General features: G+C 39.2%; 2 protein-coding genes across 3 annotated transcripts in view; both read right to left on the bottom strand.

The window, feature by feature from the left end:
• Positions 1 to 2,829, bottom strand: part of AGXT2 (alanine--glyoxylate aminotransferase 2) — a gene marked incomplete at both ends in the record, with an annotated part of 42,078 nt that extends 39,249 nt beyond the window's left edge. Inside the window, one exon of the mRNA XM_080933543.1 lies at positions 2,745 to 2,829. Within this exon, the coding sequence (XP_080789669.1) occupies positions 2,745 to 2,829 (85 nt within the window). The remainder of the gene's footprint in view (positions 1 to 2,744) is intronic.
• A 5,786-nt stretch (positions 2,830 to 8,615) lies between these two features.
• On the bottom strand, positions 8,616 to 38,524 carry PRLR (prolactin receptor; the record flags this gene model as incomplete). Of its 2 annotated transcripts, none has more annotated exons than XM_080933800.1 (8): positions 8,616 to 8,708; positions 27,733 to 27,802; positions 28,308 to 28,407; positions 28,851 to 28,992; positions 30,358 to 30,527; positions 33,393 to 33,562; positions 35,120 to 35,252; positions 38,470 to 38,524. In XM_080933800.1, the coding sequence occupies 8 exons, from the start codon at positions 38,522 to 38,524 to the stop codon at positions 8,616 to 8,618; spliced, it is 933 nt and encodes a 310-aa protein (XP_080789926.1). The 2 variants fall into 2 exon arrangements, with proteins under 2 accessions (XP_080789926.1, XP_080789925.1); XM_080933799.1 differs by lacking the exon at positions 8,616 to 8,708 and adding an exon at positions 25,019 to 26,011.
• Positions 38,525 to 68,869: the final 30,345 nt, after the last annotated feature.

The following is a 68,869-nucleotide window of genomic DNA, read 5'->3' as shown; positions in this document are numbered from 1 at the left end:
TGCGGATTATACCAGGACGGCTTCACTTGTTCACTGTGACCATGTCTGTAATACTTGAACACACTTAGTAACACCTAAGTATTTTGAATATTTTGCACATACCATGTATGCCTGAGGAGTGTTCATGGTGTGTGTTTGGATGAACAAAGCCAAGCACACACAGATGTACACAGTCACATGGTAAACAAGTACATATAGGGACTTGAAGATTGTTTGGAAGACTAGGGATTAAAGGCTATGTGGCATGAATCTGTATAAGGGTTCCAAGTAACCACTGCAGATGACTATAAGGTATCACCTTTGTTCAGTCAGAATGACTAATATAAAAAAAAAAAGCTAAATAAATCAACAAGAATATTCTTGAGAAAGTCAAGAAAAGGACATTTTTCATGCTGTTATTGGGAACATAAATTAGTATGTTCCAATTTGACAGCATATACATTTCTCAAAATTCTAAAGATGTATCTATCACATGACTCAGCTGTCCCTTTCTTTGTTGTATACCCAAAGAAAGTAAAACCAGGTTATTAAAGAGAAACTTTCATGCTCATGTTTAATGTGGCACTATTCGCTTCAGGCGAATCAGCAGAGGTGCCTATGTGGATGAAGAAATGCAGAAAATTAAGGAAGATAATATAGTGAATGTGTATAACAACACAATTATTATTGAGTCATGAGAAGAATCCAAGCCTGTCATTTGTAGAAAGATAATGATTGGAACTTGGGGACATTATAGGAACATATGTTATGAAAGAAAAAGAAAGACTTCATATATTAAAAACTAAAATGGTCTATATGAAAGGAGAAGAGTGTCAGTGCTCTGTGGCACAGTAGGGTTATTAGAATTCATAGTACCCTTTGCATATATTACAAAGAACTAAAAGAGAGAGGGTATCTTAGTTACTATACTATCAATGTGAAGGGACACAATGACCATGGAAGCTCTTTGTGATTTTTTAAGCACTTAATCTGTTTAAGAGAGTTCATTCATGATCAGTCATGGAAAGAAGCAGAGGGCATGGTACTAAGGCATGAGAGTTTTATATTCTGGACTGTAAGTAGCAGGCAGAGAGTGACAATGGGCCTGCCATGGGTTTTTGAAACCATAAAGTTTACTCTCAGTGATACACCTCCTCCAATAAGGTCACACCTCCTAGTCCTTATCAAACAGTTCCACTCTGATAACTAAGCATTCAAATTTATGAGCCAGTGGGGGCCATTGTCATCTAAAGCACCATAGGCGGTCACAGGCTCCAAACATGAAAACTGATAAGGAGCTGGAAATGCTAATTATCCTGTCTTGATTATGACACACTGTCCACATGTATCACATTTCTATACTGTACTATATAAACATGCACAATTATTGTGTCAAAAATGAAAAGCTTAAAAGTTAAAAAAAGAAAAGAAACAGAACAAAACCTTTCTAGACCTTACGTACTATCACTATTAAGGCAGCTCTCCCATCCTTGTATTTTTGGTTGAAGAAAACGGGACACAAAGCATCTTCTCTCACTTTGTCATTATATAGTAATTTAAGTGTGGTTTCCCACCTCCTGAGTTCATACAAAATTTATCTCTGGGAAAATAGAATTAACAGGAATGAAAGGGCAATGAAGCAGCCTGTGGTATAACCTCTGAGTTTGAAGCCAGACGCATCTGGCTTTCAATCCTGTTGGAATTTACATGTTTCTGCTTTTGATCATACTGATTTTTATTTTATTTTAATTTTTAAGTTTACTTATCTTATGTGTATGTATTTTCTGCATGTATTAATATGTCCCATATGCATGCCTGGTGCTCACAGAAATCAGGAGAAGTGAATGGATCTCCTGGAACTGGAGTTAAAGATGGTTGTGGGCAGCCACGTACTTTTATACTATTGCCAGGTGAGGCGGGAGAGGAGACAGGAGATTAAAGGAGAGAAAATGGGAAGATATGGATGAGAGGAAGATGACCATAATAAGGGATAGAAAAGGGTCCTCTGTACCATTTATAGTGCAGGGGCATGAGTTTCCCAATGACCCATAAATATGTCTGTTTAACCTTATGTATTTAGAAAGGAAATGAATATGTATGTTGTGCAGTTAGCAAGAACCAACCCATGTGAAGATCACTGGAACACGGAAATAATTTATAAAGATTCCTATGTCTGGCTACTCCAGATCTCCTTAAATTTCTTGTTCCTACTGCAGAGAGGTGAGAGTCTGATTACTTTTGACCTGGCTTGGATGACCTTAGGAAAACAACTCGTGTGCTTCTCTCTCTCTCTCTCTCTCTCTCTCTCTCTCTCTCTCTCTCTCTCTCTCTCTCTCTCTCTTTCTCCTTGTGTGTATGTCTCTGTGTGTGTTTGGGAATGTTATTTCCTATGCATGAACCTATGCATTTTAAAATAAGAATCCCAGGAATCTCTTTATTGAAAATAATATCCTATTTTGGATTTTTTTTCCTTTGATTTCTTCATATAAAAGTAGAGGGAGCTGGTTCTAATTTCTAGGTTGTATATTATCAGGTTTTATTATTTACTGTTTTCATTTTAGGAGAGCCATCATTCAATACTGATGGAAACTAAAGCATTGGGTTAGGAAGGCACAGAACCATTAGCTGTTACACATGTATCTTTAAAATCCCCAAGCCCTTACTCAACTCTGATTGTTTCACATTCTAGGCAACAGGCTCCAAAGTCCAGGCTTTCCCTTTCTCTTCACCCTCTGCTGACCCATATCCCATGGTTTACAACTCACAGCTCAGAGATGGAGGCATCTGGAGGATTCTGCGAGAGGTCTCCAGATTGAAGGCTTTCTGTAAATTTCTCCAGGCTAGAGACATCTCTTCCAAGGCAGAAAGAAAAATCCTGTGGAAGCAGGTCAGTGGGAGGAGGGGCTCCGAATGTTCAGTGACTGAGCTGGACTTTGATATTAGAGGAGGCGGGGTGGCTTTAGAAAGAAAATTGCAGACTTGTGACTATAAATGGACTTGGGTAAACTCCAGAGCTTGACATTGTTGGGAATAGTACCTTAAGTGGTGAGAAAAATAAAGGTGAGAAACGGAGAATGGGAAAAGAAGACAAGCAGAGAGAGGAAGGGCAGCAAAGGAAGTTGGGAGGGAAGAGAAGAGAGGGTAAGGGAGAGGGATGCGAGGGGACTGAAAATGAAAAGACCAAACAAAGTTCAGCTGGGCTCATTGTGTAAGCCTAGTGTCCTATTCCACCGGGCTCATCAGAGGGAATTCCTCTCTCTATATAAACATAAATGTTTATGTCCAAAATTGGGCTGGATAGAAAATGTTCTTCCTATGTTTACATGTTTGTATACTTGGCCACTGGCTGGTGGGACTGCTATAGCTATGGGAGGTTATGGGACTTCTGTAGTTGGAAAAGAACTAGTGGGTATTTGGCTGACTATGCTCCCACCCTAAGCTGTGTTCTTCCTGGTTAGTGTCATGTAACGATCACCCTTCCCTGTGTTGGCACTACCGTGGACCAACTTGATTCAGCCTCCCCCGTCATTCGTATCCCCACAGGACACACTGGAATCTTTCAAATGATGAGTAGAAATAAGCTTTTCCTCCATTGATGTGGCTTGTTAGGGTCTCAGTTAGCGTGACAAGAAAAGCAACAGACAAAACAATCTGGTTGAGAAATGAAGGCTATTGCTGTGATAAACTTGACCTTGTGGTCTGTGGGCCTTTGGAATAGCTTTGTGGGGAGGATATCGAATGATCTGGAGTTGGGGACTAGAGCAGCCCTAGAACGTTGTCAATGAAACCTCATGGGTCATTATGGTACAAGTTCAGTCTGGGAGAGGGATGTGGGGAACAGAGACTGTACTCATGAAATCTTGGAGGACAACAAGGACAAAATTGGAAACTGGCACAGAGGTCATTCATGCTATGTTCTAGCAAAAAGTCTGCATTTTTCTACTCATGTCCAGAGATCTGAGAGAGGGTGAGTGAAAAGCTAATGGGTCTCTCTTTTTTTTTTTTTTTTTTCTGAGAGAGAATTTCAATACAGCACAACATTCAGGCTGTGGCATGGTTACTACCTACTGCTTTAGCCAGACTTACAGTGAGAAATTTGAGAAGAAAACAAAACTAAATGATGGGAAAAATGTGTAAAAGACCAGGAACTTGATAGTTGTAGAGAAAGTGGCTGTAGACAAAGTTGTGTTAATTGTTGCAGGTCTTTGTGCATCCTGCCTGAGATAAAAGAGGTGGTGCCTTAAAGCTGAGACTTTTCTTTAGGGCAGTGGTTTGTAACCTTCCTCATGTTGCAATCTTTTCATGCAGTTCCTCTTGTTGTGGTGATCCCCAAGTATAAAATTATTTCATGGATATTTCCTAACTGTGATTTTCCTTCTGTTATGAACTGTCATGTAAATATCATATATGCAGGATATCTTGATATGTGACCACTGTGGGGGGTGTGAGCCACAGGTTGAGAACATGCTAGGGGCATCTTGCATCAGCATGATCAACTAGGTTCTTGCTGATATCAGGGTATGAGCACCCTGAGACTTCAGCAGTCAAGCTTCAAGGGGAGACAGACTGCACCTGAAACAGCCAACAGAGTGTGATGTTGTTTATGTGGTAGTGTTGTGCAGGTGTGCAGAATGACTGACAAGATTGTAGACGCTTGTGAGAATGTTCTAGAAGAAAAGCTAATGCAATGCGGAGATGGGCAACCTGCCATATTCACTGCAACAAGGCCATGTTAGGCCATGGTATGAAGTTATGAAGGTTAAACATTGGTTGCAGTGGAGACCCCAGGCTGTTCCCGAAACACACGAATGCCAAGGAAACCTGCAGGCACTCGAGTGAAGCTAGCCCAAGACAGAGTTCACAGTTGCTTCAGGTGGCATGGGTCTCACCAGGTCACTTGTAATCCAGATGCTAGACATAGAGCTTTTCTTGCTGGGTTTCTGCCCAGTATGTTTTGCTGTCTCCACACTTCTCTTTCGGGACAAGAATGCTTAACATATGCCACTGCATATTAGAAGTCTTTAACTTTTTTTTTTCTTTTTAACCAACAGGGCATATTGTGAAGAGATTGTCTCAGTCACAGAAGTTGCTAGCTTTTAAACAGTGCGAGAACTGGAGACTTCTGAGTTTGACCAGATTTTTTTTGCTCTGTGAAACAGCTAGGAGTCAAAGATGTTAGGTTATGATTTCAATATGAAGTACATCCTGAACAGGCTCATGTATTTGGATGCTTGGTCCCTAGCTGATGGCACTGTTTGCGGAGATTATGGGACCTTCATTCATGGTGCCTGTCTGGCAGACTTATGACCAAGAGACTGAAACCTGGTTCTACTTCTCATCCAAGTTCTCTTATTTCCTGGTTTGTAGCAGGGAATAACCAATTGTTGCACATTTCTACTGGCACAGACCTAGCTAGTCCAGCCTTCATGCATGTCTTCCCTATCATGAAGGACTCTACATTTGTAAACTACACATCAAAGCAAACCCTTCCACTCTTAAGCTAGAAGGAAGACCAGGATGCAGTTGAAGGGGTCAAGAATTGAGATATTAAGGATGCCAATAAGAAAGACAGGAGGAGTCTCAGTATAAATAAACAATGAAATTGATTTAGCTGGAAGTAATATTCATATCTGTAATCTTACCGACCTGGGAGGCTAAGTTTGGAAGAACACACGTTTAAGGCCAGTCTAGGATATAGAGTGAGTTAAGGCTAGTTCATGTAACCTCACGAGGCCTTGTTTTATTATAAATAAAGGGCTCTGGGGGTGTAGTTCGGTGGTAGAGTGCTTGTCTAGCGATTTTTGTGGACCTGAGTTCAAGCTGAGCATTACAACAAATAAAAAAAAAGTGACGGAGGAAAGACATGAACAACAGGATGAAAGACTCTCGTGAAGAGGGGAAAGGTACTGAATGATGCAGAAAGCCCTAGATATGCTTAGATTCTTTCTGTTGCTTAATTGGAGCAAGGAGTTGACAGTTGTGAAGTTAGTGTGATTGATTTTTAAAATATCCTTAATTTCATAAATTTTTATTCATTAGTCCCAATACCTTCTGACTCTAAGCTCTATAGACAACTGTTAATATATTTATAGTTCTTTTTATTGGCATATATAATATATTTTGTATACATACACACACACACACACACACACACACATATATAATGTAATGAATGTATTTTCATGTAATGGCAACTTTTTTATTGTTATTTGTTGTGCTCAGGGTCAATTCCAGGGCTTTGGAGCAGGCTAGACAAAAGACATATATATGACTTAGCTATACCTTCAGCTCAAGTACATTTTTTATTTGTGTACAAGTGTGAGATGTGAAGTATTTGTCTTTATTTTATTTCCATCCAGAACCATCGTACAATGATTCAACCAGCTGGCCATGAGACTGTCTTTCAGATTTCTGCCATTTAAAAGCGGGAATCAATGTATTATATTTTTAATAGCAGTGACAAATGTACTTTAAAATTAGAGAGGATAAAGAGATGGGGTGGATGGACTCACGGTCTTGAAGAAAGGGCTGTGGTAAGTTTCCTCTGTTCTTGTGCTCTTGTTGGGCATTCAGTGGGGACTATGTACAGAGCAAGAACACTGTGGTCAGCGAACACACCTTCATTTAAAGAGATGTCATCACCAGTCTGAGAGGATCAACATGGAAGACAGAAGAAATTGCTCCGACTGCTTTATCTGCCCAGTCCTGTCTACTTTATGCCACCTCTCCTGTAATTTTCGGGTCTAGACTGTTTTCTCTTCCCCCAGTGTTTTTTCCACATTGGTTTGTACTAGTCACCCTTGATCCCTTTTTGAGTTTTCTTCAAGTCCTTGTTAGGTATGTCATCCTACAGCCCCACAGTTAAGACAGTTTACTATTTGGGATGTTATCTTTATTTTTCTTTTTAAAATGTTGATGATTTTTATTTATGTCTATGTGTGTGAGAGAGTACCAAGTATGTGCAGGTATCCATGGAAGTCAGAAGAGGATGTTGGATTGCTTGAAGCAGGAATTATAGGCCAATTGTAAACTGCCCAATATTGGTGCTGGGAGTTGAACACTGGTCCTCCTGAAGAACAGCAAACATTCTTAATCCCTGACATATTCCGAGATTTGAAGGGTATTTTATCATGAGAGACTTTGCCAGAGTCTCTTACCAAGCTGAAGAGGCAGGCTGCCATCTGTGAGAACCGTCTTGTATATCTCTCCCTAGCCTCTCCTATCAGTCTCCACCTTTTCCCTGGGATCCATTTTTTAGGTCCAACTTGCTCCTAACCAAAAAAAAAAAAAAAAAAAAAAAAAAAAAAAAAGGCAATTGGCTCTGACATATGCAAGAAATGACTCTTTTAATCCCCAAATGCCTGGAAGAAGCAGTGGTACAAGGTAAGGACTGAATTGCTATAAATTAAATATAAATTGTGATCTCTTGCTGGATCCCAGCCTTAGACCATTATGATCCCAGAGCTGTAGGAAAAAGCTATGTAATGTGGCCAGTCACGCACTTCAGAATGATGCGTCAGCGAGAGCAGCGACACAAAGCCCTTATTCTCAGCACAGTGCCGCCCACAGCACTGTTGGATTGTGATGACATTAGGTCTTGACTTCCACTAAGTTTAGCTACGCTCTTCAGAGTATCCACACCTTTGAGACACTAGAGGCTACAATCTTCACTGGAATTTTTTTCTTGGGGGGGAGGTGTTTGTTAAAATTTGAGCTTCTGGTGAAGCACTTGGTATGAGGGGCTCTCCAGAGAGAGAAGCATCGTAGTACATTTTGAATAATTTGTGCAGAAGTTAGTGATTATGACTTTTCTTTTATTTAAAGGGCAAGGGGTTATTCTCATAATCGTAAAATGTGCTTTCTTAAGCAGACAGATGGCGAAGGCACACTCAAGCCCAGAAAAGCATGAAGTGAGTGGAAAGAAGACACGCTCCTTCTAGTAACCACCAGTGACCACTTGTGACTCTGGTGTACAGAGCAGGGTAGCTGAAGAGAAGTTACGAGTCAGTTACTTAGTCAAGATAGCTGATATCAGGAAGGTACTGATATCTCAGCAACGACCAGAAAGAATGTTCAGAGAGAATTTCTAGAGCAGAACAAATGGAAAGACTGCTTTCATGGGTGGGACACTTTGGTGGTTGCAGAGACCCTCCAGAGAGCAGGGACTAAGGATATAGAAAGGCAAAGATTCAGAAACACACATTGTAGCTAAAGTTGTGAACAAGCTGGAAAAACACCAATTCTGTGTGTGGGCGGGGGGGGGGAGGAGGAGACAGAGAGACAGAGAGAGACAGAGACACACAGAGAGAACACAAAGGAAGACACAGAGGAACAGAAACAAATGGAGACAGAGAGAAACACACAGAGAGACACACAGAGACAGAGGTATCACCACGTGAAACTGGGGGAAGAAGATGGCAGAAGGCTGAGGTTGAGCTAAAAGAAAACAAACATGAGCTGCTCAAAAAACACAATTAATACTGATCTCATTGGTCACTGAGCAAATTTAAAGTCTAACCAGGCAGGCATCCTGGAGACTAGATTATTGGCATTGGGAAAATTCTGTCTTGTTCTCAGCATTTGGCCGCGATGGTGGTGGAACCCATTTTGAGAGGCTCCTATTTGAGTCTGCAGCCTCAGTAGTCAAGGTCCTCTGCATTGTCCAGCTTTTGGAATCGTCCAGGAAGGGCCAGGCACGGATCCACCTTGTATTTGATTGGAGAGCCAGTCTAATTATAGGAGAGAGACTGAGTCAGAACCATGGGGGGTCCTTTCAGTGGAAAGTCAGTAGTCACAGGGAAGACTGTTTCTTATTGGGGTCCACCAATTAATGATGCTAACTACCAGGGCTGAACAAAGAGTAATAGGTTATTGTCTATGGGAGTGTAGTTAGCTGAAAGTCAGAGATCCAAAGGATGGGACGTGTAGTGTTCTGTAGGAACTGGTTATCACATTCGTGTGGCTTTCCTGCCTCAAGAGCAGACAATCGTGTAATTAAGAACTAGGAATAACTGGCCGATGGCTTGTGGTTCACCTCAGTCTTGTGTCTGAGAAACTGGATATCTAAGAGTAACTGCAGCTGGTTGCACCCATAAACCACACCCAGATCTACAAATTCCAATGCAGAAAAACAAGAGACTAAAACAAACAAACAAATAAACAAACCAAAAACAAGGCAGTAGGGCTCCTGGAAAGAGGGAAAAAAAATTCCATGGTAACTGATTTTGAGGCTAGCAAAGTGATGGAATTATAGTCCCAAATGGAAAATAATGATAAGAATCATCAATAAATCTAAAGAAGACATAAACCAACACCCAGATAAGTTAATAAATAGGGATGAACTGCCAAGCAAAATGAGGAGGGCGAGCACATGCATGGAAGAATTCAATAAGGGGATAGAAAATAAAAAGGACAAATTGAAATTTCAGTAGTGCAAAGATTCATAAATCAAATGAAACCTCAGTTGAATCTTCACCAGAAAATTGGGTCTATCAGAGCTGGAAGACAGACAAATAAAAACATTTAGATGATAATAAAAGAAAATTAAGAAAAAATAAAAATAGACACTGTAAGAGTTCTGGGCTGCCTTTCAAAGTCAGAATGTGTGGGTGATAGAAAGAGAAGGAGGAGAAGAGGGGAACAGGTACTAACTAAAGAAGCAGAAAACATTTTAAATGAAATGATAGAGAAGCGTTCCTCAAATATTGGGAAGGACATGGGCATCTAGGTAGGAGAGGCTGCGAGAACCCTAGACACATGTGTTTATATGTAACATTGCTTTCTCCTTCAGTCTTCCATGGTCTTTTCTCAGCCTGTGTGTTTAATGCTTTAACTATAATTCAAGATGGTTCTTCTTTCTTTTTGTCTCATCTTTATTTGTGATTCTTAAAGTCTTTCACAGCCATGAGAATATAGGAAAGACTGAATCTCATTAGAAAGGTAGATAATAAAGACAGGAAGAAGTCAAAGATCACAAGATAAACAACAAATGGCAGGAATTAGTATGTATCTTCCAGTGACAACACTGATGTTAATAGTATCAAGTTTCTAATGAAAAGATCCAGGCTATTGTATTTGATTTAAAAAAAAGATTAGATTGTCTGCTACTTGCTAGATTTGTACTTAATTAGCAAAGAAAAACACAGCTTAAAAGTAAAAGTATAGAAAAGATCTCCCTAGTCAATAAAAACTGCAAAAAAAAAGTATCTACACCCACTCATGTCTAACTAAATATACTTTAAAAGATATATATGAGAGTCCTTAACATATTAAGCCCAGTTACTTAAAATTGTCCAATAATGGTGATAGCTACATAATATCCGAGTCTGGGACTGATGTTTTTGTCTCCTCAGATAATAGTTTTTATCTTATCTGTATCTTTTGATATCCTTTCTGATTCTTTTTGATGAAAGATGTGTGATAGAATCTGAAGACGAGACCTTTAGTGTGTGATTTTTGTGTTGGCCCAGTTAGAACTGGTCAGAAATGGGGCCCTATTGAATGTTTTACATAGGTTAAGAACTAGAGCATTAACGTTTCTTGAACATGTTTTGTTTTGATTTGATGTTGACAGTGTTACCACTATGTACTCTGGCCTTAAACTCATGATCCCTTTGCTCCAGCCTCCCAGTGATGAATAATATCTTTGCCTTTGTGTACCCTGCTGCCATTGGCTTGCCCTCAAATCTTCCTTTGATAAGGATTTCGGTTAGCAGGTCTTTAAAAAAAAAACATTTACCATCTTAGTGTGAGGGTGGGTGTCGTGGTGGGCACATGTATATCACTCACGAGGAGGCCAGAGAACAACTTTCAGAGTCAGTGCTCTTCCCCACAAGGGCATCAGTTCAAGTCACTAGGCAATTGCCACTTACTGAGCCAACTCTCCAGCCTGGCAGCTCTTTTAAGTATAAAGGTATAGGTACACACAGCAGTCCTAGACTCTTATGAGTGTACTTCAGTCTCTCAGCTGCATGTCTCTGAATTGGGACTTCACAGTTTTCTAATAGAATAACTTAAGAAACAACAACAACAACAACAACAACAACAACAACAACAACAACAAAGCATTCCTGCCTGTTCCTTTGGCCAGCTTCAGTCTATTGGAACCTTTTTTTTTTTTTGTTCTTGTTACCTGTTCTTTTTAGATTTCTTCCCTAACTGGTACAGAAGAGTAGAGAATGCTGGAGAATACCCAACATTTATTTATGATTATAACACTAACACACAGACACACACAGATACACACACACAGATACACACACACAGACAGACAGACAGACAGACAGGCAGACAGACACACCTTTATAAGGCAAAGTCAGTCTCCCTGGAGAACAGATTTCTGCTAAACTGAAAACTCTAAGTATATTTCTCCATTTTGTAAAAGTTATGGACCCAGTGGCTTCTGCTCCAGGAAAGGTCTTGGATTCACCTGTCACTCTAAGTTTCAGGATGACAATTCACTTTGTAACTTTCCGTCTCTGCTGGGTTCAAGGAACACAATCAGTTCTGGTTTGCCCAGCTTGTTACTTCAGGGACAAGAGTGACAACCTCCATGCTGGACACATGCCTTATTTAATATGTCCTTCTCTATTGCTTGTGAAGACAGAATTGTGTGTGCTTCCTTTTTTTCTTCCTTTGAACAAATCTCTGCAGAAAGGTTCCTAGGTCAATGAGTATGTGCATTTTAAATGGATGCCAACAATATACAATCAATTTATGGCCTAGCTGATGTTTTATAAAACCATTTTTCAAGATGTTTCTCATTTGCCTTCCTGAGAATTAAACAATATTCATTGAATCTGAAAACTGGGAGGACGATGAGAGAGATTCCATCTAGAAAACAATTCTTCTTCACCCTAAGAGTTACCTGGAGTATCTAGTCCAAATCTTGCTCAAGGTTCATTCTAGAACATCAGCTAAATAGAGCTGCTGCTGAGTTATGAGAAATTTAGGAGGCAACTGTTTTTGATCGCTTTCTTCTTCCTCCTCTGGAGGCAGATGAGGCATACTTTTCTCAACTACATACCAAGATCAGAGAACTTCTCTGGCAAGACAGCTAGTAAGTGGGGGTGGGAATCTGGGTTTTACTTCCATTTGAAGCTATTTCCATGATAGTGAATTCCCAAGCTGCAGAGTGTGTTTTATTAGGTTAGGAAATTTGAGAATCTCTTCTTAAAGCTAAAAGCTGAGCAAACATCATCAGTGAACCCACAGAAAGGTTGGCACACGGCTCTACCGCTTGTCAATCGGTTAAGTTCTGAGCACAAATGAACTTTGCCAATATCAGAGCAAGGTCTGGTAAGAGCTACTCAGGATGAAAGTTAGCATTCCCTAAATAATCCTCTACAGCTCCAGGTCTCAGGGTCTGTGGAATGAGAAAGGAAGGAGAACACTATTTTGGGAAAGTTTTGGTAAAGTAAAAAAAAAAAAAAATCACGTAAAACCTTACATACCTTCCATTTCTGTACTAATGGGTTGAAGAATGGTTTGCACAGCGTGACTCGACTATGATCAAAGCTAAGTGAAGTGTGGCTCAGCAGCATTAACCACTAGTTTCACACAAGACTTATTTCTCGAGGTGCCAAGGCATTTGGATAAGTCCTATCAGAATGATTGGACTTGCTACTTCTTAAAAAGCCACACTCTGCAGAGACCCGGAACAAAGAGATCACTTGGTTTTCCTGTTGAACTCCAGTACCCAAGAGCACACCTAGTGCATGCATTTGCTTATTCTGCCCAGCATAGTGCCTGACATACAATGCCCATTCAAAAGAATTCCTTTGTATTATTAGTTAGTTACACTCAGTATGCAAAATAACGGGCTTCATCCTGACATACATATCACTGTGCTTTGTGCGGATTTGGCCATCCATACTCTTCCTTCCCACTTCTGCTGGTTCTGGCTTCTGCTTTGCCATCTATGTCCCTGTATGAGAGAGAAGACTGCTTGTTCAAGTGTCATTCAGAGGTTGTGTGGAAGAATGACTTATGGGTAATTTCACTGAAGGTTTTGGACTCATAAGGACACCTTATAATTCCTTCTTTGGTAAGCTGCGTGCAGAAATATTTCTGAGGACTGGCCACTCTCTTAATAGACATAATTTATGAGTTGCTCTTTATTGTGAACCTGCCAATCAAGGCACAATTATTTCTTCCAATCACAGCAGAATGAGGTTTGTAAGAACTTGGTTACTCACTGTTTTGGTCCTGTGAGGCAGGGGTGGAGGTTGTCCCTAAACTTGGAGTCCCCACATACAGTGAAATTTCTGATAAGGATCTTTACTTAATATCTGTTCCTATAATGATTATTACAGAATTGGTTTCATCCATATAATTCAGGATTCAAAAGAGAAAAGAAAGGAAAATAAATTAAACGAGGAAAAGAAAATTGATCTCCTAAATGACAGGACAAAAAAAAAAAAAAAAAAAAAAACAACAAGAACAAGAACAACAACAAACTCTGAGTAACAACAAAAAACCCTCAACCAACCAACCAACCAACCAACCAACCAACCAACCAACCAACCAACCAACTAACCAACCAAACAAACCCAGCCTCAATTGGAAGTGGTAAACAGAAATATAGCTATGCATTCAAAAGATAAACAGAAACAGAGGAGAGATTCACTATTCAAAAGAAAATAACACTGTTAGTATCATAAAAAATAGATGTTATAGTAAAGGGAATCATGGGAGATTAAAGGAATCAAAATTAACGATGCAGTGGATTTCAACTTATGGGTTGTGGCCCCCAAAGCTGTTGCCTATCAGACATGTTGCATATCAGGTATTCATATTGTGATTCATTACCATAGCAATCACTACTGAAGTATCAATGAAATAATTTTGTGGTTGGGGTCACCACAACATGAGGAGCTGTATTAAAGGGTCGCAGCATTAGGAAGGTTTGAACTACTATACTACAAGGGCTGAAAATTTAAGCCAATATGCACCAAATAATATAACTTACAGATATTAAGTAAAAAATTAATAGAACTTCAAGAAAAAGTCTTTAAATGCACCAGAAAATTCTATATCCCAAGGAGAAAAAAAATCAATTTCATAAGTGCAAAATCTTTAATTTTAAAAAGAAAATTAGATCTAATAAAACTGCCAAAGTACACCATGAACAAATGATGTTTTCTCAAGAATACAGCTGTAAATTAGCCAAGAACAGTTTTACTACAATAATTTATTCCTTAATCAGTGGAGAAAAAGTCACATGATCAAGAAGATATTATTAACGCAGCCAAGGGTAAGTATAAATGCTAGCCTATGTAGTATCACCCAACAGCAAAATTTTAGCACTGTCTTTTAGAAAGTTGGGAGCTGGGAAAAAGGCCTTTTACATCTGTTTCTCTCACCAATATAGTGATATTAAACACACTATTCCAAAAAACAGATCGTGAGGAGAAATAAGAAGTGTAAGGATTGTAGGGCAAAGGCAAAGTTGTTTTCTAAGGACATAATTGAAAAAAGTAGAAAATGCAAAAAAAAAAAAAAAAAAACAAACTACAAATTGTAAGAATGAATAGAGTTCAGTTAAGTTGCAATATGCAATATAAATAATTTTTTAAAGAATGAATGCTTTTCGCCAGCAGTTACTGCTTAGAATAGGATTTTGTTTTGTTTTTCAAAAGGTGTCAATTGTGACAAAACTTAGCAGTTGCCTAGAAATGACAAATGCTCATGAAGAATCGTATAAAGCTCTCCTGAAGGCTAATGAAACAAAGATATGCTCACCAGCCAGGAGCACTGTTCCACAATTGCAGCTTCGTTTGGAACTAATACACAACTTTAACACATAACAGTCTAGTTTCCAGCACAATAGTTTAGGAGATATCGTTTCAAATTTACATGATGAGTAACTGAATGAATAGAATATTTTGTGCAAGGGGTACAGCGATGTGGGAATTGTGGGATAGTCAGAGTTTGTGTGAGAAGATAGGAATAGCATCAGAGAGCCAGGGCAGAAATAGCTAAAAGCACAAATTATGATCTGTCAAAATTCAGGATGTGGTAAAAGAAACACAGAACACAAGCAGTGATGAATGAGTTGCTCAGATGGGACATAAATTAATTAGTAAAAAGGACATTAAAATATTATTTCATTTTATAGTCATCAGATTGTCAAAAAAGTGAGCATGTGACAATACTAGGTGATTATAAAAGTGGGGAGGAATGGAGGCCCGGACGTGAATATGACATGTATATTGGTGCAAATACCCTGGAGACAACAATTTGTCAGTATCTAGGGAAGGCAAAATATACTTTTTAAATCATTTTAAACATATGAATTATGGAGAAACTCTCCAAATACTTTACAATTGCACCTAGCAGATAGAACTAATAAAAGGAAGCTGCTTATATCTCAAAATGCCAAATGATAAACAAAACAAAATCCAAGTATATAGTGATATATGCCTATAGCTTCCTCAAGCAGCAAGAAGTTAGCCTCATAAATATAAAACTCTCTAAGATTTGAACAATGACACGAATCACTTACTGAAACGTGGATATGAGGTTAAGGTAGTTGTTTTAAAGACAGAAAGCATATTCCTGTCTTTGAAGAATAACTTCAAGATTGTGGGAGACACTGAATGAGGAAGTAAAGAATTTAATTTTGAAGAACATGCACGCTAGCTTCTGTGATGATCAATGGTTGAAAAAGATATGAAACACATAAGGGGAAATACTGATATTGAGAAAATTTGATGTCATAAATAGGCATTTGCTACATTTTCTACCCAATTTTCAGGCACTTGTGAAATTCTTTATTCAATAAAAATATGGTCAAATCATAAGTGAAATTTGAAGTGAATATGTAGGGTAATTCTAGATTGGAAGAAGTTGACAGAGGAAAAGGTCAATTCGGCCAGTAAGATTTCGTGTTTCACAATCTGATTGCAACTTGGACTTGGAAATTCTCCTATTGATTGTTCTTGGTTGTTCCCAGGAGAAGATCCAAGAAACTTCTGGGTGCTTCCAGTCATGTTTGGAAGCATGAGTCAGATTTGATTTAGAATTGAAGAAAAATAGGAGAAGGTGTTGAAAACTGAGAGCAACTTTTGTCTTTGGAGAACCATGCCCTGAAGAGTCGCTCAAGATGAAATGTTTTAGCCTGTACCTCTGTACCTTTAGCTCCAGAGGGCTTTGGAATATCATTTTCTCCTTCCACCAAAGCAAAGCAAAGCATAGCAAAATCAACAAGTTCTAATAAAGTTTGTTAAAGAGATAGCTTGCTCCAAGTTTTTCATATAATACGTGGTATAAGTACATTTCAAGAAACAGCTTATTAAAATGAATTTACGTTAAACACTGCTACTGTTGTCAAAACGTTGACTCTCAAAAAGCATCAGAAAACGATGAAAACGAGTTCAGCAAGTCTGCAGCATCATTTATGTAAAAGAAAACTGCCAGAAATGTCATTTAAGGCTACCTTCTAAGTTTCATAAGAAGTAAACACCACTTCAAACATATACTGGTGGCATTTACAACTTTTTCTTTCTAAAAATATTTATAAAATTTTCATATTTTTCTTCCACACCTGTTCAATAGCCAACATCTCACTGGTGTTTTGGTTATGCTCTATATGTAAAAGCATTTTTATAAGACTCATAAAACAATATGAGCCTTGCGTCAGTTTGTAAAGAACACACTTTACTATGAACCTGTTTATTAGAAGAGAAGAATGTTTAATGTTCCCAAAGTTGGCTGCTGTTGTGCAGTATGGTGTGGGAGGTGCTTAGCTTAGAAGAGTCATAATTTTAGATCTTTAAAATTCTAAATTTCACAATATCAGAAATTGGTTGGATTTTCCCAGCACACTTTAGCAGGCTATCAAATTCAGTAGGAAATTTTCTTCCCATACTATTCGAGGCCTCTGGGGAAGAGGGGACATGTAAATGACCTTATGACCTTACTCTTTTTTTTTTTTTTTTCTACACACCAAGATGGAAGTTGCATCTCCTAGTTTCTAAGTAGTGGGATGGGTATGGAGAGTTCATAGTGAAGGAGGACTCGATGAGTTCAGATTTTAGACCTGATTCTAACAAGATGTGGCAACACGAGTTCCTGTTTTCTCCCGGAAAGGCACACACAATACATTCAGAAAACATACTACCTATCTTATATCCTCAGGTCACATTAACTGTGTGTTATTTATTTTCGGTGACCCACACTCCAAATGAGGCAGATTAAAAATACACACGAACCCCTAGAATTAAAGGCAGATGGTTCTAACAGAAGTTCAGCAAAGTCAGTGCTGCTTTGCCCAAAGCCAAGCTGTAGAGACTGATAATCACTGCGAGGAAGAATATGTCCATTCTCCCATAAGACCCAGCATTAGAGAACTAATGGGAGCAGAAAAGAGGTCCCCAAGCAATCCGAGCACGCCTTGCACAGTTCTGTAACACAGCTTGGGCAGTGGATGAGTCTAGACCAGCATTATGTAAAAGGCAAATGCTGTCTATGCATGCTCACTCTGATGGACTTTGTCATGGATGCTAACAATCGTGGTGGATGACACTGTCCAAAGGGATTCCATTTACCTTCAGGTAGGTTGGTCCTTCCTTTACAACATTTAAAGGAGCTTTCTGTACCCCTTCTCCAAAAACCAAATTTCATCTTACTTTGTTTCTAGTAATTTCTCATAGGACACAAAGGATTTTGCCTTGTCACTGGGATGTGTGTAGACAAATGGGAAAAATCTGTTTAGTTTAACTTATAGAAACAATTTCTTGATTATAGATCAGTAAGTGGTTAAAAAGTCTCCAATAAAATTGCTTTAGCCATATGTATAATATTTTGCTTATCACCATTTCAAAAAAATTAGAAATACAAGCAAGGGAAAGAATCATTTATTGAGCCAGGCACTGAGCTGGGCATTTTCAATAATGACAGAAATAGAAATATAGTGACCATAGTATTCTGGGATGTCTAAAATTCCATTTGGCAAGCATTATTTTTTGCATGCAATAAAAGTGTGAAAGAAATTAGCACAATCTTCATATAATTGACAAAGATTGTCCATGTCCCAACAAAGTGGTAGGAGACAAATGAATAGATTGACGAAAACTGGAAGTACAATGTGTGATAACCCAAGGTTCGCAGAGTGAAAAATGTAGAAGGATAAATCCTAAGAGTTTAGCATCCTAAAACCCTTTAATGCTAAAAGAAAAGGAAAAAGTCACAGTAGTGACACATAGAAATGAGTCTTTAAACTCAAAACAAGATTGTTTCTGACAAATAGCTGACTCGTCAGTACCATAGTATATTTGATGATTAAAATCAAATAAAGAGAGTATTTATTTTTTGGGAGTTTGTGGAAATTATATTGCACATTTATTATTACAGATCCAGCAGCAAAAAATTAGAAAATCACTTTATCCATTTCCATGTAATTCTGTTCATTTACATTTTGAACAACAGCAACAAAGACTGGAACCTAGAGAGGCAAGGGGGATAAACATCATAGAGCCAGGCACTGAGTTAGGCATTTCAAACACAGTGACCCAGGTTATAATTGCTTTAGCCAACCACCTTGAGGTGACTCACTGATCGGAAAAGTACCTGCATTCTATGATTTCTTTTTAAAATCGGATGACTTACTGTGTAGTCTTACTGTACTTTACTCATCAGCCAATGTCTACAAAATATCAAAATGTAAAAATGGTTATTCATAAAATCTAGCATAAATCTGCAACATAATGAATTAGAAGGTTTATTATCAGGTTAAAAATTGACAACTAAAGCAATCAACGGTCATTTTCCACTTAAGGTTAAACTTTGCTTGGCATTTTGTAGGGAAAGAGCAAGAGCGAGGTAGTGGCAGCTCTGGAAAGAGGGAACCTTATGCTACAGCGCAGTCTTTGCTTCAATATGGCTTTACAGAAGGCATGAACACTCAATGGGTTGCATCTCATTACTTTGGTTTATACAAGAGACTCTTACATTGTTTAAAATTAATGACAGAGCACAAAAGCACAAAAGCAAGTCTCAAGGTGCAAAGAACACTTGGGGATCACAAGAAGCCAAGCCAAAGGGTTGACATTTCAGTAATTGGCAGATTGTACTTTAAATACATTAATACCCCAAGTCAGTTATACAATGACATATACTATCATTTGTAGACAAAGATTAAAGGAAAAAATCAGTACATTCACAGTTTCAACAGAAATATATGATTACATACATGATTACATATATTTAGTTTTACTTTACAGACATAGACATACTTATATTGAAATTAGATATGGTTAGAGCATAAGTCATTAAATAATGATTTTTCACTTGTATTACATGATAAATTTTACAATGAGAGAATTATATATTTCAATATGGCATATATATGGGTTTTGGATCACAAAAAGCATAGTGTAAAATAACATATTTTAGAGTTAGGAGTGTCACATGAAAAGTATATCAAATATTCCACCAACACCAGTCCAAACATGAAATGTGGTATCTTCCATTTCTAACTACAGGCAGCTTTGAAGGAAGGTCATTAGGATGTGGAAGGGAGGTAGTTTTAAAAACTCAGAATCTGTTTCTCAGAAATTTAGTAAAACAAATGATTTTCAGAGGTATTTTTATTTTGTGTTTACTTTCTTTTTTTATTGTTTTTCATTTTAAAGAGAATGTGATAAAATGACTGCCTCCCCAATTTGCAAAATGTGTACAGAAAAAAACAAGCCAGTATTTTGAAGTGTAATCAGGGGGACATAACTTGACTCTAACTATTATATTATTAAAGTTTATGTTTGATAGTACTGTTTCGGTCACAAAAGCTTTAGAATTTTCCTTCTGTTTTTAAACAACAGTAGGCAAATATTAATCACCATGTCAGGATTACCTGTGAGTTCCTTTCCTCACTGACCAGACCGTATAGATGGTTGCCTTTCTATACTCCACGTGTCTCAATGCCTTATAACTTGAGACAGAAGGAATTAGTGTCAACAGAACTGATGTTAGCTTATGGCCTTATGAGTCATGTTTGCTCCTCTGCAAATAAGTCATAATTACATGTGAATTTACCATTTCCAGCAAGATTTGTGATAATGGATACCCCATTTGGCGGGGTTCTGATGTGCCCCACAGTTTGGAATAAACCTTTTTTTTTTTTCAGCTTTTTCCTCCATTGGAAATTGATACCCACAGAGCTCAAACCTAATGTTACCTTCTTGGAAAATAAAACTGCGAGAGAAAAATCTCAGTGTGATTCACAGGGAATGCCTGTTATTCATAGGAAAGGACACTGTAACTATAAGTAAGTTTTCTGGTTAAATCATAAACTCTGAAGCAAACAGCCTGTATTCTAGTTTCTTTTTAAGCCTGCCAACACCTATTCATCAAGATGTCCCAGACTGAACAGATAATGAGTTGCTGGCTTGAATCTTTAACATGTACATATCAAAAAGAAGCATTATTTATGACCTCAATTTTGGTTTGTGTCTGTGTGGAGTGTTAACAATTGGTTCTGTCTTATGCAGAGCCAAATTACTGTTTATGGGTAATTTTGTTCCTGTAGACCCCAACTTTACTATATTAATTATATAATTAATCTTTGGGGCCTAGGAACAGGGACTGAAAAAGCTCTAAGAATGTAGAATTAAAGAGAGATCTAGAAGAAATTATAAAAACTTTTTTTTGAGAGGGTCAACCTACTTATTTAAAAAGAGTGGAAAGCAGTGGTTAGCATTAAAAAATAAGCCCTCAAGGTCTTGCAGCCTATTTATTAGCAGTGATAAAACCTGGAGCTGGACACTGAGGGCTCAGAGACTCTCCTACTGGCCTCAGTCAATATTGTGCTTGAGCCAAAAACAGTCAGAAAAGAAATCCTGTTTGATGATGTACATATGGAACTTTCATCCAGAGCAAGTCACAGGATAGATATTCAAGGTCATTGCTACTTTTCCTTCTGTGTGCAGTGCTTCGAAGTGGACACATTGGTCTTTTCAGGGCCAGGCAAGAATGCATCAACATGTTTCTTTTTTTTTCAGAATGGGAGGTCTTGACTTACAGGCTCTAGGTTCATCTCTAATCACGCTCAGACTCAGGCCAAGAGACTGATATTATTTACTTCAGTTCTGTGATGATTCAATATAACTATACACTAAAATCCCTGACATTTTGTTGATTACTCTTTAGAACATTTTGTCACTCCCCTTTTTTGTTCATCTCTCAATTTATTTTAAAAAATCCATTTAAGATAAAATTTGCCTTCCAATCAATGCATCTTTTTTCCCCCCAAAATGAAACCTTTTAAAATCAAAGAAAGGCACTTTGCAAAACATTTACAGATCTCTTTCTTTTTTGTCTATGCTAAATTGAAATAGCTAAGAGCAGGCTGAGTCATCTTATAAATGATGGGCAGCTAAAGAAAGAGAAAAAGAAGGAGCTAGCTTTCCATCAGGACAAACTTTCCCCCGCAGTTCAGGTCCTTTGGTTGTTCATTAACTGAGGTTTCACTAATTCATATTATATCAGATAAAGAGTCTCCCGGCTTTAATTTTACACCCGCAAGAAGGGCTTGACTATTTCCCAACAAACTGGTTTACAGTGAAGCATTGACCTATAACTGACCACCAGGATTGGTCTCAGGCACTTAGGAGAATATATCATCTATTAAAAGTCAGTGACACTGCTGATGTTAATTGTGCTCATATTGAAGTTCCTTCTAGGTACTTGTTCAAACTTATCAGAGAACAGTTTGCTATTTGTGTCCTAAAGTTCCATCAATCATCCAATGAGTATATTCAGTTTCCATGTATTTCATAGCTTTTTTTTAGATAGTTGCTTGGAAAACCATACATTTAAAAAAATGATTCAGAACAAAAGTTTCTTTAATTTACATGGGCAATGGTTATTCATTAAACCAGATGATGAGAAAACAGGCAACAACCAAATAGAAGAACAGAAGTTTGAGGTTGTTGGCTCCATGCAGGAATAAGCATTGCTTGATGCATAAAACTTACTTTTCCTAGAGACTTGTGTCTCATTTCCTGCATCTTTCTTAGTGCTACATCTTACCTTAGCACACATATGTGTACATGATCCTAGAGTCTGACTTACACTGTGTGCATAGAATATGAAACACATTGTTCAGTATGTGAAGACAAATGGGTGCTGAGACTTTAAAGAGCAAAGCAGGACGAGCACATGGATAAAGGTGACTGCATTTCTCTAACTGCCTGCAAACTTTATAAGATGCAAGGGATTGGTTCCGATCATTCAGCGAGAATCAAGGAGACCGAATTTCAAAGGGCTGTAGAGATTATTCGTCCAACACAGAGAAAACTAAAATAGGCAATTGGTCTATCCAAGGCAAAACAGGACTAGAACCCAGTATCTTGACCCCTAATATGGCTTCTTTCATCCAAGTGGCTGTCTTTCAATAAGAATATTTGGCCACAAAATTTCTATCACATGAATAGAACTATATAGATATGATTTTCTTCCATGAATGCTAACTTATTTTTGACCTAATGACTTTAGACAGCCATATTTTTCACATTTGCAAAATTAAATATCTAAAGCCAACTTTTAGAAATTTCAAACTATGAGCAATATATGCACTATAAATCTTATAGTGGTGATTTGTAAGTAAATGCATTTATTTGTCTCCTAGAGAAGGATAGAATATGCTGGGAAAGAATGTTTAGGCTGCATTGGCTTTGGTGTTTATTTTCTTTGTCAGTAGTTTTCAAGGTGAATTAGATTCACTGACCCTCTTGGAAGTTGTGTGCATTTTTCATGTCATTGTCTTGTGTGACTTTATATAAGCTACATCACTACCTGAGTCTGACATCACTAAGAGTTTTGTTTTTGTTTTCTCTTTAATGCAGTGTTGCCCATTTCAAGTAAAGTAGGCTTGCTCCATACTTTCCAAGAGAGAGAAAAATAACTTTTTATGAAAATGATCACAGAGAAAAAATGCTCTTCCAGCATGAGTAATCTGGGAGCTTAGGAAATGCAGTGCAGTTCAGACTTCAATTCTGTACGTCTTTGAAGAAGCTTGAGATGCTGCAAACAAAATTTCCAAGCAGCATCCACATAATGCAGTTGGTTCTCAGACATTCAGTATGGAGGATTCAGGGTATTGCGTGAGCCTGGACAACTTCCTCCAATGCTTCTGCTGTTCACAAGATGTTTTATGTATTAGGAATGTAAGCTTTGGCTGTTTGCATTTGTGGTTCTGAAAGCGTTGGCTCTGGGTTTCCTTTCGGTCATTGATGAATCTTTGAGTCCTGTTTCTACCACCATGTGCATGTTGGGTAAAATATTGAACTCACAAGAGGTGAGTTCAGAGTCATTACATCTGGTTAGTGAAGAGGCAGAGAATCGATTTGCCAATAGGTGAGACAGAGGGAGAGTACGTCATAGCGGCTATTGTTAAATGGAGACCCAAGGCTTTGCTTTGAACTGTTTCAGGAAGCCTGTCCTTGGAGTTGGCTTGCAGATTCTACATTCTCCTGACCTTTAAAACTGTTCTTATCACTGGGCAGATGCTTGCTTTCCTAAAACTTTTATCTGAACATCCCTGACGTGAGTACAGCCTCTGCCAAGATCTTGCAAATTAATTATTCCAAGGAGATGCTGACATTAGGTTTTGCTTAAAATCCCTTTATGTTCAGGATTTCTCCGATAAAAGTAAACAAAACAAAGCCAGATCTCTGTCTTGAAAGCCCTCAGAAGTCATCACTGCTCCTGTTCATGGTGGTTTGTGAGGCTTGCCCGTAGGTGAGCAGAGCCCTAAGCTCCTGGGAGAAATACGTTAGGTCTCTAGAAAGCTCTAAAACCCAAAGTCAGTGACGGTTACTGTTTAAAGTATCCTGGGGATAAAAATAATCAGATAAACTTTATTCTATTAGACTCAAATGAGGTTTTCATCCACTTTGCATTCCTCAATGGGCAACGGGTTGCCTGGCACTCCAGTCTGACGGGGACTCCACATACTGAGGAACTTTGACTACTCTTTGTAACTGTGCAGCAGAAACCACTCTACTCACTTAAATACGTAAACAGCAGTACTGGGAAATTAGAAAATAGTCTTTACCTAAGCGATAGAAAAATAGTCTTCAAAAATACATTGCTAAGCGGACGGGCTTGTATTAAAGTAGAATTTTATGTACAGTAAGGCAGCACTTCCGTGAGAGTCCCGCAATGACCGACCACCTCTCAGATTAAAGTTAGTCTTTGGGATTTTTTTTTTCTACTAGGGTTTATAACAAATCATCTCCTGCTCAAATGAAGCAAGGAAAAGCTTTGAAATGGTTCACTACATGGAATTCATTGGCCTTAGTTTCTAAGAAAAATTTATTTCCTCAAACTATACACTCGAGAAGCCTTAGAATAAAATAAAATTTCAGCAGAATAACCCATGCTTAACATATTCCAATCACCCTAAGAACATACCAGGGGCACGAATCTGTTTGCATACAGGCAGGGGGTCATTAAGGTAAAGCGACTGATGTAAACAATTTGGCTGGTGTCTTGGAATGTATTCTTTCAAAAAAGTGCAGTATCTGGACCATCATCATAAAAATGAAAGAGGAGTGTAAAGGCTTAGCCATCTGTTCTTAGGAGCAATTTTCATGGTATTTTCGACCTATCTGTCATCTTCTTGTGCTAAGTCATTTTGACTATTTCATACCTTCTGTCAGATGACAAATCTATTGCAGAGGCTATACCTGTTGGCACCATCCCTCCAGAATAGTAAGCGATGTGCTTTTATTTCATTGAACACATATAACATATATATATATATATATGTATATATACATATATATATATGTATGTAATAGCAAAGAGCAAATCTACAAATCACAGGAAACAAGTTGATTTCTTCTGGAGATCAGCTGTTGAAAAGAGGCAAATGCTGTACACAAGCGTGAGAAGGAGTGAAGTAGTGTTTATCTTTTTTTTTTTTTTTAATACCCACATCCTGTAACATTCGCTAGCAGACCACATTACTTCATGACTCTGTAGTGTTACCTGAAGAGAAATCACATTTTAGCCAATTGTTCCGTAAGTCTAGCTATTAGTGAAAGGAGTGCATGAAGCATGTAGGATCCAGGTAATCCAGCCTGCCCAGTGGGAGTCTGCGGTTGCTTGAGGTTGCAGCAAAGCTGGCCAGATCTTTCTCAGATTGCTTCTGTTCAAACGATGCTGGAGCCTTCTTGGCTGATTCTCCCAGCAACGCTGTGTTCTGGGCTCGTGAGTCTGGCACTAACACCAGGATATTGTTATCTGTAACCCCAGACACCTTGGCATACTCCTTACTGCTTTCAGGAACCCCAGGCTTCTCTGTCTGGTTGTTTTCTCTCTGCTTGGGGAATAATGACAGCGCCCCATCTTTGTTGACTTTGTGAATCTCTACATAATCTGGGGGTCTAGCATAAACAATGGGGCTTTTCTCCTGGAGTGGTGGCCAAGGTGTGTTTTGTTTGTCAGAAGGTAAGCTTTTTGTCCCTTCTTGCTCAGCTACTTCTTCCTCTCCAGTGTCAAGGGCTTTAGGCAACTTTAGAACGTTTTCCCCTGTTTTGTCCAAGAAAGAGTCCAGTGTATCCACAGGACTCCCAGCTAGCTTGCACACATCAGCAATGCTGTGGTAAGGAGATCTGGGCATATGTTGGCCAGGCAGTAGCGGCCATGTTGAAGATTTGGATGCATCTGCATGAAAATTGGGGGTGGTGCTTTCGGGGTCCAGGGTGGGAGCAATATTTGCCTCAGGATCCTCTGGCTTCTCAATGATCTCAGGGATGTGGAAAGTAGGGGGATAAGCTTGGGGCTCCTCACACTTTTCAGACAAGAGAGAATGGCTGTCATAGCTTCCGTGACCAGAGTCACTGTCGGGATCTAGGTGTGTGGGCTTAACACCTTGACCTGGATACTCTTTGGAATGGGATGGCATTAGCCGCTCGTCCTCATTGTCATCAACTTCTAAGAACTCCACCAGCAAGTCCTCACAGTCAGAAGTGGGGGGAAAGTCTTGGCACCCCAAGGCACTCAGCAGTTCTTCAGACTTGCCCTTCTATTGAAACACAGATATAAGGAGAGATGGCTGTTAGCTTCAGCACACGCCACTCTCGGCATCACAGCTGAGTGGTACCTGAGCAGAGTAAAGGGGCTTTGCTCCTGGGGCAGCAGCCAGGCTGTATCTTGCTTAGTCTTGGAATGGAAGCTTTTCACCTCCTTCTGCTCAGGAGAAGGCCCCTGTGAGCAGTCTCACAGAATCCCTCCCTCCCCAGACTGCAGACCTGTGTGTGTCAGGCCACCCTGAGGCACCTTTTGAGTACTACTCCCCAAATACTTCTTCTTATGTTTTTCCTAATTTATCCCTCTGGTTCTAATAGTGGTCATGAACTTAATGGGCACATAACACTCAATGTATCATAAACATATAACTATGAAATAAACATGGTGTTTGCATATACATGTGATCCTGGTCCTCACTGGCTGAGTAGTTCTGAGGTATGGTGTCTGTCCTCCTGGGCTCCTCTGCCACTTTCTTGACTGTGGTGACAGTAAACTGGTCCTTGTCTCTGGCTTCTGCCACTCCTCTTCCTTCTCACTTTTATTAGTTCTCACCTCTTTCCTTTCTCTTCTGATCTTATCTTTTTAGTTCCTCTCTGATTCTTTCATCTCGTTCTACATTATCTTCCTCTACTCTTTCTCTTCCTCTTGCCCCAACCTTTTCCTCATCCAATATTGTCTCCCCTTGCCCTCTTTTTAGTCCTCTAACTTAGGCCTGTTCCTAAGCCTTGACTTTTATGCTTTATCATGTAGCTATGACTTCTGGTAGGTGACTTTCCTTGCTGGACCACAGCTTCTCCAATTTTATGATGGGGGTAGCAGCAGTTATTTGCAAGGGTTCTTTTGAGCATTGGAGATAATTGAAAAAAGAATATAGAAAGCATAACCCTAAATAGCCATCTCTCATCAAATCTCTGTGGCAGGCAGGTTACATTGTGAGTTAGACAGTGGGTAACTTGCTTAGTTGAGATGTTTCTGTAGGTTTTATAAAGGTCAATACTAGACTGTCAAATGGTGGTAAGATCACACTGGACCTGAAGTCCAAACTGCTTGGTTCTAGTCCTTGCTGTAACAGTTGCAATCAAAGTGATTTTGAAAGACATAATAAATTCATGGTAATAAGATCAGTTGGCATTTGCCTTTAAATACAGGTGAAAGATTCTGTATACATTACTGTTAAGGTAAATCTGAAATGATATATTTCAGCCTAGAGACAAATGCTCTAGGTTTTTCTCTGATCAGTCTAATGCGCTTCAGGAAAACACCAGCCCATAGAGTACTGATCTACTGACTGCTCACATGGAGCATGAGGACAATGGAAATTCTGTCACAGTGGCTTATGTAAGAAACATCCAAGTGGAAGCTTTGACTCACGTGTAAAGAAGACAGTGGTAGCAAGTTTGTTAAAATTTATTCTCATTATTTGAACAAAATGGTCATCTCTGTCCTCAGGAGCATCGCCAGGGCAATATAATAGGCCTCACCATGAATTTGGCTGTATTTTAGGTTCCTCTCCTTGCTTTCTGACATTGAGAATATGATGATTAACACATTCATCACAAACACTTCCTTCTGATAACATACATGGTACTGAGAAGGGACCACTGGAAAAGGATGATCAAGAGGCTGGATTGGATTGATGGGGGTTGTGTGTGCATGTGTGAACTTCATTATCACCAAGCAGTGAGTCAGACTGTGTCCTCTCCTTCTGCCACTTACCTCCAGCAGATGAGTATCAAATCCTTTTATTTTTGGCCCAGGAACTGGTGGAAAGATGCAGGTCATCATGCTATAAAATAATTTGTGAGAGTGGATAAATGACTCATCTTTTCATTGTTAATATTTGAAAGAGTTTTTCTTTTACTTTCTAATTCCCAAATAGCTGGTGCATGGGCTAGAAGGGCTTGACGTCTGTAGCTGTGTGCAAGTAATAGCAAATGCTAAAGGTAATTGTGAAGACGCACACTACACCTTATGCCATCTAATTTTGGATGATGGTTTCAAGCTACTGGATCATTCTATTTGGTTTTCTCACTATTGGCTGCATTTACCAGATTTCCACAATTTTACAGTTCTAAGTCCTTAGTTGATGGAAAGAGCACTGGACTTAAATAAGTACTTAAAAAAACTCTGAGAAAAGATTACTGGATTTTTTTATGAGCAAAATGACTGGGACTAATGGATAAATGAGCTGCTTAGGCTGTTTGCTGGTTTCCACCATCTTTGTGTCAGTGCTTTTTGTCATTATTCCCAATAACCATGACTGAGAGAAGGGCTGAGAGACAGTGCAGTACCTATAGCCCTTCAAAGCCACTGCCCAGACCATAATTAAACAGATGACAGCAGAGAGAATGGCCACAATGATCCACACGGTTGTGTCTTTCAAGGTGAAGTCTAAAAGACAAACAGCCAGAGAGCTTTGATCACAAATAACATCATCATTAAAAACCAAACATCCAGACAACATAACACACAAAAACTCATGAACTCAAGAACTTTTTTTTTCCTACTTATCTCTTGAACCGAAAAGCCATCAATCAGTAGTTGGTAGGCATAAGACAGACAGGGAAGTCAGAATAAATGACCTGTGAGTTCTTGGAAGACATTATAAGCTTATCCCTGCAACTTGATTCTAAAACCTTGTGTTTAGCAACTGTGATTGAGGTGGTAATACAATTCTTTCAAATTCTTTTTGTTAGATTAAGAGATGATAATCACATTTTAAACTATTTTTTTAGACCAAGCTCAAATAGTTTCTATATTAATAGACATTACATGCAGTTTCATTGTTTATATTATTTATAAATACAGATAAAAAGTAGAGGCCAAACACTCACCATTTGGCATTTCAATGGAATTCTCCTGGCTCCATCTACTCCAGTATCCATGGTCTGGCTTGCAGCGAGTCTGGACAAGATACTTTTGTCCTGGATATAAGTCAAAAACCTTAAAGTGTGTTTGATGACCTGTAAAATGTGTCTAAGGAGGAACAAGGAAAACAGAAGTCACTTCTGAATTTTGTTATGAGAAAAGAGCCTTTTAAAATCATACAGGACTAGAGATTTTGGTTGCATGGCTCTGCTTAGACAATGCCCTGTTGACATCACTCTATTCTATCTCTTCTGTCTTCCTCTTAGAAATTCTCTCACAAAATTTAAAAAGATCACTGTGAGCTCGAGGCCAGACTGGTCTACAGAGTGAGTTCCAGGAAAACCAGGGCAACATAGAAAAACCTTGTTTCAACAAAATCCAACAGGATACATGGTGACAAATTAACTCATACATAAGAGATAATAAAGTTATTAGTTTACAAATTTCAGTGAAGTAACTTACTCAAAGAATCATTTTTTTCATGCTAAAACTACTAAGAGGAAGAAATTCAAGTCTTCTTGTATGTTTAAGTAATTGTACATAAATAAAATGATACTTAGCAATGAAGACATCAGATTTCTACCTCCCTAATCTAGAACCTAGATTAAGTACCATTTATATGATGTTGACCAGATGGCTCATGCCTTTTGATGATGATGAATGTAGTATGAAGTTCAAACTAATTACTTATACAGTATGTTGAGTTACATGTTATTAAACTTTAATCTAATTCAGTCTTTAAATCTCAAATCTGGTTGCAAAAGTCATTGAAGCAAGGACAACAGCTAAATGGTTAAACAAAAGACTAATAACAAGTGAAGATTGTGTGACATCCTGATATGACCTCCTGTCCTTACTGCATCAAAACTATCCCAGAGTCGACTTCAGTTTGGACAAACCTGTTAATAGATATTTTGTTTTTATGGAACCTAGACAAGGCAGATTAAAATATAGATTAGTTACTGCATTATTTAGGGATTTTAATTACCTTTTAAAAATGTGTAATCCTAATTTTGACTACATTTGCAAATGTCTCTTTTTCAATAGAGATATACACTGAGGTACTTAAGGGTAGGATATTGTATGCTTGTAATTATGATCTTATCTTTTTATGCTAAAGCATTACAAAATATTTCTTTAAAAACATATTAGCCATGTACAGGTTAAACTGACACTCTCTCCTCCAGCCTCAGTATAGTTTATGTTCTTCCAAAGACATCTGGATATGATACATCCTTAGGAAGGCACGTTGGGCAACTGTCCAGTACAAGCAGCTGTCTTTCTGAGAGTTCTGAGTATGAACAGCTTTTGATATCATTAGAAGGGAGAGGAATTTCCATACCCAGGAGGGACATGTCTACAAAGGGATGCCAACACGGTAGGTAATAAATTAGAGAAAGGATCTATTCTGCTGTGAGAGATTTATCCTTGCCAAAGGACACAATTCCTCCAGTAAACTTCTGTTTGACTTACCTCCCACTCTTCTGCTTCTTCTGACTTCAATCGAATTTCATATTCCATTGTAAACCAACCAGTTTTTACATCGGTTATGGTGGGTGGGGACCATTTTACCCACAGATATGGTTTTTTGTCTTTCAGTTGTTTTACTTCTAAAGTCAGGTTGCGAGGAGGCTCTGGCTCAACTGTAGATACAAAAGAAATTTTAGTTTTCTTTTTTACTGCTTTGACCTCCTTTTCTGTTCTTTAACACAACTTGCATTTTCTAATTTCCCCACTGTATTATGAGATCCTAGAAAACATGATAAATACCTTCTTCCTCTTAGTATGTAATCATGTTTGTACTTGAACATAGGTTTGAATGATAACAACAATAACCAATGGAGATCCTGTTTTGACTATTTTTTCTACTTCACACCAACCAGATTCATATTCATGTTTATATTCTTTTCCTGAGGGCAATGTCTACATAATAACAATAGAGATGGGAGTTTCAAGCTGAAGTTGCTATATGTGATTATTGAGAAAGGGATTTGAAATAGTTTACTTCATTTAGTCAGGAGCAAGCATCTCATTGAGAAAGAACTGTAATCCTCTTGTGCATTACCCATTCATATTTATAATTTTTCAGGTAATAAGTTTACAGACTTTTGCCCTTATCAACTGTGTCCTACACTCAAAATATGCACTCCTCCTTATGGAGAACATCACTCACTCTGCGAGACAGTAACTGGTTAAGGTGTGCATAGCACTTGAACCTTTTGACAGTGTTTCCCTGATTAACCCTCAAATAGCTTGTTGGCGTACTCATTGATTGATTGATTCATTCGTTCATCAAATGTTTACTGAATTACCACTAGCAAATGCTTAACATTTCTTTACGTTTTAAAGATGTACAGTTCATTAAAATGGTCTCAAATCAGCTGCACAGGCAAGCCATGGCTACCTCATCACCAAAACCCACACCAAGTTAGATCAAAGCCCCTCTCCAAATGTTGTGAACTCACATTCCTGTGCTCTTTCAGTAGTAGAGAAACCAGGTACAGAAGAAGGGCAATTACCAGTCTAAGGAGCATATTCAATATGAGTGTTATTTGAAACACAGGGGCAGCTTTTATTTGGAAACAATTTAAAATAGCCCCTCTTTTTTTTCTCTCAGAAGGGAACTAGAATTAAGTAATGAATATGTATCTTTCTGAATGAACTAATCTTGTGAATTATAAAGCTTAATATTATTTTAAAATAATTTTGTTTTATATATATATATATATGTGTGTGTGTGTGTGTGTGTGTGTGTGTGTGTGTGTGTGTGTGTGTGTTTATATATTACTACAATTAAAATATAATGGCAGGGCACATTTATGAGGCCCCTAATCTCAGACTCTTCCAAGTATGGGTCATAGAACTACTCTCCTAATGGTGAAATAACTTGGGTGCTGGCTTGCCTCACTGTCTCTTTCCTATTGGAAGAGGAATATGTCCAATAACATGTTCTTTATTTTGACTGTGAGTACCCAGCTGCAGATATAACATCCCTCCCCTCAAGGCTCTTGAAACATCATGGAAGAGGGGCAGAAAGAATGGAATGGCTGGAGGCTGGGAAATGCTGTCTGTTAGACAGGATTGTTGTACCCATGAATACACAGCCACTGTGGCTATCTGTAAATGTTCTACACAAGATCATATCACTCAAAATTTTTAGCTTAGAGTAGGAAGGGATTCTGAGGTCCAACTCGTAGCTGAAGAGCTACTGGTAGTTGGTAGAAGCTGGAGGAGAAAAAAAAGATTGCTTCTCTTTGGGGGTGGGGGAGGTGGTTACTTGCAGCTTTCCCATGCCTCATTGGAACACCCCCAAATGGGTAGCACTAAATGGACTCAGTGTATTAAAAATAAATAAATAAATAAGCCAAAATAAAACAAATAAGCCAAAATGGAGACATGGAGTTGGGAGAGAGATGTGTGTATATTGTAAGGCCTCCATCTACTTTCTCTTGTTGCATGCTATTACTTAAATTAGGAAGACTTGAGTAATTTCAAATCTTCTGCACTGCTTCATAAATTATTATCCAAGGCAAAGAGTAAACCTCATTTTTCTTATCCTATCTATTTTCCTAGGAGTTTATGTATTGTCGGTGCTAAGCCATAAAAGCCATTGCAGCTGTGTTTAAGTGCCCTGCTGCATTAATGTTGATTATGCATAGAAACATCTCTCAGATTGGCAGCTTGCTTTATGAATGCTTTCTGCAAACATTATGTAAGTGACATTAACCTTCAACCAGTTAAGGCTTACTTTCTATTGTCATTATTATTATTTATTATTATTATTATTTATTATTATTATTATTATTATTATTATTTTGGGGGATAGTTGATTTTAGTTCTTTTTTTTTTAAATTCATACTAGGCAGCATTCTGTCATTAAGCCATACCCCAATAACCCTCATTTGTTTTTGTATTATAATAATAATATCTCAAATTAATAATGAAGTAGATATAATGTTGTTGAGAGCTGAGTTTCAGTCAAAGCAGTTGGGTTGATTCCCATGAACAGAGAATCAGAAGATATTTTTTAAAAACCTTCATTTCCGGAGAGCATCCTTGTCTCCTAAGAGGAGAAAGAAAAGACCTTTGAAGCTGTTGATGTAGCTCAGTGGGAGAGCTTGCCTTTGTGACCAGCTCTGGATTTCATGTCTAGCACACCTCACCAAACAAGAAAAGAAATTTGACTTGGTTGGTGGAGAGGGCAAGAGAGTTGTAGGGAGAGGGCAGAGGGAAGTATTAACAAAAGAGGCACACAGAACACTTACCCTGGATAAGGTACATGAGTTAGAGTTGAGGGAAAATGTGAGAACATGAAGATCTCAAGAACTACCATATCCATGACAAGTCAATGCCGGTGGTGTGAAATGCTCTTTTAATGAAGATACTACGAGTTCTTTCATCTTTCTTATCTGGAATCTACCCATAAGCCAGGAAGATCCAGATGGAGTTTGAATTTTGAATAACTACGTAACAGTAAAAAATTCCCCACCCACTTCCCCTTCCCTTACCGATGTAAGCCACATCCACATAAAGTGGGTCCGAGGTACTGCTTCCCATTTGGTTTGTGGCATTTACAGTGATGATGTATATTTTCCATATGGAAGTGTACTGCTTGCTAAAGAAACAGGAGTTGGGGCCACTGGTTTTGTAGTCTGGACATTCATAGGTGGTTTTCTCTCTGCAACGAGTAATGAATTAAGAGTGAATAAGAAAATAGTCTCGTTTTTATTTTTAATAGACTCATATTACTGACTTATGAAGATAAGGCATTCAAAGAATAAGTATGAAAGCTGAAGAATGGGTTCCTGTGGCTCTGTGCTCTATTCATATCAGCAGGGAGTGAGAGTAAGAAGTGTATTGGAAGAAGGCGTGGAAAACTTAGTTTATCATTCTAGTCTAGTGCTCTGCTTTTCACTAACCCCTTTTTTCTGCAGGTATTTCTATGCACCTTGTGATTTTACCTCCTGGGTTACCAGTGGCAAAGGCAGACTGATCATAATCATACCGCCAATGGGCAGCCTTGGGCAGCTGGGACTTCATTAGCACACATACATGTTATAGGAACATCCATTATGCAGTGGTCACACAGACATGCTGAGCTGCATTATATAAAAAGGATTCAGGGTGAGTCACACTGTTGTCAATGTATCTTAGATGGTGTCAAGTGAGCAACAGAGTGAGGTGGGTGTGCAAGGGAAAATTTCAGCCCCCATACGGCTCATTAAGATGCTTAGATTTTAACAGCCTCAGCTCCAGTCACACCACACAGGGGTTGCAGGCTGATCCAGTTCTGGGGTCTTGAAGAATTTGTGCCATTGGTCTTTGGATCCCAGATGGGAGGACAGCTTTGCTTGCAAGCAGTCCTTGGGAAGTGGCACAGCCATCTTTGTCAGTAGCAAACACATTTTATTTTTGGGACCAAGAAATGGAAGTGCACCTTTTGTTAAGCTAACATTTCTATAGCTCACTTAAGATTTCTAGGAGGGGCTCACTGTGATTTTTCTCAAAAATACCATCTTGAGATGATTTTGCTTTTCCTCCATGGTAGTGTTAGATTTAAATACGCCTACCAGGAGATCTTGACTTTTATTCTTTTGTTGTGTTTGGAATAGGGGTTCTTATGCAGTTCAGGCTGTCTTCGAACTTGTTATCTTCCTGTCTCAGCCTCTAGAATGCTGGGATAACAGATGTGTTATCCCATGACTGGCTGAGACTGTATCTTATAGACTAGCAATTTTCTTAAATATAGTCCTCGAATCCTTTTCCTTAAAGGTTATTTATTTTCTTGGGCATGATACCCGTCTGAAAACCTAATGTACCATGACTGCCAAGGATCACAATACAGTTTATATAATTTGGTTATGTTACAAAAGTAGTGTATTAATGAAAAAAGAGTCTACAAATGGCATGTGGTTCATGGATGAGCAGCTACAATGCACAAAGGCATGTGGTTTATGGATGACTAGCCAACACTTAGGAAATAGTGACTTGCTCTGCAGTCTAAGCTTGTGACAGAAAATTTGAAACTTGGTTAATATTATAATGTACTGGTCAATGTGCATTTGGAGACTGTTCTGTAGAAAACACAGAACAAGATGGGCAGAGACGTTAGATTCCTTTCCTGGTGGGATGGACCTTATTGAAGCGAATCCAGGAAAGCATGGTGTTTCTAACTCAGAACCAACTTAAGTTGGTCCCAGGAGAGTGTGAGCTATTAAGGAAATAGCTCTTTTACCCTTCTTTGCTGTAAGTCAGTGAATAATTGGTAGGAAGTCCTCCATCTGTTCCAGGATTCCACCAGCAGGTAAATGTTTCCTTGTCAGGAGAACGGCATTTGTGGATCTCAGGTTTTCCAGGTGGTGACTGTCCTGGAAAACAACAAAAGCAGTCAGCCATTAGAGTTAATATTAAAGTCCACTCACTGCCTGACTGAGCTCCTAGCAACAGAGGCAGATTATTGGCACCCTGGCCACTGAGGGAATCTTAGTGCATTGTTCAGAAAGTCCACGGCAACAATAGCCAATTACTCCTCTGTGCAGCTGCAGTGCCCGCAGGAGACTTAGATGCTGTTTGGTTTGGAGGTGGTATGCATTTCCTTTTTGAGATGGAGCTATCTACTTTTGTAGAGACCAATGACAAAAATTTCATCGGAGGGTGAGACTGAGGGGAGAGCGATGGGCACACATGGAGGCTCTGTAGCCCCTCTTCCCACAGAGTCTAGTAGGCATTACATCTAAAACATTCGTTCTTCTCCAGTGACTAGCGACCTATGCACACACTGTCAGTGCCCTGCTTTCTGGCATGCTCTCTTCTCTCTGCCCAGGAGTTTGTACTTCTCTGGCATTCTTGCAGCACCAACTCTTCATCTGTCATCATTCTGCGTCACATACAACCCCTTATCTGGGTGTCCCTGGGCTGCTGCTTCCTTTCTCCCTTGTCTTCTCTCTTCTTGCTTTCTCCTTTACTTTGATTCTGTACAGCCTTGACCTAATGACCTTGTTTACAAATATATATTTTTATTAATTCTTTGAAACTTCTATATATGCATGCAATATATTTTGCACACATTCACAGCCCCACTTCTCTCTCTAACTCTTCCCAGATCTACCTCTAGCCCTTATTCCTATCAGCTCTCCCTCTCTATCTGTCTCTCTGTCTGTCTCTGTCTGTCTGTCTGTCTGTCTGTCTCTCTCTCTCTCTCTCTCTCTCTTTCTCTCTCTCTCTCTGTCATGTGTTATTTGTGCTTTTTATATACTTATGAATGTCAAGTTACCCACTGGAGTCTGGTTGACATACCAGGGACTATGCACTTAAGGACAGTTGATCCATAGTTCTTTGAAGCTGCCAGCTGTCAATAGTACCATCACTTATCCATGGGGACTTAGAAGCCCATCCCTTCTCTGTAATGGACGATTTGTTACTGGCGCAATCTTGTGTAGGTAGCTGTGAAATTATGAGTATCATGGTGCTGCATGCCATGCGTCCAAAAGACAATGTTTCATTCCAGTCTTCCTCGACCTCTGCTCCTCACAGTCTTTCTACCTCCTCCTCCAAAATGGCCCCTGAGACTTGTGTGTATGGGTGTAATACAGATGTCCTATCTATGACTGAGCTCTCTACAGACTAATGGTCCAATTTTACTATATTGTAATTCTTCCTTTTTTCTGTTTACTGAATCTCAGTTTTAGTCTCTTTCTGTATTTTGTTCTTTTTATGAGTAAGTAGGTGACCCAAACCTTCCTTGTGGTTCTGCAGATTTTTATGAAGCAGTGTGGTAAGAGATCGGATGGGGGGTTGTTCCACTCTGAGTGGGGAGCTATCCTACTGTCAGGCTAGAGGTGAGGTGGCCAAGGGGATGAGAATTTTCACTTGCTTAATCTCCAGAGCTCTTGTCAAGCTTATTTCCAATTCTCACTCTTGGCTGTTATGTTGAAAGGAACAGCTTAACCTTGGGATTTTGTCATGATGCTATTGGCTTGGGAGGCCAACTGTAACTGATGTATATCTTCTTATGTTTGTTTCTATTCCTCCTTTTGCCTTGGTGTTTGAAGCTCAGTGCTCTTCTATATCTTTTCCCACATTTATTCAATCTTTCTGGCAGGCAGGCTCTTAGGATGAAGCTTTAGTTACTCACCCACCCAGGCAGAGCTGGACAGGGGAATCATGGTAAAGGGACCGTGAATCAGAAAAGGGGTCTGTATAAAATCTAATTAGGAAGAACTTAATGGATGATCTAGTATGGTGTGCCAGATGGGGCCATGGAAAAAAGGCTGGCCAGTAGCTCACAGAACTGCTGAAAAGAATCTGTGTGAGCCTGCGATAGATCTACCAATTTGGAGCATTGTTCATCCTCCAGGGAAGATTTTACCAGGATAGTGTTGTTGGGAGTCATTGTAAAAATACAAAGTTTTTTTTTTTTTTTTATGCTTGTTTGTTTCTGTCCTGGGTGAGGAGAAGCATGTGATGTAGAGAGAACTATTAATTAAAAAAAATCTCTTCAATTCTAGGAGTCAGAGCCAAGTGGGTTTCTTAGCTTGAAGCCAGCCTGGTGTACAGAATGAGTTCCAAAACTGCTATGGCTACATAGAGAAATCTGATCTTGAAACACTAAGCAAATCAAACAGCCTTCAAGGGGAAAAGGTAAGGGTGAGTAATGGCAACTTATCAAATGTTACTTTTATGTCCCCGGGGGAAACAAAGCTTATATATTATCTCAGTGTGACACAAGGGCTATTGTAAAAGTCCAAGAAATGAAGACACTTGCCTATACTGATTCCATAAACACAGATAATGCGTGGCACTCATATAAAACCTATCCAGAGAGAAATACACACAAAGGCATAATGATGGCAATATACACGGGCACACACACACACACACACACACACACACACACACACTCACACACTCATACACTCACACACTCACACACATACAAACACACCCCCAATATACACATACACAATATACACGGTGTCACTGGTACCCGTATCCACACATACACATACTCACACAGAAGTATTTACAGTCCTGTGCTGTATGTAACATTGGTCCAGTTCACATGCCCAGAAAGACATAGAAGTAGCAAACCAAGTAGACAATCACACACCTTTTAATCTAGCTCTGACTTTTGTTTCTCTGAATAACACACACACCGGAAGTGGCTGCACTACTTTCCCACTTTGCACTAGCAATAATCCTTTATGCTGTTTTATGATGGGTTTCCTAAAGGTATTTTCAAATACATTAAGTCCTCTCAGCCATGTGAAATACCACTGTCCTCCCTTGGAGAACTTAAAACCGCAGAGAGATATACAAGTGGCTGAAGTCACACAGCTGGTTGACAACTCAGGTCCTGTCATCTCCTGTGCCCTCTCAGTCCCGCTCTCGAGATGGGGAGGCAAGAGAGGGAGTACATGACAAGATTTTGAATTATTTCTCATGCAGAAATGTGGCAAATAATCTAGTAGCAGCACATGACACGGATGTTTTCTTTTCTCACAGCTGCACTGCAGCAGATGGAGACAGCCTCTCCACCCCCTGATAAACATTCCAGGCAAGGAGAGCAAGAAGAGAGTCTCTTACCCTTCAGGAGGCTGATGTTGAGAACAAGTAGGATGAAAGCAAGTGCAGATGACATGTTTTTCTTCAGGTTGGCCCCTTCTTCTTGCTACAGGCAATGTATTAGAGGCTCCCTGGAAGACAAGACACCAGATGACATTTGTTAAATGACAGCCAGCCAGGCACATACAGCACTTTATTCTGGGTGCTTGCAACTGGTTCTTGCTCCTGGCTTAATGTGAGCGGCAAAACCAGCAGGAAGAGTGTAGGAAAATGTAACATGGGATGGCTTGGCGAAGAAGCCCTGATTCACATTTGCTGGCAAAAATCTCACCACAAGAGGTCGTCAGACAACAGTCTAGAGAGTTCAGGGAATGTCTGTTCAGCAAGGCAGTTCGGGCTGTTGGCTTTTTATTTTATTTTATGCTTTAATTTTTTTCTTCATTCACCAAAGTTGTTTTCTTTCCATACCATTGTTTAGCTGTCTAATAGAACGTCACCCATTTATATAACATAAATTGTGATCCCCACAAGAGAACATTCACGGAGGGCTCTGGCTCTAGTATTTGGAGCATAAACCAGGTCAATTTATTGATACTGCTGGATTGAGAGTGGGAAGGTCAGACTGGAGGTTCCTGTCTAAGTTCAGGCTGAGAAGGTTCAGGAAGTCTCGAGGGATATGACCATGGCTATGAAGCAAACCTCATAATGAATTGTAGTGACCCCCCATGTGGCTTCTTTCTCCATTCTGCAAAGCTCCATAACAAGAAACAATGAACTCCAGTAATAATTCAAGCCTCTTGGGCTCAGGGTATTAAGTCAATTTTGAACCTGCAGGGCTTGAGAGTTTTGAGCAATTTATTAATATTATTATTTTTACTCTTGGAACAGTTTTCAAAGCCTCTCAAGATCCTTCTTTTTTTTAAAAAAAAAAAATTTTTAAAGAGTTTTTTTTTCCAAAAAAAAAAAAAAAAACAAAACTCATTAGTCTTATTAGACCTCAGACACTGTCCATAAAACAATAGATTTCATGAACTACATGTAAATTTCTAGGAACACATGGTTTTCATTTCATTTTAAATTTTATTTTTAAATCAAGGGAAGAATATCTAGGAGGCAAAGTTATCCATCATAGGCCATGTAAAGAGCCCCTGAAGGACCAGCATCCGTCCATTCCTCCTGATCAGGGAAGGCACTCTGTCTGCCAGACACATCCCACTCAACAGACAACTTTGTGAAGGTGCGTAACACCTGCCATGACTGCTTGTGGGATCACTCAGAAATAGACAGTTTTATGACACTGGAAGCTTGGGGTACATAGGTACCAATGAGTGGTGCCCTTATATTGAAGATGCTGGTTGAGAAGCGGATCTAAATCCACTAATGGGTTCAGCAAAGTGAAGGAGACCTGCTTGCTTTGCCTGAACCCCTTGCAAATGCCCATCTAGGTAGCACATTCTCAATCTAACACACTTCTTGTAACCTCTGGGGCCATCCTCTTTAAACCAAGTGGTCAGCGGCTTCGGATGAGTTTGAAATAGTGAACTTATAACAGGAGCTGGCAGGAGTTCGTCAGTCTCTTGAATTTCATTTTGCCCTTTTCATGGCCTCAAAAGGAACTACTGGTTTTCACCAGCCCAGTTTAATAGGTACAGAAATTGAGTGTAGAGAGATTTAATAGGCTGTTACCCACAAGCTGGGAGAGAGAGAGAGAGAGAGAGAGAGAGAGAGAGAGAGAGAGAGAGGGAGGGAGGGAGGGAGGGAGGGAGGGAGGGAGGGAGGGAGGGAGGGAGGGAGGGAGGGAGGGAGGGAGGGAGGGAGGGAGGGAGGGAGAGAGGGAGAGATTTGGTAACTCTCAGCATCTGAATAAATCATGATTAATGTGACATCTGTGACAGATAGTGAAACTGTCCCTTTTTATAAGGTAAAGAGCAATTGATTCACGGAGAGAAATATAACAAGACATGGGTGACCAGGAGCAGGGTGGACATGGTTGTCCTAATTAAGGCTCTATTTGTGCTTAAGGCTGTCCAATGCTGTCGATCTGTCTAAGCTTCCTATGTGTGTATAACTTGAGAAGAATTCTTCATCCTGAACCTCTTTTAAACTCAGCCTGGCATGGAAATGGGATTCTACTCCCTGGCTGAAGGTGTTCTAAAGTATTCCTGTACCGAAACTTCCCTCCTCCTCTGGGCATCACATAAAACAACATCTATAAATCATCGTTCGTGAGTGAAATCAGAAAACCTCTGCCAGACAGGGCTCTGCCTGTTTTGCAAATGAAATACTCAGATAGGAATCCAGGTAGACAGAAGCAGGAGTGGATTTAGTTATTTCTTTGTATTTCCTTTTCTGCTGGTATTGGATCAAAAAAACCCTTCTAATTGAAGTTTCGCCTTTATAACAATGCTATCAGAAACCACTCTGTGCTCTGGTCACCCCTACGCACTTTCTTATGCCCTAAGCTACCTGTGCCAAGGAAGTAGACATGTTCTTAGTGTGTTTTTGACAATGACTTCCCAACTCAATCTACATCTTAGACTCTGGTAAGGTAATGGTGGTGTGGGTGAGAAAACTCTCAGAGGGAAACAAAATGGCAACTGTTCACACTCAGTGTGGCGATGCTGTGTTAACTCTGGTCACATAGTACATTAGTGCCTTTGTTCTAGCCTTAAGCACACCTCCTGCTGACCCACAGACAAGACTTTAGGGGAATCAGACACAAAGCTAGGGATTAGGTTATTTTTCTAAATCCATTCTTCACTGCAAGCAGATCCAGGTTGAAGGTAGCATGGCCCTCCTTATCGACTGCTTCCATTGGGGCTGGGATACCAACGTTCACAACTTTGCATGATGCTATAGTTCGACTGCTTCAAATATCTGAAGTCCAGTTAGCAAAGCCCGAGCCTTGCATACTCAACCAAGGTCATTTTAGGGTTCACACATCCCCATCTCTCTAACCATGACTGTGGTTGAAAAGTGAAAAGTCTGCACCTATGTGCAGGTTTATAACTAGTTCTTAACTTTAATCTGCATTGTCCATGACTGTCTGATTTGAATTCTTAGATTCTCTCATTGTCAAGACACTGTGCAGAACCTTATTCAGACTCCTCCCATGCCCCATCATGCTGTGGCACAAATGCCTAGAAATCTCCTAACCATTTTTCCCTGGGATGCTTTCTGCATCAACAGTGGTCCTATTTCGACCCATTCCTTCTAGAAGCCCCTCTACTACCATCTCCCATTAAGCCAACCCTCTTCCACTGAAGCCAACAGTTGAGGCTGCAATCTATGGTCTGCAGCTTATTCTTTTGGGACTAGTATAGAATGACTCCTCCCTAGATGGAAAACCAGGTAGGGTCACATGGCCTAGGTATTCCTTCCACCCATATTGTGGAAAGCATCCCAAAGAAGAGGAGGCAGTATGACTTTCAAGTGGTAAGGACAGATCTGAACTCTCACCAGATTACTGCTTGATGCTAGCCCCCTGTTCTTTCTACTTAGACTTCTATGAATGCTTTGCCTCCCCCATCCCCGAGATTATCAATTATAAAAGCCCGAAGGAAACCTTAACTCTCCCATTATGTGGAATTTGTTTCCATCCTTTGGTACTAGGAGATTCCCTACAGTTTTCTGCTCCATCCTGCTTTTTCTATCACTGTGGTCTCTCTATTTGACTCAGTCTTCTTAACCCTAAAATTGTACTCAATAAGCTAGGCAGAAAGTCTAAGGATCTTTTGAGCTTCTACAAGCCTAGTCATTGATTGACAAAGCCAATTTAAGACTTACTTTAAAAAGAGTCAGTCTTAAGTATTTTTTTAACAAGTTGTTATCAAGTGAATAGCTCTACGCTTCCACCTAAGTTGCAAAAGAACACAAAAAGTAGTCCAGAAATTCAACTGGTGCCTCCTCCTGATCTCTACCCATGTTCAACATTACTTCCTTGATTTCTGACACAAAAGGAGTCTTGCCAACTTTCTATAATAGATGCACATAAGGAGCATTTTAGATTGTGTATCCACCTCTTGTCATTCCACCTTGTTGTACATTCTGGCTGTAGTATGTGGTTTTGCATAGTGTACTTTCATTTTATCTCAGTTATATTCTGCTGAATGAGAAACTATGATTTCTTCATTCATTCTATCATTAGATATCTAGGTTGCTTTTGGTTTTCGAAAAAGCTGAACTGTTGTTTGATAATTTCATATACGTATATAATACATTCTTAATCAAAGTTGTCCCCCTTTTCTCCCCACCAATTCATCAACAACCCTCCCTAACACTAGACTTTTCAATTCATGTTGTTGTCATTTTTTTTAAGCCTCACTGGGTCCACTTAATGCTGTTTGTACATGCAGGGTTGTGAGACAATGTGGCCGACCGAGCACAGGGAACTTCTCAGGGGCTATGTCCCAGAAGAAAACAGACTCCTCCCACCAGAAGTCAATTTCCTCCTCCTCAGGAAGTCCTGCACACAAAAATCTCACCGACGTTGGTTTTTTACTCTAAGCAATTACTGTGCTGCCAGCCATACATCCGTCCCACTAACCTAATTACATTTCTAACATCTTTCCTGTCTCCCAAATGTAAGAAAGTCTCCATATTATGCAAAGTAATTTGAAATAAATTGATCCATCAAGTGTTATACCCTGCTAGGTGCTTCCTCTGGATTCCTCTGCTCACTGGATAACCTCAACTTTGCCCTCCTACCTCCAGTACTAATTGGCCAGAGGTTGAAATAGCTAGGTAAGAACCTCATACATGCCCTTTGAGTATCAGGAGTCTGATTTTTCTTTCCAATACAGAATGCAAGCATTTAATTTGGAAAACAAAAGACATAATCTTCCCAGGGTGGGGAGAAGAACAGAAGGGATTAGCTGTTTCACACCATGCTGAAGATTAAGATTGTTATACACTGGATTTCGGAACAATAACTCCAGCTAGGAATAAGTGCTTGGCATTTGTTTTATTAAAATGAATCCAGTGCAAAGATGCTTATGCCACAGTGTGGTAATTTATCTTCAATTAAATTTCCCGGGAGATCTGTCTCCCTGTGTACCAACCTAAGTCAGCTGCCATTTGGACAACTGCTCGGTGGTTTAGCTAGATTGTCATGGTTGTAGGAAAGCTAGTAACAAGAGCTATAAAGACACTTTAAAACATTCATGTCTGATTCCATATACCCCATTCTCTTCCTGTTTTAAAATCCCAAGAGGTTTCTTAGAGGGAGCTGTACTGTCTACATCTCTGTGCTATGCATGCAGATAGCAGTAAGCTACAAGATGCAGATAATTTGCAGAGACAGCGTAGTCCAAAGAGGAGCTGGCTCAGGTTTGTCCTGCATAAGGATAATTTGATCTAGCCTCAAAACTAGCTGTGGCAAATTTCAGTTCAGTGCTGCATTCACCTCTGCACTAGGGTTACTTTAAAATCTAGATGCTTACTCATAGCTGGAGGCACCATGCCCGACTCCCATTATACTAACTCACTAAACATAGAGTCTCCACCAAATATTTTCACTGCAGAGCTTTGTTTTTGCTCAGCTCTTTTGGCTTAAAGGAAAGAATAGGAACTGGGTAAGTGTTAATTCTCCCTGGACCGGGCAGAGTTTGGACAGATGTTGGAAAATCCATGTTGGCCTGAGGGCCAGAGGAACCAGCCACTCATGAGATCATACATCAATAAATAACAGTGCAAAAGCAACATGCTTTGAATAAAATGTTTTGCAGCTAGCTTACCATGCCACTCCAAAGGCTCCAGTGGCTTTCAAGCCACAACTCACACTACCAGTGTGGGAGAGTTCTCATTCCTACACTGTGTCCCCTGAGAGTCTGAAGATGGTTGGGTGATCCACATTCACAGCATTTGTAGCTTCATCAACCTCAGACTGAGAGCATTTGGAAAGCATTTGCTTTGTTAATGAATATGACTTTTTGTCATTCCCTGAATAGGATAGCATGATAACTGAATGTACCATTTATATCATATTAGATATTATACACTATCTGGGGATGATTTAAAGTATATGGGAAGATGTGTATAGGTTTCATATACATATTATGTCTGAACCCAACCTTACCTATAGATGAGTTCTCTTCCTCCTTCTTCCTCCTTTTCTATCTCCTCCTCTTCTTCTGTTCCTCTTCTCTCTCCCTACATCTCTTCCCTTTCCTTCCCCTTTTCCTTTTCTCTCCTCCTCCTGGTAGTAATTTTAAAACCAAGAACTTTACATATGTTAGGAAAGCACTCTATCAGTAGGTATAGCTACACTCCACTCCCCAACTAATTTTGAGTATAGTCTTGCAAGTTGACTATGTTGGTCTTGAACTCACCCTCAGTCCAAGGAAAGCTTTGAACTTGTAATCTCTGTGCTTTATAAGGATTCATCAGTATTTTTTATTAACTAAAGGCCTGTACCACTAGGACTCTATCTCCTTGGATATTGATGGATGATGTATACTAACTTGTTATCACTTGGGTCCACTGAGAGAAATCATTATCATCAACAACGAAGTTCTTTAGATTAGTAGAAAATATATCCAAGGTTAATGACCACTGATAGGCATTCTTTGTAACACACAGAAGCCTCTATTACAAGATCCCACTGGCAGAAGAGGAAACTGAGGCTGAGAGAGGTTTCTGATTGGTCACTATTACATGGAGCAGGCAGCACCATAGAAACATTGAATCTAGTCTTTGGATTCTGATTCAACATCAGAGGCAAAATGTTCAACCTTTTATGGCACTGCAGGCTATGGTATATAAAGCACCCTTACGTTATCATATTTTGTTCTTACTATGTATCTTTAAAGAACCAGAGCAGAAGTTATTCTTATTACTATGATCATCCTATCATGTTCATGTCCAATATGAGGACATAGTTGTTCAAAAGGGTAAGTGGTATGCACATCGAAGACATAATTTTATAGACCTCCCAGTTTCTCAGAACCCTAGTGACAAAATGTGAGAATTTTGCATTGGACACATTGCATATCAGGTACTGCTTTGTTAATTTGATTAAATCATGTGACAATTGTGAAGTATAAGGACTACTATTTTTCTCATCTTGCTGCAGCCCAGACATGTTCTCTAAACTTCCCAAGATCACATAGCTAATGGGTAAAGAAGATCTTAGTAGATGAGCTCCAGAGCTTGTATTATTTATTGCCTGCTTTCCATTTTCCCTATCTGCAGATGACCAATGATCCTACCTTTAAGGAGACCCACCCTAGACATCAAAGTGTACCTGGTATGAGAGAAGGGAACAGGTAAGATGACCTAGGTGTCACAGACTCTGAATTCTCCAAGGCTGTCTTTTCCTCTTTTTGATAAGAGTCTCCATGTTCAAACCCACTCCCCAAAGGTGGCTCTAATGCTAGGTGCTATGGGAGGCCAATGGTAGTTCTTTTATAGTAGTAAATATTCCCTGGCATTGTCTTTAGAGACTGTTCTGTACACACTATCTCCTAATGCAATATGTCTCTAGATGTGGGGCCCAGGAAAGGGCATGTTAAACATGTAGTTCTGCGATTGTCATTGGAGCTGAATTTTGAGAGCTGGTTAGAGGTAGAAGTGGGGAAAAGAAGATGCAAAGGAAGCATTTTTCTGAAAAATACCACATTTGAGACTTTGATGAAGGTCAGGTCTTAGTGGGACAGGCTGATTGGATTATTGTCCCCAAATATTTTCTTATTCTCAGTCATGGGGAAACATCTATCATTATAAGACCTATTGAGGCATTATGCTGGAAAGGTACACACTACAATCCAAATTACTTATAGACTCATCCATTTGAGAGGTAGACAAATGGGTGATACTTTGGCTGCATCCATCCATCCAGAAACAGTCACAGGATGTGGCTGAGTATAGAGCTATTGTAGTATATCAGATAGTACATCCTCAGTTTGCATCCCCAAACAAGAAGGCAAAAGGAGTTCTCCAGAGCTCAAAAGAAGTCAGATAATCTCAGAAGTCAGAGTCAGCCTGCTGCCTCTTGTAAAAAGAGTAAACAATGACCATTGCTTCAAGTCACAGAAATATAACTAAGTTTGTTTCTACGACAAACTTTCACTACCAAGAAGCCACAGTAGTAGGAGGAGACATGTTTTGCCAGATTGTTAAAAGAAGATTCCGCTTTACAGAGGTGTGTGTGTGGCTGTGTGTGTGTGTGTGTGTGTGTGTGTGTGTGTGTGTGTGTTTGTGCTGTTTAATTAAACACAAAAGAACCTTAGATTTCATTAAACACATTCACATACACAAATAAATTACTGTTGGTAACAAGCTTATTTATTTCTGTATGTTTCTTAATTTTTTGAAACAAGCTTGGAAGTAAATGGAAAATTTAAAAAGAAAACAAAAAAGATTAATTACTAGTTTACTGCCTCTTTGGCTTCCTGCTTGAGATTTTTGGAGTTATTGAATCATGGCACTGAAAGGAAAGCAAAGACTTGAGAAAAATTTTGGTCCAGTTTTATCTCTATGCATGAGGAATGTGTGGTCCAGTTCTTCTCCATCCTCATAGTGACTGTGTAACCTTGAGTAACCCTTGACCTCCTTTGAGCATCAGTGGGAGAATGGCCAGGTGTCTGATGGGAACATTTTTAGAGCATTGAGGATGAGTTGTATCCACATCTCAGAAAGTTGGTAAGTCCAACAGGAAACTCTCCCCAAGAATATGTCAAAATTATCTCTTCTTTCTAAGTCCTATTTTTCTTTACCACATCAATTAGGACATTGAGAGTCCCTCACAGGAGAAGGAAAATGATCCAGTGTCCTTCACAGTTTAGGTCTAATCTTTCTTTCTCTCTACAGCTAATGTTCTCTGCATTTTTCCTCCTCTGGTTACATGGGGTCAGATGATTGAGCTGTGGAGTGGGGTGATAAGCTACATTTTTTTTGAGTCTTGTCTTGATAAAGTTTTTTCCATACATACATTCTTCCCCTCCCCCATTTTTCTCTGCACATTCCTTTCTCTCTCTACTGGTCTACAGGATTTTGTGGTCCCAACAGATCATTCAACAGAAGGGAAACTCAGGAATTCCACTCAGAACCTACTGAACTTTACAGGGTTGAGAAGGTTCTAGCTAGTGATCTTTGTAGCTAGAGACTGAGTATTGAACATGATTGGTTTTACTTAGCCTGGTTAATCTATGGATAATCTAGAGCTAGCTGGCTATTACTGCTTACTTTGAATGTCAACTATAGTATTCAGTCAAGTAAGACATATGAGTCAGTAAACTTTGGATGCTTGGTCTACTGATTCAGTGCCACTTTGAACACTATTATCAAAATCATTTTGTTCAGCTTCTGTACCACCTACCCTGTCACTCTGTACACATTCACAGGTGCAGTGACACGTTTGGGATGACTAGCTGTTTTAACATTCCCCCCCCCCTCCTTTGTAGTGCCAGGGATTGAACCTACAGCATCAGGAATTTGAAGTGAGCAGTCCATCACTAAGTTACAAACTCAGACTGACTCACTCACTTATAGAAAATCATGAAGACAGAGGTGCTGGGAGTGTCGACCTTCTGTCCACACACAAATCTGCATGTATTGGCTGGTGGTCCTGCCCCCTAAAGATCAAGGCCCTACATCAGTTTTACAGTAAATACTCGGACTACCGTATAAGGAAGCACTTAGTGGACTCCTTAAAGTTCCATTTGCTAATGATTAATACACTGTTTGGGCTGGCCAGTTTCTCATGCATGCAGCTTGATGATTGAGCACAGTCAGGCATTTGTATTAAAACTGAAAAACGGAAAAAACAAATTTAAGATCTCAGATGGCTTCTAGTTCAATCTGTTCAGATAAATTTGTCAGCAGCCAGTTTACTGCAAACAAACATTTAAATTTGGTTTACCTCAGGATGGTGTGCAGGAAATGGGTGAAGGCTAAACTTTGAGACACAGCCCTAGAAGTAGGAAAGTCCTCTTCAAGTGCCCCAATCCCATGGTGACAGTGACACCCTGGTGGCGAGCCCGAGTGTAATGGTTCACCTCTGTGCGCATTGCATTGGAGTGAAGTGAACAGGCTGTCACCAAATCACACACATTTTAATAAGAAATTATTAAAGGAGCATCTTTGGTCTCTCTGTTTTAAAACCTTGTGAATCATGACTCGGAGCCAGCAGAGTAGGCTGTGTCTGTGGACTTGAGCCCACCGTCAACATTGCTGTTCAGGAAATTATAATTTATGTCCATTCCAAGTTGTAAATGCTAGTCTTTTATTTTTTCCCAATAAAAAGACCATTAACTTTAAAAAAAGAAAAAAGAAAATCATAAAGAACATATTTTCACCTTTTTCTCATAGTCTCAGACCTACAGGGGTTGGGAGAGGAATGATAACATGAACGCTTGAACCAGGGAATTCTTTCTTCCTATCAAAATATACTTCACATGACTGAGAATGAGCTCTGAGGCCTTATGAATTCTTCCAATACCATTCCATGTGCATTAATTTGAACTCAGGGATAGATGTGTTAAAACGGACAGTGAGATATGACTGCAGGTCAGCTGGCTAATAGCCAAAATACATAAGAAAAATTAGTTATTGGAAATTGAAGAAATATGCAGGCTTTCAGCAAAAAATAAAACTTCGAGTGTACAGTCTTCAAATGAAACAAAATAATGATTTAAAAAATGTTTATTTTTCAATTAAAACACACTATGGGATAGCTATATATCTAACTATCTAAAGCATGTTACCAGTGAAAAAAGTTATCTTAATGAATTAGGTACAAGTGTAAAAATTCTTTACTTCTATGGCTTCTTAATTAGAACACTGATACCATTTGTGAACATGTCAGTTATAGTGAAATGGCACGGTTCTAGATGCTAAACAAAGAATAAATACACACCAAAGATGCTTTGCCCAAATCAACTACCTAGGGTTCAAGGATCTTCAGTGCCTAGCTATTTTCTCTTTAGACTTCTTTTTTTCTCTCTACCTTACCATCCTTCAGTGTTTTTGTACCCTACAGATTGTAATTTAATAGTAAATAGCTGTTTCTGCCACCAACTCTCTTCTACTAGGCCTAAACAGCCCCGTCCAAGCCACTGCTGAGTTTGATCTGTAAAGTTGCAAAGCTAATATGAAAATTAGCATGTAGAGAATTGAAGTGATTTAAATGATGATGAGAAGTTTCAAGGGTGAACCAATGGAATGTTCTAACTGTCTTATAGGTGAACGTCTCTCATTACATCTATTTTTATCCAAATATCTATTTGGTTCACTTTCCAGATCTCATTCATGTTCCAGAGAGATGAGCAGCAGCTCATCTCAGCTTTAAATAGTGGTATAAGGTAAAAGCAAAGCAAAGCAAAACAAAACAAAACAAAAACAAACAAACAAATAACAACAACAACAACAAAACAGGTCCCCTGCCCAAGAGAAATTGGACAAGGCAAACTGGATTTGTTTTTTTGTGTGTGTTTTAAGTGGTTTTTGTTTGTTTGTTTGTTTGTTTGTTTGTTTTTGAGAGAGAGAGGGATGGGCAGGTAGAGAGATAGAGATAGATAGATAGATAGATAGATAGATAGATAGATAGATAGATAGATAGGTAGGTAGGTAGGTAGATAAGATAGGTAGGGAGGTTGGGAGGATATTGGAGATGGAATGTGATCAAACTATATTATATGAAAATTTCAAAGAGTAAATAAAAACATGCTAAAAGAAACAATTAATTAGAAAAAACAGAGCAGGCCTAATGTTTTAAACCTCAAATGTGGCTCTCAGTTATAGAAGAAATAGTTCTCTGTATCTCTGTATTTCTTAAATCCCCTATGACACTGTTGTTTATCAGGCACGTTGGGGCCCCAATTTCCATTTGGCTAGTAGTTTTCCCAGGCCAATGAAGTAGAACAGGCCTATGAAAACATCTCCACACTTTTCTACCATAACAATGACCAGGCAAATCCCAGCAAATCATTGTTACTCTTTGCTTTATAAGTATAAAATGGCTGCTTGTTTACATAACATTTAACCAGTGCTGGGCCTTATAATCACCACTCCCTGAAACTATGAAAGGCATAATAGTTTGGGATATCAACACTAAAAGGTTAGCTCATTTTTCCTGTTTTCCACAAATATACTACTTAGGTATTTATCCACAAAGGTTTCAATCCGTAACCTGGCAAGCATCTATTAGTGTAGTCCAATGCTTGTGACTTTAGTTTTAGGAACATAAATTGATTTTAGTATTATCAAACTAATGTGATTTGGAAGAAAAATTGGTCATTTTGATGATATTTTTAGTTCTATCAATAGTTAATTTATTTGAAATTCAAACTATAAAATCTTGAGATGCTTAAAAAAACAAACAAACAAACAAACAAACAAACAAACAAAAAAAAAAACCCAAAGGTGTCCTTAGGTGGCAGGGCTCACACATACCTGGGTGCTTGGAAAAGAACTTCTGAATGCTCTTTATGGTCTAAAAGATGACATTATAATCCCCACTTGTTCTTTGCAACTGTAGGTTCATGTGCCAAGCACATGGAACCCTGGGTATCCAGCAGATTAATATGACAAGAGAAGCAGGTCATGGTCACTTTGTACCCTGGACAGTTCAACTGAAGGGTTTCTAGTTTCAGCACCACTTTTCTGAGTCCTGGGTAGAGCTTAAACACATGAGTATTGAAGTGTCACAGCTTCCAGTAGGTGGCCTTTGTTCCCACCCTCCACGCATCCGGAGACCACACTCAATTCTTTGTCATTCCAAGTCTTAAAAAGAATAAGGATTTTGTGGTTTGATGGGGCTGAGTGGTTCTCTGGCCACCACATGTCATATACTTGGCACAATTCCTCATTAGGCATTTGTCTTGCTCCTCCAACAGTAGCTAGATTTGCCCCCTTATTTCCTCCCACACTTCCCTAAAATCTCTGCCTCCTACTATGATTCCAAAGAGTTGCTCAGTCAGTTCTGCTTTCATAGCGAATCCACCTGAAAGCTACACTGATTTCTAGAGCAATGGTAGCTGATACATGTCATTGGAATCTTACTAATCCTATCATGTTGCCTGTTAAAATAAGTCTTTGCCTACAATGATGTCTCTCTTTCTCTCCAGGAAATGAAGTCTACAATGATGTCTCTCTTTCTCTTCAGCAACTAGAAAATAGGGCTCTGTGGTATTTTTTAAAAAGCAGCAAAGATAGGTTCATGGTTACCTAATGGAAGGACCAGATACCTCCCCATCGTCTGTTTCAGTTCCACTCAGCAGACAATTTAGATCTTACAAAGCTGTGGTTCAGACAGTACTGATAAGGAATTTGTCTCATTTTTATGCAATTTCCTGCTCTTACAGCCCTTCAGGCTAGACTAGAAGCTCACTGATCCAGTGTGTGTGTGTGTGTGTGTGTGTGTGTGTGTGTGTGTGTGTGTGTGTGTGTTAGTCCTCACATTCAAAACAAAGGTACTCAATAAGTGGTTCTGAGGAAGTAACCTGTATTGAATATCTGAGTGTCTCCTAAATGTAGGAAAGTAAATTGGTAAGTGTGCTTTTACAAGGTAATTAATATCACAATATTTGACCCAAGAAGCTGGGATCTTCTACTGGGGTTATTTAAAAATAGGCAGTATGGCAGTGTTTGTTTTAATGGAATTTTTAGTTTTCAAAATATTTTCATATAAAATATTTTATTTTATTCCTTTTTTCAACCCTGGGAATTCCAGAATGGTATTACTGAGTGTATAAATGCATTTGGATTAGTACCTTGTGGTTTGAGTGTAAATTGGTTTAACTTTTCTCATATATGTTAAAAGTCTCAAGAGTACTGATACACATTGAATCAGAAAATACATTTCAGAACTTTATCCTGATAAAGCTAGATGCACAAAACATTTCTGAAATAAAGAGTCCACCTTCCCAGTGTTATTTATTTATAAAAACAAATTATTAGAAAGCTATCTCAATATCCCAAATGACTGCATTACTAGATCATAGTGTAAACAACAGTGGAATATTATTTTAACCTTGACATAACGTGATTAAAATTTTAATGATTTCCAGAGGCAAGGTGTAGGAATAATTGGACACAGGAAGTAGACATGCCTGGACATAATTCTTACAAATTCTTCTGCATGGGTGCTCAGACCATGGATGTGAAACACATTCAAGCTACACAGCAATGTGATTTTCTTTAGGAAGGAGGATTATCCTAAAGTGGGTAATGATTACTTTTCTAATGTAACAACATAAAAAGTAACTACTATTGCAACCAAGGATGCTTATTTGAACAGCATCATTAACACAACAAAAACAGTTCACTAATGAAAACCTGGCATTTAGTGGTGTAGACAGAGGCTACCATATAGGACTTGGTCCCCATGTCTCTGGCCATACATTTAGCAGTGGCTGATAGCCAAACTCCATGTATCATTTTTTTATAGCTAAATATATGCCTATATCTCCAGCTATAGTGAAGGATTTCAGCAGCTCTTTTGACCACTGGCTGCTCAGTTTTTTTTTTAAGAGCACCTTCCACTTTTTCTAATTGCATTACTGTGTCAGAGTGCATTTAAAACATCCAGGAGCAACCACCTGTTATTTACCATTCTGCTTCTGACAAGTGGGTGATAGGCAGTTTCATAAAAAGTATCTTTTTTAGGGGCCCTGAGAAGGGCCAGGCCATCTCATTCAGAGGAAACTTCAGCAGGGCTCTTGGTCTGAGATTCCTTCTGTAAATTTTTTTTTGTCTTGTCAGCTTTTGTCAGGGCTTGTAATACAAAGCACTAGAAACTGAAATACAAAGCAATAGTAATGGGATGTTCAGAGACTGGGCTAGGAGCTCAGAAAGTCTGTACATCTCTCTCACCTCACAATGCTCAGAACCAGTCCCAAAGTCAACCCTCCTCTTTGTGCTCTCCTTAGAGCACATCCTGTCTCTACCTCCCTGAGTCATCCGTTATCACTCATGAGCAAGATGTTCCTTGAGATTTACGTCTGCATTCAAACATCGGGGCCCACTATATCTATCAAGATAATTACTCTTCTCTTCTTCCTTTTCCATTTTGTTTCATCTTCCTCCAAAAACAACCATCATAGAAGAAAAAGTACCAACCCAGTCAAAGAGATAACAGACATACCCAAAACTAGTTCAGGGAATAGAGTAAAAATACTTCCACTGTAGACTCATTGGGTGGGAATGGAAAGAGTGAATAGATATGGAGTATAGTGGGGTAGGTTAGAAAACAGGTAGATTGACCCACTTTAGTGTTTGTAATTTCCAGCTATCCACCCATCCATCCATCCATCCATCCATCCATCCATCCATCCATCCATTCATTCACCTTTTCATCTAGCTACGTATACTTAGCTGTAAGAATAGGACTAAAATAAATCTTGTACAGAAAGAGTTTCTTTAGTATATACATATAGTCTCTCAAAGAAAGAGAATATAGTAAAACACATACATGTCAGGAGTAAGAACAATGCTCTGTAGGTGCCATGACTATTGTCATGAATGATCTGACCTGGTCATGTATATGAGGATGCTTCCCTGTGGAGGGTGCCTCTCAGCTGAGAACAAACTTCCTTGTCTTGTCTTTGACACAGCCCTATTCAGCAAATGAGTCTGGCAGATGCTGCAGGTTTCTTCTTCAACACCCACTTCTCTCTTTGTTTTTATGCAGAGTCCAGCCAGGCATTAGGTATCCAGCCCCAGGGGATGAGGAAGTATCAGGCTATGCTAATCAAGGCCATTGGAATAAAGTTTTTTTTTTTTTTTTTTTGTCCATAGACTGCATTAGGAATAGACATCCCACTAAATTCTAGTGATAGAAGCATACAAAAAAAAAAAATCTCTCTGCTAAAAAAAAGAGGGGATAGGAGCCCTCTGCCCCCACCCCTCATTTTGACTCTGGGTTCTTGAAGTTATCATAACCTGCTAAATCAAACCTAAAACTGATTTTCTCAGAACTTCTTAGGAAAGTTACATGCCCCGTGTTTAATCCACCTTTAGCCAGGCATGCTATGGCTTGCAGCTCAAAGCATCCTTCCTGGGGTCATGCCACAAAAAGATGTAGAAGCTTAGCATCTGGAATTACTCAGTCCTGGGGGAAAGTGGAATCTCCAGAGCATGGTCCATTTGCCTTGGGCAGATAGCAAACTTGACATAGCTAGCTCAGTAGTCTAACTGTTACATGTAATGGCTTAGATGTAGAGAAATGTTGTTGCTGACTGAGAAACACTGGGTGTTTGGAAGAAAGGTACAGTGCTAAGTGTGGAGAGCCATGGAAGCCTTAAGTGAGTATGTCAAGAACAGATAAAATTCCAAGTGAATGTATATTGTTTGACATGGGTACAGCCACAACAAAGATCAATTTCTCAGACCCATGGGAATAGCAAAGACTCCACCCCAAATTTGAGTCTTAGAGGGATGGTAAAGCTTTCCCCTGGTCCAAATGCAAATGTAAATGTTGAAAGTGTGTACAAGTAGTCCAATTGACCAGTGTGGACAAAAAACTAGCAACGCGACTTCTCTTGGAAGTTTATGTCTGAGATTGCTTACTAGTAAGACTTCCTACTGAGACTAGCCACACGCCCCCCCCCCCCGAACTCTACATAATAAATGTGCTGATGTTTCAGATTGCTGTGTTGTTCCTGCCATTCCTTCAGAGTGTGCATAGCCTGGCTAACTTAGCTATAGGTGTATCTGCCTTTTATCCATTTGCTCTTTTCTCTTACTCAAGTTTCTAAGCCAAGCAATTCTGGATGTGGAAGCTAGGAACATTAAAGTGATCATATTTACTTTTGTTGCCATCTTCAATATTACTTTATCTAAACAGCTTTAGACTTTATTTCCTATTCAATTTTCTAATCAGTGGTGGATTTAGGGTCAGAGCTTATCAGACATCAAGGCCATAGTTTCTCTGCATATTTTTGCATGCTAACAGAAAACACAGAATCCAATCTTTCATGTAGCCAAATATGCAAATGACTATTATACACCATGAGTGATAAGTTCATTCAAATGGGAGAGTATGTCGTATTTGGCCATAGGTTATTGAAAATCATATGAATGGAAAAACTCTAACGTAGTTTTGTAGAAAAATAAAACCTGCCATGATTAAGAGTATCTATCTCAAGGCAGATAGAGTATTTCTGGAAGCAGCATTTCCCTCCTGTCTTTTGCCAGAAAGACAAACAGTAGACCTGGTGTGCACACTGACACAAACATTGGTTTTCTTCTGCAGTGATCGAGTGTGAGTTTTTGCTTGCAAGAAGGGATCTTCTCAGAAGGGCAGCACTAGAGTTAGTGGCAATTGCTTCTGTCTCCCCTTTCAGCAGTTTGAGTAGATGAGAGGCAGTCAGTCATCTTGTTGGGGACTGTGTGTGGGGATGGAGTGAGATCTAAGCTGAGTTTACAACATCATTTATGAGGAGGAGATAGACGTGGAGATGACAGATTTAGGGACCTGAGCAGGTGCTGAGTGACTTGTATTACCAGAGAGAGGGACTGTAAATTGCAGACAGGTTAGGTGGGTGTCTTTCTGAACCTTCCACTCTTTCTATTGTAAAGGGCAGAGGGCTACATCTGCTCCTCTTCCCTTGAGGACCCTGTGAGGAGAGACTAAGATGAGGGAATTGGTGAAAGTACTGTATTTGTTGACATTGTGCTATGTAAGGAAAACCCACTGCTGTCAGCAGGGTCATAAACACACCCCTCCTGCCATGACAGGGACAACAACTGCCCTGGAAACTCCTGTTCCTTGGACTCTTCATAGGGACTTAAGTCCCCAGTGAGATGGTGCCTCTTCCTTGTATTGCTTTCTTTGGTTTGAATAATCCTAGCTGTAAATGGACCTTTGCATATGTCCTCAGGATCTGATGCCACCAGAGAGTTGCTTTCTCTTCGACTGGGAGCTCATTGGCTCCAGTGTGTGAGTACTGCTTGGGGTCCTCTTGCCTCTGGATTCAGAAGACAAGTTTTTTTGTTTCACAATGAGTTTACAGACTTCAAAGACTAGACAGGGGAGCAAATGGGTCTCAAAAACAGTCTCAGAGATGGTCACTTTTTTGTTTCCTAGTGTTTTGTGGTAGAGTAGTGGCACATTTGTTCATGGTTGGGTACCACTGACATAATTGTTGACATATATGAAGTACTTTGGTTGGCCCTTTCACTTTTCTTTTAGAATTCTGTTCTGTCATCTCTCTCCCTCACTGCTTATTCCAGCATTCTCACTTCCCCAGAGCTCCTCGTCGGGATGACCAGCTTGTTCCTAAAGATACTTCTGTCATGATGGAAGTATTCTTCATTTTCCCTGCCCAATAATGTGGCCACTAAACATATATAGCTATAGGACATTTGGAGTAGATTCAATCTAAGTGAGAAATTGAATTTTTAATATTTAATTTCAAAGGACTTACATTTAAATTGGTATTTGGGGATGGTGGCATGGTAAAGGAGGGTCAGTGTTTTCAGTTTCTCTACTACAACCCAAACTAGTCTCCCTTGAGTTCCAAATCTATAGTCTTCCCAGATGGACAAGAAAGGCTGTATCATAAGCAAGTATTTAGACATCAATTAAGGTCTTAACCCTCATAAGCAATACTCCAGGTCTTTCTGTTCTGTCTTCTGTTGGGGATCAAACCCAGAGTCTCTCACATACTAAACTAGAAATCTACCAGTGAACTACATGTCTACATACATACATGAACTGCATACCAAGATTAGTATACAGATTTTTAACCACACAATGTTTCCATCAAGGTAGAAGCCCAAATACCAGGAATTAAGGGATGGTGGCAGATAAGTGTAGTGTGTACAAAGGTAATTGGTAAAGACCTTTAGATGCACATTAAAAGATGCCTAATAGCTAGCAAATCCTCTCCAGTGCTCTTGGATGACTGTAAGTGCCTTTATAGCTCACAACTCTGGCAAGATTCAATGTCACAAGTGTATGGACAGGAGCTTCAAGAGAATTGGAATGGGCAGAGTCTGGAGAATGCCAGAGTTCTTGTAAAATGATGTAAGGTGCCAGGGAGCGTGGTGCTGTCTCTCCTTTGCCATGCTCTGAAGTGATAACAACCAGTGGAACATAACTGCAAAGCTGGAGACCAGAAAGCAGCTTACAGAGCTCACAATGGACTTGGTATTTTTGTCAGGGTGTTAGACAGGAGTTGAAGTTCTACTCTTAATTTGAATCCTAATTTTTCAGGGGACTGTTTTTTCTCTTGCATCCTTTTATGAACATTGGTTTCTGGATGTTCTTCTCATATTGAAACTGGGCTGTGTTGCTGTGTGTCTTGGCTTGTCTTAAAACTGCCTTCAAGTTGCTGCCTGTGTTCTCACAGATACCCACTGGCATCAGAATAATCTTTGCATTCCACATCCAGGTTGGGTAAAGGGTGGAGGACACGAGGCTGGGGTGGATGCTATGGAAGAAGGTCAACCAGAGGGATAAAAGGCCCTATGGGCACTTAGAATTGGGCAAGCAGAAGGCATACCAATGCTTGTGTACTGAGATGTGGTATTGAGGGCTCAATCTCCGGTTCCAACCACAGGAACATCTGCTACCAACACTTCACCTGCTGTGTACTGTTTGGAGTGGAAAGATGAATTTTAGTTAAGGATCTGTCTTTATGCTTAAAAGATTTGAAAAGTCAGTCAGAGGAAATATTTTTACACAAATATGTGGTTAATAAGGAATTTAGCACAATACTTTTGAATCTCAATCTGTCTATTTTTTTTGTAGACATTTTCTAGTGCCCACTCTGTATACTATGAATTTCAGTCCTCTTAAATAAAAAGACAGTAGGTTCTGCCAGTGCTTGGGTAACTTAGAGAAGTGATTTTTGATAGAAGAGATTTTGTTCCACTTAGGAGACATCTGGCAGTGTCTGAACACCAGAGTGGGTGGTTTTGTCCTTCCCAGGACCTTAAGCAATGTTTAGACACTGTTGGTTTTTGGAGCTGGGTTTGGGGTGGTATTCTTTTCTGATGTTGCTGATTATACTACCAGAGAGAAGTCTTTGTGACAAAATGATCTTTGACTCAGAGGTCTTGACAATCTTTTTTTTTTTTTTTTTTTTTTTTTTTTTTTTTTTTTTTTTGGTTTTATTTTGTGCCTACAAATGTATTCCCCATATTTGTACCTGGCTCCTGCAGAGGTTAGAAGAGGGTGTCAGACCCCTGGGGCTGCAGTCACAGACAGAGGTGAGCCATCTTGTGGATGCAGAGAACTAAACCCAGGCCCTCTGCAAAAACAGCAAGTGTTCTTAACCACTGACCCATCTCTCCAGCTCTGACAATCTTTGAGCATCCTTAGTCCATGGGACAGGCCAGACTTTACTGGAGTGAGAAATGGCCCTTAAAGGGGAATCACCATTTCACTTTTGGAAGACTAATCAACATCAGAAGATGGCTCAAAGAAATCTTAGAAATGTTTCACTTAGGTTATTCTTTAGCTAATAACTTAGTCAATTTCCTATCTTAATGAGTTTTTCACTTTCTCTGGAAGAGCAGAAAAGTAAGGTCTCAAAGAACAAAAGCAATCTGCTAGCTTCTTAAGTAGCCTAGACCTTTGATTGTGGAATATGCAAAGGCAATCTCTGTGGGTGATTTCTCCATGGCATATTTGCTGACAGGTTCTGGCTCCTGAGGCTTCCTTGGTATTAGTAGAAGGAGAAAATTGAGATCCTGCCATATATGAGTATTGTCATATAGGATGGTACAGATCAGGTCCAAGTAGCGACAGTACTAAAGAGGCCTAGAAAAGTCTCAGAAAGAGGTGACAGAATATGTATTGAACTGGCTGGAAAAATAAAAACAGATGCAATATTTCTCCTGATCATAAAAGTATCATAGACATTGTCAAAAAAATTCTCTCAAGAACAGAAAAATATAAACAGGGAATAAAAATCTCATAATCGCACTGCTAGGGGATATCAACCATGAAAAGCTTTTGAGAAAAACAAGAAAAGGAGATCAGCACCACGTTTTATGAAACAATCAGCTAGGAAGACTGGAGATCTTTTTTTCCCTCCATTTTTTATAGTGGACTGCTCAGTGTGAACATTGATGATTTGAGATGATGCTCTTTGAGAATCAAAACAGCCAAGTCCCTGCCTTTGTCTGGATAAGATGGACAATGGAAAATAATCATGTGGGCGCTCAACCAAGCCCTCCTTACCTTCAGGGCTCATGTGCAAAACATCTGCGGTGCTCACTTCCACAGAGAAGTGTCCTTTAGCTGAAAAAGAAGATGACTCATTTTAGCTCAAACAGCATAAAACAGGAGATATCATTTCTAGCTTCCTGTGCCACATACCATATCTGAGCACTCCTACTTAGAAAAGCTGGACTTACTCGGTTTGGCAACTTCATTGTGAAGTCATATCAATCTTAGAAAAAAGTTGCGAAAATGAATCCCATGTATTGCAAACAAAATACCCTAATTATTAATATGTTATTCGTCCTCCTATGTCTTTTATGTATCAAACATTACCTTTTCCCCAAGTCATCAGAGACTAAGTCATAGTCATGATGACTCTTTTGTCCCTAACTATTTAAATAGGGCATTCTTTTCTTTATGAACAGTGTGAATAAGTCAGAAAATTACCATTGATTCTGTATTTAATCTCTAGCTCATAGAGCACTTTCACCAGCTGTCCCAACTGGGATGAAGCTATAAGGGTTATTCTGGATGGAATTTACTGAGGAATACAGATGAGGTCTTGGCTGAGTTAAACTCATCCACTTTTATGTGAAGCTCAAGTGGAGTCTTTCATTAGCAGTTCAAACATGCTTTGGCAAGAGAAGGGTTTTTAGACTGAGAAGTAGAATGCTCATCAAATGTAGAGTGAGGCCTTTCATCTCCTGGGATGCCCCCATCAGGTGTCACAGCCTTATCCCTGCCAGCCTTTTTTACTCTAGACTTGAGGATGAAATTTCAGACTCTTGTTTCCCATTGGCTGGGGTTTAAGAGACACAGAATAGATAAGAGCTGGAGATGCAGATCTCAAATAGGAAGGAACTCTTTTAACATTTGAATACAAACCAGGTCTGTATATGGCAGAAACTACCTTATAATCCTGGCTTTTAGGGCTGGGAAGATTGCTTAGTAGGTAAAGCACCTACCATATGACTATACGACTGGATTTCAGATCCCCAGCACCCATGTAAATCCTGGGGAAGCATGGTGACCTACCTACTATCCCAGATCTCAGAAAACATGGGAGGTAAAGACAGGGCCCCTGTTGCAAGATGGCTATTGGGCCAGCCAAATCTAACTGGAGTAGGTAGATTTACTTAAACTCTTGGTTTAAGTGAATGACATCATCTTGATATATAAAGTGCCACAAGACATCAATTTTTGGCCTCCATAAGTATGTGCATTATCATATATGCAAGTACCACACACACAGACATAAGTGCACATCTGCACATAAATCACATATACATGCAAAAACTAAGCAACAATCTCCTCCCCTAAAATGTTTTTTATTTATGAGATAAATTTACAATTATTGTCCAATTTAGTTTCACAATTCCATCTGAGAGCCAACTGGCTAGTGGAACAAGCCAGAAAGGCTTTTACATAATTTCTTAACATTCACATTCCAGAATCCTAGGAACCACTCCTTGAGAAAGCTAGTGTTGGATGTTATTGCTTATGCAGCTGAGGAGGAGGAAGTGACCAGCAGGAAACCCATGGTGGCCACCGGTGCCTTAATAACTCTGAAACACTCACACAGACTCATTGTGTTGTCAACATTGCTGCTCTGACTAGACAGCTGGATTGTGTCTTCAATCAAAGCCCATAATAGGATGAAATCTATTTGAGCAAAAAGGATGTTCATACAAAAGGCGTTTGGTATTAATGTGTCTGGTGAACCCATAGCATATGACACAGATGTCTGGGATAAGTTTCCTGGAAGTAAGGTACCAAATTTTCTCCATAAGGTATATTTGCACCAAAGTTTCTTCAAAAAAGAAAGAAAAAGAACCTCTTAAATATTCTAGAATGCATCTTATAATCTGGAAATTTTTTGATCCCTCTTTGATAATGTCCTAACTCTGTTCAAAACAACCCTTACTCCTCTCTGTTCCCATCCATACTCTGTATTCTTGTTGGAAATCAAGAGGTATTAGCTGAGGGTGGAGAGAGGCGCAGAGGAAGCACAGCCCAGAGGAGGCTGCACTGAGGTGAACAGTCTGAAATACCACACAATAGTAATGACAGATTTGGAGCACAGAGAAAGCAAGGGAATTGTAGTTTCAGCAACCCCCAAAGCCTTTATTGAATACTGGGTCTTGGTATTGGGGTATATATATATATATATATATATATATATATATATATATATATATATATATATATATATATATATATATCAAATGACTAGCATTCCACTTAGTCCTGATTAATCTCTGTTCTTGCTTCCACTCTTCTTTTCCTACTTGGTGTTTGATGGTTTTGACTGCTAGGTTCTCTTGCCTTCCAGAAAGTTGACTTCTGGATAGAGTCAACCTTCTTGAGGTAGAGGTAGAAGCATGTGGCATGAAGTAGAGAATGGGAAATGGGCATGCCAGGGTCCTCTTCCCTTCCACATCTATCTTTCCTGTGACTTAGTTTTAGTGGTGATGTGCCTCTCTAGCTGCATTATCCCCCATGATTCTGCCTATCACTGAGCCCCAGAGAAATTCATCCTTGCTCATTTCTTTTTGTGATGACAAGTGGTGATAGATTACTTTATTTTCTCAGTCCTTCCCACAACAACACTAAATAGCATCATTGCTCTCTCTTAAAAGACTAGCTTACCTGTTAGTGTATGATTCTAATAAAAACAGAATCCAGAAAGGTTCCTTCCATTTCTATTTTATGAAATAATTTGAGGAGTATTGGTGTTAGTTCTTCATTGAAGGTTGGGTAGAATTCTGCACTGAATCCATTTGGCATTGGACTTTATTTACTTGGGAGATTTTGAATTACTCTTGCATTTCAATAAGGGTTATGGGTAAGTTTAAGTTGTTTTATTAATCTTGATTTAACTTTGGTATGTCATGCACACATGTGTTCATTTTTGTAGTTCTTTAGGTTCCACATTATACTACAGAACTACAGTAATAAAAATAGCATAAAATTAGCATAAAACTAGAGATGTTGATAAATAGAATAGAATTTATGATGCAGGCATAAATTTACACATCATTAAAATAAAAATAGACAATATCTATTGCCCTACACAAAATTCAGCTCCAAATGAACCAAAGACGTCAACATAAAACCAAATACACTGAATATTACAGAAGAGGAAGAATAGGCTTGAACTCACTGACATGAGAAAGAACCTTCTGAAAAGGATCTAGTGATTAAACCCAACAGTTAATAGGTGGGCCTTCATGAAATTAAAAGATTCTGTCCACTAGACAACATCATTTGAGTAAAGATGCAGCTACAGAATGGGGAAAACTTTACTAATTCTCCCTCTCACAGAGGATACATGTTTAGAATATACAAAGAACTAAAACATTAATGAAGCAAATAACCCAATTAAAACATGGGACACAGAAATAGACAGAGTTCTATTTAAGAAAATAAACAAATGAGTGAGGAAGAAGATTGTCCAATATATTAAATCATTATAGAAATGCAGATTAAGACTACTTTGAGAATTTATCTTACTCCAGTCAAGATGGCCAAGATAAATAAAACAAACGGCGACTGAGGCTGACCAGGATACGGAATGCAAATTTATATGGCCACTGTGAAAATCAGTACAGAAGTTCCTTCAAAAACCGAATATGACCTTTCTCAAGATTCAGCTATAAAACTCTTGGGCATATACATAAGGGATACATACACAAAAGAGCCACTTGCTCATCCAGGTTTATAGCTCTCAATTCTTAATAGCCAGAAATTGGAAACAGCTTTGAAGTCCATCACCTGGTAAATGGATAATGTAAATGGGGTACATTTTTACAATGAACTATTATTTGGCTTTCAAGAAAAATGAAATTATTAAATCAGCAGGTAAATAGATGGCTTTAGAAACAATCATCCAGATGTAACTGAGACCCAGAAAGACAAATATTGAATGTTTTCTCTCATATGCCAATGTTAACTTTTAGATATATATGTTTCAATCAGAATAACCACCAAGGTTAAACAGAAAATCGGAGACTAGGATGAAGGAGGAGGTGATCTTCCAGGGACCAAGGATGGGTAATAAACATATTGTTACCACATGATAAGGGGAAATTAGAATAGGGGGATTAAATAGGGAGAATGATAGGTGGACAGGTAGAAGGGACAACTTATATGAAAGATCTTTGAAAAATCACACAGAAGCCTATTCCTTTCTAAAATATATGTGTATATAAATTGACTTTAATGGAGTTAACACAGAGTGGAGAAACAACATCCTAACTGGACATCATACACTATCATGAAACCCATATCTGGGAGGGGTTATATCCTTTTGAGTCATTAGCAAAAACAGCCCCACAGACTACCCTAAAACATTACGAACTACTGCCAATGATATTGATTACCTTCCACAACATGATATGAAGAGATTATTACTGAAGACACCACATACTTATGCTATTGAATATGGAGAAATTAAGATGGTGCTCAACTATCAGTTTGACCTCTTACGACTAGAGTTCATAGTGCTGGATGATAATATACACGTCACTGAAGGAGAAAAACAATCTTCAGTCCCTATGTTCAGCTATGTTCCCTGAGAGCTGTAATAGCAATCCATCTGCAAGAAACACTCACTGGTGCAACAGTAGCATATATGTTATTGGAGCAACTGACTGCCTTTGATAAGATTGACGGGCCAGTCCATGTGATGGAACATGTTGGTACTGTTAATGATGTTGAGAACCTGAGACTAGATGATAAGCCTAGAAGAAAGTTGCAATCACCATAGCAATAAAATGACTTCCCATGACACACTGTTATGCTCACGGATCACTGTATTACTGAACTCTCATTAGAGGACTTCTTTTAGTCGATGATAAATAACTCAGAGACCTGCAACTAGACAATCTGCAGAAAGTGGGAAATTCTAACACATTCAGCCCTAAATAAAAATGCATAACACCTCTCTCCTCAAGACTCAGGAATTGATGTGGTCAAGGAGGCAGATTTTTAAAAGCCAGAGGGGCTGGGTGACTTCAAGGAAACAGTGTTTCTCAGGTGTAACAGGACTGATGCTCATGGGTACCAAGATTGTATTGGCTCCCACAAAACCTCAAGTTCAAACAGGACAAAAACCAATGTATGGAGAAAGAGAAATTGGCACAAAGGCCAACCACCAGTAAAAACAGTATTTGCAACCGAAAGTTACTGAGGGAAAGGAAAAAAAATCACTTCTTTCTATTGAATTCAATAACACAGGGCATATCAACCACACTCCCGGGCAGGCCCCATGATCAGGAAGAGTTGGACCACACGAAATGAATTCTATTTTTTCAAACAAGAGAAAGAAAATGAAGTAGGTTGGGTAGGAAAGAGAGTTATTGGAAGGAATTGGGGAAGGAAAAAATATGACAAAAATACTTGAGTAAAATTTTTTAAAAACTTCAACCATTCAGGAAACAATGAAACCTCACTCCACTTGAGTATTAAATGTTGAAGAGCAGTTTGGCCACAATATTAGGAGTATGGCATAAAGAACAGAGAGTCGAAAGTATGATTTTATTAGTGCCTTTATTGTGTTCCACATAATGTCCTATGTTCAGTCTTTTGCTTGTTTTTCTATATAAAAGGAGACGAGGCATCTGCATAGTGTGTCATGAAGCAAGCAAGTGAAGAATTTTATTTTTGTAAGAGCATAGGCCTCACAGCTTTGGTCTTTATGTAACTAGCAGATGAGACTGTGTGTGGAAAGCTCCCACAAGTCAGAGGTTAAAAAGGCAGCAAGTATTTCTGGTCTATCCAGAGCTGCAGGTGTCACTGTAACTGATGAATTTACCAAAGCCGTGCCTTATCTACTGACGTTAGCTCAAGCTTAGGCTTCAGTCAATAAATTTTCAGATATACTCAGAAAATCAGAAAGGCTTCAAGCATTCTGGCAACAGGTCTAGTCACCCATAGCAACCTGTAAACACAAGGCCTTGAAGGAAGAACATGCACATGCATCCAAGAAATCGTTTGTGGCATAATCTTGGTGAGCAGCTGAGTCAGAACCACAGACTGAGAAAGAGCCAACAAATTCAGTGGGGTAGCCAGTTCCATATAGAATTAATGGAGAAATAAAAGAAGAAAACTGATGCTTGATGAAATTATTTTTCCCCCTTCTGTTCCTGAGATACAGAAACATGAAGAACATCAGACCTGTCACTTAGTTTTGAATGATAAGCTTCAGTAATAATGCCAACTATAGTTTGGAAATTTAGACCAATATATGGCAGGGGCAAACCCAAAAACTTGGGTTAATGGAGTGGGTCTTGTTGGAACCAAATGGAAATTACAAAACCTTCACTGGGCTGATTGAGAGAGAGGGTGAAAGAACAAAGTCAAATGAGGTAAATTCAGTTCAGATGTTGGGTCCAACAGGGAATAAATAGGCAAGTGCTGACTGGGCTTGGTAGGCTTGGCCTGAAGGTCAGGGGATAACTAAACAGTGCGGAGGAGGAAGTGAAAAAAAATCCAGGATTTTGTGTGTGTTTTACTGGTGCCAGCACCAAGGGGTTGGTGTGGGTGTGGGTGGTCCACTTAAAGCCACAGAGTAGGAACTGATCACAACTCCAGATCTCTTTTCATTAATGGATTAGGAAAATGATTTTGAGATTAGTGAGCTTGCGTGCATCAGCATAATCCTATTTTTTTAAAAAAAATAACTAGAAAATAGAAGAAAATAATTAGTCAACATTTATTGCTTGCCAGACACTATTTCTAACCACTTGAATGCATGATTTTGTCTAATCTTCATAAGTACATTTTGAGAACCAAGCTTCTTAATAGAGAGTTAATTTTAAAAAAAATGATCAAAACACATGTAACATTTTGGAAAGAACCTGTAAAAACTCATCTTGGAAAATGAGCTATAATTAGTTGTGCATTTGTTCATGTATACATTTATTCAACAAATAGTTATTGATTATCTGAAAAATATTTGGGTAATATCCGGGGATTCTCATAGAAGTAAACTGTCTTCTCTGTTTTTTCTCCTCTACTCAAGGATCTAGCCCTATACAATGCTTGGCCTTTTAGAATGGGACATTAAATCACTGGGTGGCTTTATACTAAGTTTTAGTTTATGAGAAATAGTTGCTGGCAGTCTTCAATTACACATTCTCACTCCTGTCAGGTGCGTCATGTTTATGACGCTCCAGAGGTGCAAACCTGTCCGGGCTTCAACCAAACTTCTGTTGTTTTTAACTAGGTTTCTCCGCTTTCTGGAGTTTTAAGAGCAGCCGCTATCAATAGGACATTTATATTATATGCATCTCTCCGCTCCAAGAACCGGCAAGGAAGGATTGTAAGGGCCAGAGGTCAAGGAGGACCAGAGGAAAACAGGGCATTCTGGAGGAGACGTAACCACCACACTCCTGAGCTCATAGCAACTGTACTTATCTGCAAGAGATGTGCTTAAGATCCAGCTGGTCAACATTCCAGCATAGAGTGGGGTTCTTGAACTCCCGCCACGGCCTGAAGAGCTATTGATAGTTGCTGGCTACTGGGTCACGGACAGTCTGTTTTTATTAAAGGTGTGGTCTTTGCTAGGTGAAGCATGCTACCTAGCAATACACTGGTATTGCCTCACCCCTTGGTTACATGGGCGGCAGAAATTGCATTAATTGGGTTATAAAAGTAAAAGGCGAATTTGATGTTGGAAGTGGACAGGAAGGGTCTAATGCAGTGGGTCTCAACCTTCCCACTGCTGTGAACCTTTAAAAAACAGTTCCTCCTGCTGTGGAGACCTCCAGTCATAAAATTATTGCTGTTATTACTTCATAACTGTAAATTTGCTTCTGCTATGGATAGTACGGTAAATATCCATGTTTTTCATGGTCTTAGGTGACTTCTGTGAAAGAGTCATTTGACCCTCAAAAGGGTCATGACCCTCAGGTTGAGAACTACTGGGTTAAGGGGAGGAGGGAGGAATGACATATCTTATGCATGTTTGATATTCTTAAAGGAAAATAAAGTATTATGCCACTTGAAATATAGTTATACATCTTACTGATGTAGAAAAAATGGAATAGTAGATTCTCTTTTGAGGTCTAGCCATCTGTAGTTCATTAGGTTTCCAGTATCAGGTATGAGTTTCTTCCTAGTAAGTGGACTTTCAGTCTCATTAAATGGCTGTTGATAATAGTACTGCTATTACCCCACTGGAGATATCTTGTCAGGTTGGTCATTGTTGTAGTTTATAGGCTTTATGGGTGGGTAGAAATATTAATTTCTTTCTTTCCTTAGCAACTTGCATATTACTCTAGTGCTATGAGAGTTTGTCCTCAGAAGTGGGGCATTCAGGCCAGTTCCAGCTTGATTCTCTAAATCCTCATCTGAAGTATGTTTGGACTTAAGCAATAGGGTCTTACCTTCAAGTTCTAGGGGGCAATCAAGGCAACAAAATGTTGTTTTATACTCACAAACAAGTGTAGCTAGCTCTCAACCCTCAAAGAAGCCATCACAGAAGCTATTTCAGGGATTCACAGCTGGCCAAAACAGAGATTAGTGACTGTGAGGTGTTCAGCCCAACTGGCATATCTACAATACAACCTTTATACCTGAGGCTTGATTATTGCAGAAGATGAGATGGAATGATTGCGTGAGCCAGAAGACCAGGATGCCTACTGCTAGATAGTATCTGCTAGACATGTCAGGATGCTGCTCCCATGAAATATCAACAAGGCCTAGGTAATGGCAAGGCCAGTCTACATGCCAATGTGGGTAGGAGAGATTTCACAAGGCTCATATTCTCTAGATGAAGAACTATAGACAGTCAATGGCTGTATAGGGAAAATCAGACTTCTTCAGTGAAGTGCTCTGTGATAGGTTATCCAATCCCAACTAGCAAGACCTAGCATATGTATACAAAAGAAACACTAAATGAACTCACGAGGCTGTATACAAATGCATGCATGTATGTGTAACTATAATTAGAGAGAGAGAGAGAGAGAGAGAGAGAGAGAGAGAGAGAGAGAGAGAGAAAAGAAAGTCACAGACCTTAGAGCGAGGAAGGGTGTGGAGAGAACTGTAGGAGGGAAAGGGGATGGAAGAAAGAATGTAAAGACAGGACTAATGTATGAGTTCTTCCAAACAATTTTTAAAATTAAAATGTTGTATTAAAGAATTAGAAGAGCTGGATGCAATTTGTCAGAGAAAGAGGAAAAGATAGAGAAAACATAGAAGAGTAGGAGGAACCAAAGGTGGGAAGACAGTACATTCTTCTCAAGAACTTTGTGTGTTGTCTTAAGTTCATTCAAAATGGCTGTTAGCACCAGAATATATGCAAAG

Source organism: Micromys minutus, assembly GCF_963924665.1.
Source record: "Micromys minutus genome assembly, chromosome: 20".
Taxonomy (NCBI): Eukaryota; Metazoa; Chordata; class Mammalia; order Rodentia; family Muridae; genus Micromys; species Micromys minutus.
The sequence above is the reverse complement of the archived record's forward strand: the minus strand, read 5'-3'. Positions and strand labels throughout refer to the sequence as shown.